We start from the raw sequence: 67,348 nt of genomic DNA, 5'->3' as shown, positions 1-67,348 counted from the left end.
ACCCCCCCCACCCCGAGGATGTTGATGGTGGGGGCTTCAGCAATGGTAATGCCATTGAATATCAAGGGAGGTGGTTAGACTCTTGTTTGTTGGAGATGGTTATTGCCTAGCATTTGTGTGGTGCAAATATTACTTATCATTTATCAGCCCAAGCCTGAATGTTGCCCAGGTCTTGCTGCACGTGGGCATGGATTGCTTCATTATCTGGGGAGTTGCAAATGGAACTGAACACTGTGCAATCATCAGCGAACATGCTGTTCTAGTCTGCTTGTGCACAAGTCCTTGGTATGAGGCATACGAAAACATGGGCCTTACGCTAAACATCCGTAAGACAAAGGTCCTCCACCAACCTAACCCCACCACTCAACACTGCCCCCCCGGTCATCAAAATCCATGGCTCGACCTTGGACAACATAGGCCATTTTCCATACCTCGGGAGCCTACTATCAGCAAGGGCAGACATCGATGCCGAGGTTCAACGGTCGCCTGAGGAAGAGAGTGTTTGAAGACCAGGACCTCAAATCTGGCATCAAGCTTATGGTCTGCAGGGTAGTAGTGATACCCGCCCTCCTATATGGCTCAGAGACAAAGACTATATAGAGCAGACACTTCAAAGCGCTGGAGAAGTACCACCAGCGCTACGTCCGCAAGATCCTGAAAATCCACTGGGAAGATAAACTCACCAACGTCAGTGTCTTCATCCAGGCCAACATCTCCAGCATCAAAGCATTGACCGCACTCGACTAGCTCCGTTGGGTGGGCCAGATTGTCTGCATGCCCAACACGAGACTCCCTAAACAAGTGCTCTACTCGGAACTTCTAAACGGCAAGTGAGCCCCAGGTGGGCAGAGGAAATGCTTCAAGGACACTTTCAAAGCCTCCTTGATAAAGTACAACATTCCCACTGGCACCTGGGAATCCCTGGCCCAAGACCGCCCTAAGTGGAGGAAGAGCATCTGGGAGGCGCTGAGCACCTCGAGTCTCGTCGCCGAGAGCATGCAGAAAACAAGCGCAGACTGCGGAAGGAGTGTGCGGCAAGCGAGACTCCCCACCCACCCTTTCCTTCAACCACTGTCTGCCCCACCTGTTACAGAAACTGTAATTCCTGCATTGGACTGAACAGCCACCTGAGAACTCACTTTTAGAGTGGAAGCAAGTCTTCCTCGATTTCGAGGGACTGCCTATGATGATATGATGATATGATGGTCCCATCTCGAATACTGTTACCAGTTTTGGTCCTATTACATAATGGGTGATATAGAGGCCCTGCAACAGTTTCAGAAGAGGGCCATTAGCTTGATAATTAACTTAAAAGCTGTTAGTTACTATGATAGGCCTAGAAAGTTGGAGATTTCACTTTAGAAAAGCATAATAGAGTTTGAGGAGATTTGATTGAAGTGTTTAAAATAATGAAAGGATTAGACTTGGTCCATAAGGGTAGGCTATTCATAGGAACACAGAAACTCAGTGCCTTGAGCCCTTGTTGCACCTTTCAATTATCTCATGGCTGATCTGTACTTCATAATTAATTACCCGCCTTTGATCCATATTCCTTGATACCCTTACTGAATAAAAATCTGTCAATCTCAGTCATGGAAATTTCAATTGAACCAGCAGCCGCAGCCTTTTGGGAGAGAGAGTCCTACAATTCCAATACACCTTGTAACATTTTACTTAATCCTCTGCTCATAGATGAACCGAGTTCAGAATGTAAGAGACCTGAACTGTGAATAACTGATTTGCTAATAAATGATTTTGGCATGATTTAGGACATATGAAATGCATGTATAGATAAGTCTAGAATAGTTCTATGGCATTATGAATACTTCTTTGTTGGGATCTCTTTAAAGATCCAGACCCAACACAAGAATACGTTGTCATCTGTAGCAAGCAATAATGCTATTGACAAGGGCCTGTGAATGAAAAGAGCTGAAGGCAATGTGAAGAGTCTAACAATGCTCATGAAACATGTGAAATCTTCACGTCTTCAACTCAGACTGAAAACAGATGCCCTTTTGTGAATATGACAGCTTTAAACCATCAATCAGTATAGTAATGCAGAGGGGCATATAACAAAACAGGGTCAGTGTGAATCATCTTTTCTGCTTGCATGTGTTGTACTCCAGGCAACCATCAGTATTTTCCATCCAGATTTTATTTAAACATAATCGTAAAGGATTACCAGAGCTGGAGATAAAATTTACTTATGTTGATAGGCCAGTCCGAACTGAGTGCAGGGAATGACTCCTGCGTTGGAACAGCTAGGCCTGAGATCAGACCCAAATTGGGTCTTGGGCCTCATTTTAATAAGATCGGAAAGCTGTAGACACCTACCGTACCTGCCCAGGCAGCTCACTGGCACAGCCAGGATGAATGTTGGGTTGCAGCAGGGTTAAATTTTACGCTTTTTCCAAATTGATTGGAGAATGTGTCCTTTTTAAAAGAATATGTAATCCTGTTCATTTGTTAACATTTGAATTTATTTTCTAATTTTACCTCATGCTTGAAAACTCTTTGGGTTTTGCTGTCAATTTGACTGAGTCTAAACTACAATGAAAGCAAGGCTTGTGAAATAGACCCCAGTGGGGACCCTAGAAGATGTGGAAGTCTAATTAGCGCAATAATAAAAGTCATTAGATCACAGTTGCACAATTCAATATAAAACATGTCGAGTGACTACAAAGCACTGAAATGTAGAAATGCATATAGGTGGTATTTGGTGCTGAGCTTGGGGAGGAATAGGTCACACTGTACTCAGATTTAACACTCCCCCAGATACTGTAGGAAATAGAGCTGTTATCAAATTGTAATTTTCTATATTGGAGACATTTCAAATGCCTGGTGAAATACAAAATGAAAACCTTCAAACAGGGAACCATTTCTGTGGTCTGATTGTACTCTCATTGAAGTGTACTTCTGAATCAAGATTAATGCTGCCAAGGTTGGTCCAAAGTAGTTTCAAATGCAGCAGTCCACACTTAGGAGAAAATACTAGAACAGGAAGCAATTAGAAATAAGAACAATTAACATCTCAGTGCTATGTCTGGTTCTTATTTGCGGTTATTAATGGTGAGACCTCTGCCTAATTTAACTTGTGGGATAGGGATGAAATGTTATTAGTGCATGATGGTTGAAAACCTGAATATAGTAATTTACATTGAATTTCTGTGAAAATTACCTCAGATAGATTTAAGAATAGATCAGATAGGTAATTGAAGGAAAGGGGATAAAGGGATATGGGAACAGGGCAAGCACATGACATTAGGAGGATTGTTCACATGGAGAATAAATGTGAATGGCCTGTTTCTGTGTTGTAATATTTAAGTAATTTTAGATTAAATTTCAATGTGCATGCTATACATTTTGATGATTTTATATTAAAAAAAATCAGATCACATTAACTGCTTCTAAAGAGGGCTCTCTAGGGGATTTTAGTTGGCAGTCCTTCTCCATTTATGGATAGCAGGGAAAGATGTGGAGGCACTTACAAACAGCAAGTCTTAGTTCACTCTGTGACTGGCTAACTTCGCTGTCAACCATAGAAACATTCTAGTAGTTGTCGGATAGGAGCTGTAGCTTATTGAGCCTGTTAGGAACATTGTAACAGGAGTATGCCATTCAGTCCCTCGAGCCTGTTCTGCCATTCATTTAGATCATGGCCGATCTATATCTTAACTCTATCTATCCACCTTGATTCCGTAACCCGTAATACCTTTTGACATGTAAGAAAAGAGTCAGACTGAACACAGTGAGCTAAAATAAAGTGTGACCATAGTCTTTTATTGCAGGTCTCCAGAGTGCCCCTCCAACCTGTGAGGCCTCCTTAAATACCTGTGGGATCCCTTGGGACTCCAGGGGATGAGCCCTCTGGTGGCTGTACAGAGTAAATACAAATTCACATATATAACAACGCTCCCCCACCCCCCCACCCACCAAAGTCAATAGTGTAACTATTTACAATGTGAGTTGATGTAGGGCCCTTCTTGCCCTGGTTGATTGTCTCAGTGTGAAAGCTGGAATTGTTGAATCATTTGTTGGGCTCTCGCTGGGCTGCTGTGCAGCTGGCCTTGCTGGGCTGCCTGGTGTGTTGGGTCCTGCTGGGCTGCTGTGCATGATGGGTTCTGCTTTGTAGTCAACCGTGGTGCCGGTTGCCACTGGTGTGTATGTTGGAGGATCAAAAAAGGTAGGGTCCAAGGTGGGTTGCTCAGGGTAGTCCGTGAATCTGAGTTTGATTTGGTCCAAGTATTTCCGGTGAATGAGTCGATTTGAAAGTTTGACCCAAAACATCCTGCTCCCCTCTTTGGCCACGACAGTGGCAGGAAGCCACTTGGGACCTTGTCCATAATTCAATACAAATATAGGATCATTGATTTCAATTTCGGATGACACATTTGCGCATCATGGTATGTACTTTGTTGAAGCTGTCTGCTCTCTACCTGTTCATGTAGATCAGGGTGAACTAACAAGAGCCTTGTCTTAAGTGCTCTTTTCATGAGCAGTTCAGCAGGTGGGATCCCAGTGAGTGATTGGGGTCTCGTGTGGTAGCTAAGCAGGACTCGGGATAGGTGAGTCTGCAGTGAGCCTTCAGTTACCCTCTTCAAACCTTGATTGATGGTTTGCACTGCTCTCTCTGCCTGACTATTGGACGCTGGTTTAAACGGGGCAGATGTGACATGTTTGATCCTGTTACGGGTCATGAATTCTTTGAACTCAGCATTGGTAAAACATGGCCCGTTGTCACTCACCAGGACATCGGGTAAGCCGTGTGTGGCAAACATGGCCCGCAGGCTTTCAGTAATGGCAGCGGACGTGCTAGCTGACATTATCTCACATTCAATCCACTTAGAATACGCGTCTACAACCACAAGGAACATTTTACCCAAGAACGGGGCTGCATAGTCGACGTGTACCCTAGACCACGGTTTGGAAGGCCAAGACCATAAACTTAGTGGCGCCTCCCTAGGTACATTGCTTAACTGAGAGCATGTATTACATCTGTGAACACAGGACTCTAAGTCCGCATCGATACCGGGCCACCACACGTGGGATCTGGCTATCGCTTTCATCATTACGATGCCTGGGTGGGTACTGTGGAGGTCATTGATGAAGGTGTCTCTGCCCTTCTTGGGGACCACTACTCAATTGCCCCACAGAAGGCAGTCTGCTTGTATAGACATTTCATCTTTGCGCTGCTGGAACGGCTTAATCTGTTCCTGCATTTCCACTGGGACACTGGACCAGCTCCCGTGAAGCACACAGCTTTTGACTAGAGATAATAAGGGGTCCAAGCTTGTCCAGGTTTTGATTTGCTGGGCAGTGACAGGTGATTGCTCACTCTCAAATGCTTCCATAACCATGGCTAGATCTGCAGGCTGCGCCATTTCCACCCCCGTGGTGGGCAATGGCAGCCTACTGAGAGCACCGGTGTAGTTTTCTGTGCCTGGCCTGCGGCAGATGGCGTAGTTGTATGTGGACACGTGAGCGCCCATCTCTGGATGCGGGCCGATGTGTTGATATTTATCCCTTTACTCTTGGAAAACAGGGATATGAGTGACTTATTGTCAGTTTCCAATTCGAATTTTAGCCCAAACAGGTATTGATGCATTTTCTTTACCCCATAGACACAAGCTAACGCTTCTTTTTCAATCATGCTGTAGGCTCTCTCAGCCTTAGACAGACTCCTGGATGCATAAGCAACCGGTTGCAGTTTCCCGAAATCATTAGCTTGTTGCAATACACACCCGACGCCATATGACGATGCATCACATGCCAGTACCAAACGCTTACATGGATTATACAACACAATCAATTTGTTTGAGCATAACAATTTTCTCGCTTTTACAAAGGCATTTTCTTGGCTTTTGCCCCAAACCTCCTTTTCATAGTAAAACATGCAGTGGTTCTAACAGTGTGCTGAGACCCAGTAAGAATTTACCAAAGTAGTTCAGGAGTCACAGAAATGACCGTAGCTCCGTCACATTCTATGGCCTCGGTTCGTTCTCGATTGCCTCCGTCTTCACGTTGGTGGACTTGACGCTGTCCGCCGCAATTCTCCTTCCCAAGAACTCCACTTCAGGCGCCAGGAAACTGCACTTTGAGCGTTTTAACCTGAGCCCTACACGATTGAGTCGACCAAGAACCTCCTCCAGGTGCTGCAGGTGATCGACTGTGTTCCAACCTGTGACCAAGATGTCGTCCTGGAAGACCACGGTGTGTGGGACCAACTTCAGTAAACTTTTCATGTTTCTCTGGAATATCGCTGCCACTGATCAGATTCCAAACGGGCATCTGTTATAAACAAAAAGACCTTTGTGCATGTTGATGCAGGTGAGGACCTTTGATGATTCCTCCAGTTCCTGCATCATGTAGGCTGAAGTCAGATCCAGCTTTGTGAACGTCTTTGCTCCCGCCAGCGTTGCAAAGAGGCCTTTGGTGGTGGGTATTGGTCCTGCAGGGAGAAACGATTGATAGTTACTTTGTAATCACCACAGATTCTGAAGATGCCATCTCCCTTGAGGACAGGGACGATCAGACTGGCCCATTCGTTGAACTCAATTGATGAAATGATGCCCTCTCTTTGCACCCGGTCTAGCTCGATCTCTACCCTTTCTCTCATCATGTACGGTACTGCTCTCGCCTTGTGATGGATCGGTCCCGCCCCCGGGATTAAGTGGATCTGCACTTTTGCTCCTTGGAATTTCCCGATGCCTGGTTCGAACAGCGAAGGAAATTTATTTAAGACCTGGGCACATGAAGTTTCGTCAGCGGGCGATAGCACTCGAACGTCGTCCCAGTTCCAGCGTATCTTTCCCAGCTAGCTCCTGCCGAGCAGCGTGGGACCATCACCCGGTACCACCCAGAGTGGTAGCTTGTATACTGCTCCATCGTAGGAAACCTTTACGGTAGCACTGCTGATTACAGGAATCAGTTCTTTTGTGTAAGTTTTTAGTCTCGTGCGAACTGGAATTAAGACTGGCTTTGAGGCCTTGTTGCACCACAATCTTTCAAAAGTCTTTTTGCCCATGATGGATGGGCTCGCGCCCGTGTCCAGCTCCATTGACACCGGGAGTCCATTTAGTTCAACATTCAGCATTATCGAGGGACAATTCGTGGTGAATGTGTGCACCCCATGTACCTCTGCCTCCTCGGTCTGAGGCTCTGGATGTCGTTATCCTCCGTGGATCTGTCCTCCTCTGCAACATGGTGGCTTGCAGGTTTAGCAGGATTTGCAGCTCACCTGCACAGTCGTTGGAGGTGTCCCATTGTTCCACAACCCTTGCAAACGTACCCTTTGAATCGGCATGAATGGAAACGATGATCACCCCCGCAGCGCCAACAAGTTGTTAATGGCCTTGCATTCATCACCCTTGATAGTGGACTCTGAGACATCTGCGGACGTACAGCTGCAGGTATGTGTCACCTGCCCTGTACGTTACGATTCGAAAACAACATTACTTTGTTCACAGGACTTGTAGCAGCATTTGTGTGCTGAGAGATTTGCTTCGTATTGTCACTGGTGGCAATGAATGCCCGGGCTTTTGCTATAACCGTACTCAAGGTTGGGGTCTCTACAGACAAAAGTTTGCAAAGTATGGTTTCATGGCCAATGCCAAGTACGAAAAAGTCTCTGAGCATGTGCTCCAAATGTCCTTCAAATTCACAATGTCCTGCAAGGCATCTTAACTTGTCGACGTAACTCGCCACTTCCTGGCCTTCAGACCTTTTGTAGGTGTAGAACCGGTACCTCACCATCAGAACACTTTCCTTTGGGTTCAAATGCTCTCGAGCCAGTGTGCAAAAATCGTCGTATGATTTCTCCATGGGTTTCGCTGGAGTGAGCAGATTCTTCATGAGGCCATACGTTGGTGCCCCACAGACAGTGAGGAGGATCGCCTTTCGTTTGGCAGCATTTTCTTCCCCATCTAGCTCATTGGCCACGAAGTATTGGTTGAGTCGCTCCACAAAAGTTTCCCAATCATCTCCCTCCGAGAATTTCTCCAGGATGCCCACTGTTCTCTGCATCTTTGGGTTTGCTATCTGTGTCTCGTCGCCAGTTGTTATGTATGGAGAAAGAGTCAGACTGAACACTGTGAACTCAAAGTAAAGTGTGACCTTAGTCTTTTATTGCAGGTCTCCAGAGTGCCTTTCCAGCCTGTGAGGCCTCCTTAAATATCTGTGCTCCCAAGGGATTATGGGATCCCTTGGGATTCCAGGGGATGATCCCACTGGTGGCTGTACAGAGTAAATACAAGTTTACATACATAATACCCTTGTCTAACAAAAATCTATCAATCTCAGTTTTTAAATTTTCAATTGACCTAGCCTCAACAGCTTTTGGGGGAAGCGTTCCAGACTTCCACTAATCTTTGTGTCAAGAAGTGCTTTTGAACATCACTGATGAATAATTTTAAGGTTATGGTCCCTTGTTCTGGACTCTACCACCAAAGGAAATTATTTCTCTCTATCAACCCTATCAACTCCTTTAATCATCTTAAACACCTCAATTAGATCACCCTTTACAATGTTACATATTATAGATTTCCAGTGCTACTGGAGAGGGGTGCACAATGCTGACATCCTGCGTTGCTAAAGGCTGCAGGGAGGGGATTTAAAATTTAAGCAGCAACTTTGCCTAAGCCAGTCAATCACAGAGCAACTGAATGCCTTAAACAAAATAGGAAATTATAAAACTTCAACGTTTTCCAAAAATGTTTTCATCTTCACCTTTTACCACAAGCCACGGATACGCGGAATCAAGATCCCACAGCAAATTCCCTCCATCGACCTGAGATGAGTACTTCAGCTGCACCATAAAATGGCCCAAAGCGTGCACATATAACTGACCCTGATTCTGGGATACGGCTGCAATCAGGGAGCACATGACTGGCAGCTGGATGTCCCGCCCTGCTGCACTTCTAACAGCAATGCAAGCCCACTGAAAAAAAATCAGGCACGTGTAGTTTAAATGCTGCAAAGGCTATTCAATACTCTGAGCCAAGGGCTAAAATGCTCACTTGACAGCTTGGAATTTAGGGCCAAAAAAATTAACATGCTTCTCATCAGCTCGTTAACAACAAACTCATTCCAGCCCTCAGTGTATAATCACAAAGCTAATGATTATCAATATACTTTTAATAATAGGCTTCCAGATATGACCATTATCCCAAATATTATAAATTGAAAAGAAATGCAGAATTTGTTTGAAAGGCTGAATTTATACAGCTTGTATTCGTTGTCTTATCGATCTCCAGTGCCACTGGAGAGGGACTCTTTGCTGACGACTGCACCCTTATGGTACACAAGGAGAGTGACCTACAATTCATACTCAGCAAATTTGCTGAGGCAACAGAATTGTTTGGCCTAACCATCAGCCTTAGTAAAACCGAGGTTCTCTATCAGCCTGCCCCTGGCAATACAGCACCTGCTCCCACAGTCTTCATCGGACAGCTTCAAGCACCATATCAAGTGATGGGTCCTTGGACAAGGAGATTGATGCAAGAATCTGTAAAGCCAGCCAGGCACTTGGTCGATTGCGCACTAAGGTGTTGAGTCATCACCACATCCGACTGTCAACTAAACTGTTGGTGTATAGAGCAGTCGTTCTCTCATCTCTCCTTTATGGATGTGAGACCTGGACACCCTACAGGCGTCACATCAAAAAGTTGGAAGCTTTCCATATGCGCAGTCTCAGATCTATACTCCACATACCTGGCAAGACCGGGTGTCAAACTTTGAGGTTCTGGAGAGAGCACAATCAATTAGCATCGAGGTGATGATCATGCGAGCCAAGTTCCGGTGGGCTGGACATGTCATCCGCATGGATGAGTCAAGGATCCCTTGTCAGCTTCTTCACGGCGAGCTCTGTGAAGGTCAAAGACACCAGGAGCGCCCCCGCAAGCGCTACAAAGATTGCATCAAGGCTAACCTCCAGTACTGTGGCATCCGACCAAAGGACCTCGAGAATACAGCAGCTAATAAAATCCAGTGGGGAACCCTCACGAGGACTGCCTGCCAGACCTTCGAAGAAAGCCGATGTCAACGCCTGCGGGACACTAGAGATAGACGACATCAGGTGGCAGTACTGTCAGCATCAGGAACATTGAACTTCCCTTGTCCGATGTGCAAGAGACCAAGTTCATCCAGAATTGGCCTATACAGCCACTTGAAGACATATGCCATTGATGATTAGCACATCAACGTCTTTGTTGGATATGACAGACTACCAAGATTCATTGTCAGTTGTCACCATGGTTCTATAACCCGTAATACCCTTGTCGAACAAAAATCTATCAATCTCTTTTCTATAAACTCCTCCTGCCCTGATTCGTTATATAAAAACATAGAAACATAGAAAATAGGTGCAGGAGCAGGCCACTCGGCCCTTCGAGCATGCACCGCCATTCAATATGATCATGGCTGATCATGCAACTTCAGTACCCCACTCCCGTCTTCTCTCCATACCCCCTGATCCCTTAGCTGTAAGGACTAGATCTAACTCCCTCTTGAATATATCCAACGAACTGGACTCAACAACTTTCTGTGGTAGAGAATTCCACAGGTTCACCACTCTCTGGGTGAAAAAGTTTCTCCTCACCTTGGTCCTATATGGCTTATCCATTATCCTGAGATTGTGACCCCTGGTTCTGGACTTCCCCAACATCGGGAACATTCTTCCTGCATCTAACCTGTCCAGTCCCGTCATAATTTTATATGTTTCTATGAGATCCCCTCTCATTCTTCTAGATTCCAGTGAGTATAAGCCTAGTCAATCCAGTGATTTCTTCATATGTCAGTCCTGCCATCTCGGGAATTAGTTTGGTGAACCTTTACTGCACTCCCTCAATAGCAAGCATGTCCTTCCTAAAAAATAGTATTAAAACACTCTATCTAAACGCATGCAGCATTCGAAATAAAGTAAATGAGTTGACGGCACAAATCATTACAAATGGGTATGATTTGGTGGCCATTACAGAAACGTGGTTGCAGGGGGGCCAAGACTGGGAATTAAACATACAGGGGTATCTGACAATTCGGAAAGATAGACAAGAAGGGAAAGGAGGTGGGGTAGCTCTGTTAATAAAGGATGATATCAGGGCAGTTGTGAGAGACGATATTGGCTCTAATGAATAAAATGTTGAATCATTGTGGGTGGAGATTAGAGATAGTAAGGGGAAAAAGTCACTGCTGGGCATAGTTTATAGGCCCCCAAATAATAACTTCATGGTGGGGTGGGCAATAATCAAGGGAATAATGGAGGCATGTGAAAAAGGAACAGCAAGGAACAGAAAAAGGATTAAAATGGGGGATTTTAACCGTCATATCGATTGGTCAAATCAAATCGCACAGGGTAGCCTGGAGGAGGAATTCATAGAATGCATACGGGATTGTTTCTTAGAACAGTATGTTACAGAACCTACAAGGGAGCAAGCTATCTTAGATCTAGTCCTGTGTAATGAGACAGGAATAATAAATGATCTAGTAAAAGATCCTCTTGGAATGAGTGATCACAGTATGGTTGAATTTGTAATACAGATTGAGGGTGAGGAAGTAATGTCTCAAATGAGCGTACTATGCTTAAACAAAGGGGACTACAATGGGATGAGGGCAGAGTTGGCTAAAGTAGACTGGAAACACAGACTAAACGGTGGCACAATTGAGGAACAGTGGAGGACTTTTAAGGAGCTCTTTCATCGTGCTCAACAAAAATATATTCCAGTGAAAAAGAAGGGTGGTAAGAGAAGGGATAACCAGCCGTAGCTAACCAAGGAAATAAGGGAGAGTATCAAATTAAAAACCAATGCGTATAAGGTGGCCAAGGTTAGTGGGAAACTAGAAGATTGGGAAAATTTTAAACGACAGCAAAGAATGACTAAGAAAGCAATAAAGAAAGGAAAGATAGATTACGAAAGTAAACTTGCGCAAAACATAAAAACAGATAGTAAAAGCTTTTACTGATATATAAAACGGAAAAGAGTGACTAAAGTAAATGTTGGTCCCTTAGAAGATGAGAAGGGGAATTTAATAATGTGAAATATGGAAATGGCTGAGACCTTAAACAATTATTTTGCTTCGGTCTTCACAGTGGAAGACACAAAAACCATGCCAAAAATTGCTGGTCACGGGAATGTGGGAAGGGAGGACCTTGAGATAATCACTCTCACTCCGGGGGTAGTGCTGGACAGGCTAATGGGATTCAAGGTACACAAGTCCCCTGGTCCGGATGAAATGCGTCCTAGGATATTAAAAGAGATGGCGGAAGTTATAGCAGATGCATTCGTTATAATCTACCAAAATTCTCTGGACTCTGGGGAAGTACCAGCGGATTGGAAAACAGCTAATGTAACGCCTCTGTTTAAAAAAGGGGGCAGACAAAAGGCAGGTAACTATAGGCCGGTTAGTTTAACATCTGTAGTGGGGAAAATGCTTGAAGCTATCATTTAGGAAGAAATAGCAGGACATCTAGATAGGAATAGTGCAATCAAGCAGACGCAGCATGGATTCATGAAAGGGAAATCATGTTTAACTAACTTACTGGAATTCTTTGAGGATATAACGAGCATGGTGGATAGAGGTGTACCGATGGATGTGGTGTATTTAGATTTCCAAAAGGCATTCGATAAGGTGCCACACAAAAGGTTACTGCAGAAGATAAAGGTACGCGGAGTCAGAGGAAATGTATTAGCATGGATCGAAAATTGGCTGGCTGACAGAAAGCAGAGAGTTGGGATAAATGGGTCCTTTTCGGGTTGGAAATCGGTGGTTAGTGGTGTGCCACAGGGATCGGTGCTGGGACCACAACTGTTTACAATATACATAGATGACCTGGAAGAGGGGACAGAGTGTAGTGTAACAAAATTTGCAGATGACACAAAGATTAGTGGGAAAGCGGGTTGTGTAGAGGACACAGAGAGGCTGAAAAGAGATTTAGATAGGTTAAGCGAATGGGCTAAGGTTTGGCAGATGGAATACAATGTCAGAAAATGTTAGGTCATCCACCTTGGAAAAAAAAACAGTAAAAGGGAATATTATTTGAATGGGGAGAAATTACAACATGCTGCAGTGCAGAGGGACCTGGGGGTCCTTGTGCATGAATCCCAAAAAGTTAGTTTGCAGGTGCAGCAGGTAATCAGGAAGGTGGATGGAATGTTGGCCTTCATTGCGAGAGGGATGGAGTACAAAAGCAGGGAGGTCCTGCTGAAACTGTGTAGGGTATTGGTGAGGCCGCACCTGGAGTACTGCATGCAGTTTTGGTCACCTTACTTAAGGAAGGATATACTAGCTTTGGAGGGGGTACAGAGACGATTCACTAGGCTGATTCCGGAGATGAGAGTGTAAGAGAAATTTGGCATTAGGGGTACCAGCGGGACAAGGGTTAAAGTGCTGGTTCCTGCATAAGGAGGTAAAGGCTTTTCTTCTCACGCCTTATATCTCTTCTCACGCCTTGTATCTCTTCTCACGCCTTGTACATTCCAGCTCCAAGGCTCCAGAAGGTACTGTTATGGGTTGGGATACCAGATAGTATTCCAACATGGAATGTCAATAGGAGAGAACCTAAACAGACCGCTGATAAGGTGGTGAGAAGGGACCAGAGAGACTTCATGGCACCAAAGGAAATGTATAACAAATCCCAACGTAATGATACCATTCTGGGAACGGTCTAAGATGGTCACGAGATCATGGCCTGTCAGTCAGAGCTCATGACCTGTCAATCCGGAGTAGTACTGATAAGGTAGTCCAATTAGGGAAGTAGCGCTGATAAGGTAGTCCAATTAGGGAAGTAACGCTGATAAGGTAGTCCAATTAGGGAAGTAACGCTGATAAGGTAGTCCAATTAGAGATCTAGGGAGGTCTTGTCCAGGAACAGAGGGGTTTTGGAAAGGTATAAAAGTTGTATGATTGTGCTGTTCGGGGAGCATCCCCACTCACAGGCGGCTGTGATGCGGGTTGTTTCCGGACATTCGTAATAAAGATCGTTATACTTTGCCATCCGTCTCTGTCTGCTAACTTCGAGAATTGCTACGTGGGCTGGGGCGAGCGTCGACCCTCTATATCAGTGGGCCCGCTCATGGGAAAAGAAGCCTTCCCTCTCTCCCCCAACAAGAGGGTTACCTTATGATGATAGATTGAGCAGACTTGGTCTTTACTCGTTGGAGTTCAGAAGGATGAGGGGTGATCTTATAGAAACATTTAAAATAATGAAAGGGATAGACAAGATAGAGGCAGAGAGGTTGTTTCCACTGGTCGGGGAGACTAGAATTAGGGGGCACAGCCTCAAAATACGGGGGAGCCAATTTAAAACCGAGTTGAGAAGGAATTTCTTCTCCCAGAGGGTTGTGAATCTGTGGACTCCTCTGCCCAAGGAAGCAGTTGAGGCTAGCTCATTGAATGTATTCAAATCACAGATAGATAGATTTTTAACCAATAAGGGAATTAAGGGTTACGGGGAGCAGGCGGGTAAGTGGAGCTGAGTCCACTGCCAGATCAGCCATGATCTTGTTGAATGGCGGAGCAGGCTCGAGGGGCTCGATGGCCTACTCCTGTTTCTCATTTTTATGTTCTTATGTTCCTCAGATTAGGAGACCAAAACTGCATACAATACTCAAGGTGTGGTCTCACCAAGGCACTGTACAACTGCAGTAAGACCTCCCTGCTCATATACTCAAATCCTCTCACTCTGAAGGCCAGCATGCCATTTGCTGTCTTTACTGCCTGACGTACCTGCCTGCTAACTTTCAATAACTGATGTACCATGACATCCAGGTCTCGTTGCACTTCCCCTTTTACTAATCTGTCACCATTCAGTTAATAGTCTGCCTTCCTGTTTTTGCCACCAAAGTGGATAACCTCACATTTATCCACATTATACTGTATCTGCCTTGCATTTGCCCACTCACCTAACCTATCCAAGTCACTCTGTAGCCTCATAGCATCCTCCTCACAGCTCACACTGCCACCCAGCTTAGTGTCATCTGCAAACTTGGAGATATTACCTTCAATTCCTTCGTCTAAATCATTAATGTGTATTGTAAATAACTGGTGTCCCAGCACTGAACCCTGCGCATTTGGAAAGCAGTGACAGGATCGGTCCAAGTCAACATGGATTTATGAAAGGGAAATCATGCTTGATAAATCATCGAGAGTTTTTTGAGGATGTAACTCGTAGAGTGGATAAGAGAGGACCAGTGGATGTGGTGTATTTGGAATTTCAAAAGGCTTTTGATAAGGTCCCACACAAGAGAATAGTGTGCAAAATGAAGGCTCATGGTATTGGGGGTAATGTATTGATGTGGATAGAGAATTGCCTGCGCACCCCATTAGTCCCTGCCTGCCATTCTGAAAAGGACCCATTTATAACCACTCTTTGCTTTCTGTCTGCCAACTAGTTCTCTATCCACATCAATACATTACCCCCAATACCATGAGCCTTCATTTTGCACACTATTCTCTTGTGTGGGACCTTATCAAAAGCCTTTTGAAATTCCAAATACACCACATCCACTGGTCCTCTCTTATCCACTCTACGAGTTACATCCTCAAAAAACTCTCGATGATTTATCAAGCATGATTTCCCTTTCATAAATCCATGTTGACTTGGACCGATCCTGTCACTGCTTTCCAAATGCGCTGCTTCACATCTTTAATAATTGATTCCAGCATTTTCCTCACCACCGATGTCAGGCTAACCGGTCTATAATTCCCTGTTTTTTCTCTCCCTCAATTTTTAAAAAGTGGGGTTACATTAGCTACCCTCCAATGCATAGGTACTGATCCAGAGTCCATGGAATTTTGGAAAATGATCACCAATGCATATACTAGAACCATTTCCTTAAGTGAAACCCGAGCTATTTACAATATAAATGAATGATTTAGATGAAGGAATTGAGTGTAATATCTCCAAGTTTGCAGATGACAGTAAATTGGGTGGCAGTGTGAGCTGTGAGGAGGATGCTAAGAGGCTGCAGGGTGACTTGGACAGGTTAGGTGAGTGGGCAAACACATGGCAGATGCAGTATAATGTGGATAAATGTGAGGTTGTCCACTTGGTGGCAAATACACGAAGGCAGAATATTATCTGAATGGTGGCAGATTAGGAAAAGGGGAGGTGCTACGAGACCTGGGTGTCATGGTACATCAGTCATTGAAAGTTGGCATGCAGGTACAGCAGGCGATGAAAAAGGCAAATGGTATGTTGGCCTTCATAATTAGGGGATTTGAGTATAGGAGCAGGGAGATCTTACTGCAGTTGTACAGGGCCTTAGTGAGGCCTCACCTGGAATATTGTGTTCAGTTTTGGTCTCCTAATCTGAGGAAGGACGTTCTTGCTATTGAGGGAGTACAGCGAAGGTTCACCAGACTGATTCCAGGGCTGGCAGGACTGACATATGAGGAGAGACTGGATCGACTGGGCCTGTATTCACTGGAGTTTAGAAGGATGTGAGGGGATCTCATAGAAACATATAAAACGGGACTGGACAGGTTAGATGTAGGAAGAATATTCCCGATGTTGGGGAAGTCCAGAACCAGGGGACATAGTCTAATGATAAGTGGTAAGCCATTTAGGACTGAGATGAGGAGAAACTCCTTCACTCAGAGAGTTGTTAACCTGTGGAATTCCCTGCCGCAGAGAGTTGTTGATGCCAGTTCATTGGATATATTCAAGAGGGAGTTAGATATGGCCCTTACAGCTAAAGGGATCAAGGGGTATAGAGAGAAAGCAGGAAAGAGTTACTGAGGTGAATGATCAGCCATGATCTTATTGTATGGTGGTGCAGGCTCGAAGGGCTGAATGGCCTACTCCTGCACCTATTTCCTATGTTTCTATATTTATTCTGGGTTACAGACTATCAGGCCCTGGGGATTTATCAGCCTTCAGTCCCATCAGTTTCCCTAACACCATTTCCTGACTAATAAGGATTTCCCTCAGTTCCTCCTTCTCGCTAGACCCTCGGTCCCCTAGTATTTTCAGGAGGTTATTCGTGCCTTCCTTAGAGAAGACAGAACCAAAGTATTTGTTCAATTGGTCTGCCATTTCCTTGTTCCCCATTATGAATTCATCAGATTCTGACTGCTAGGGACCTACATTATTCTTCACTAATCTTTTTCTCTTCACATATCTATCAAAGCTTTTGCCTTCAGTTTTTATGTTCCCTGCAGTCACTGCAAGCTTCCTCTCATACTCTATTTTCCCCCTCCTAATTAAACCCTTAGTCCTCCGCTGCTGAATTCTAAATTTCTTCCAGTCCTCAGGTTTGCTGCTTTTTCTGGCCAATTTATATGCCTCTTCCTTGGATTTAACACGTTCCCTAATTTCCCTTGTTCACCATGGTTGAGCCACCTTTCCTGTTTTATTTTGAATACTCTGGTCCTTGTACGCAGAATGTTAATGTACTTTTTGTCTCACCATTGGCAGCAGCTCCTGCAGCTTCCTGGATTCTGAGTAGTCCCTCTCTAAACCCCACCACCTCATCGCATCCTTCTCCTCCTTTAAATATCTTCTGAAAACCCATCGCTTCAGCCAAGCTATATGGCTATCTATGAAGCACTTGGGACATTCTTTAAGTTAAAAGCACTATATACATATAAGTTGTTTCTTGCTCCATATCAATCCCTATAAACACGATTCACTGTATCACCACGACATCCTCACATGTATGGCTTGATAGAGCCAAACACCTAGGAAAGGAAAATTGAAATATTGGTGAACTCAAATTGCTGTTGTTTTGTTGCTACTAGCATTGACAGAGATCTGTATCAACAGAACTGCATTCTCCTATTGGCACCAAGGAGTGAGATAAGTTGGAAGAAGACATTAAAAAAACACACAAAAATTATAAAATTTCTAATTTAAAAATTAATCTTGTCAAATGTACATGTTTGACATTGCTCCATATTGTTGGGAAATTCATGAGGTTGAAATATTTCTTATTTTGCCATGTCCTATATGAATCAAATCTAAAACCTTTCCCCATTACAACAGCGACTACACTTCACAAAGTACTAAATTGGCAGTAAAGCGCTTTGAGTCGTCTGGTCGTGAAAGGCGCTATATAAATGTAAGTCTTTCTTTCTATTTCATGCATATAATTTCTGTAAAAACACAGTTGCTGTTCTCAAATAGGAGAGAGAATGCAGTCAAATTATTTAACATGAAAATGAACGCACTAATCATTTGTTATGACAACTGCATGGAGATTAATCTGCTGAGGGGCTAGATGGCCTACTCCTGTTCCTAATTCTTATGTTCTTATGTTATGTACTCACCATGGTAAGGGTTACTCACTTGTTTATCAGGGTAAGGATCATGTACTTTAAATACAGGGATTGCTTTTGGGTTGCACTATAAAATTGCAATGTATTAAGGAGGGTAAATTTTATTCAGGAAGTTTCTGCCCTGTCCCCGCAGTCCGAATTTAAAAATTAGAACAGAAAGGAGTAGAAACCTGGTGGGACGAGATTTCACTCCAAATTCCTCACTGGCCATCCATACTACGCTCATTCCATATGGCTGTCGCTGGTAAGGCCAGCATTTATTACCCATCCTGAATTGCCCTTGAGAAGGTGGTGGTGAGCCGCTTTCTTGAACTGCTGCAGTCTTTGTGGTGAAGGTACACTGATTCTCCAAAATTTCAGGAATGGCCTTTCTCAGAGAATTTTCAAATGGACTTTCTTCATGAGATTTTCCAATTGATCCTCCATTCAGATACAGTTGCTTATTTTAGATCCTGGAAAAATGTTACTGAAACATCCTTGAATAACTTGTCAGTCACCTGAGGAATGAATGCACATACTGCACCCTGGCTGATATTGCAGGCCATGGCTGCCTGAAATGAGCCTGTGCCATAAAAATGTCAGTGCTGTTGTCACATTCATAGCCACAAAGAAAACGGATGACTAAGAGCCGCACGTTTTTATGTAGTAAGTGGCAGAGCTAATCTATTGCCTCTTTGGTGAAGCCATTCTTCTTATTCACATCTCCTCACTAAAGACTTCATATAACTATGTTGCCTATATATTCTATTGGGGCGGGGAAATATCTGGTGGGCTTCCTCTTCCTTAACAGCTGCCTCACTTTGCTCTATCCTTTGGTACTGCTCCTCCATATCTATGATGATGTTATACAAGGTGATGTTCATAAGGACTGCCATATCTGCTCCTGAGAAGCCCTCACTGTGGAGAGAGGGACTGAAAATCTTCTCGGAGTCTCATACTGTCAGAAGCAAGTCCAGATCTATGTTGGGAGAATGCCAAAAACACGCGGCAAAAAGTAATTTCCAGCTGCAGAGATCACTACTGAAATTGTCTACTATCTTAAGACTCAGAAACTTCTCAGTTTTGACTGTCTCAGCGTTAACATTTTGAGTCTAACTTACCCTGAGTACTTTGCGAGTGTACAACCTGGAAACTATTGCACTATTGGCCCTCAACAACAACAACTTGCATGGATATAGAACCTTTAACGTACTAAACCGTCCCAAGGTGCATCACAGGAGCGATTATCATCAAAATCTGGCACCCAGCCGGATAAGGGGATTCTGGAGCGAAGTAAATCTGGGATGTGGAAGAGGCCCTTATTAATATGTAATTAATCTCACTATGGACTCAGAGGGCAAATCACAGGAAGGTCCAAAAACTTCGAGAGAATTTGGGGGGACTGATTTTGGGATGAAAAAGCATCATACACGGCATTCACGCCATTTTACAAGCAAGCGCTCTACTTGGAACTTCTTCACGGCAAACAAGCCATAGGTGGGCAGAGGAAACGATACAAGGACACCCTTAAAGCCTCCCTGATAAAGTGCAACATCCCCACTGACACCTGGGAGTCCCTGGCCAAAGACCGCCCTAAGTGGAGGAAGTGCTCCAGGAGGGCGCTGATCACCTCGAGGCTCATCGCCGAGAGCATGCAGAAATCAAGCGCAGGCAGCGAAAGAGCATGCGGCAAACCAGTCCCACCCACCCTTTCCCACAATGACTATCTGTCCCACCTGTGACAGGGACTGTGGCTCTCGTATTGGACTGTTTAGCCACCTAAGGACTCATTTTTAGAGTGGAAGCAAATCTTCCTCGATTCCGAGAGACTGCCTATGATGATGACTGCCAAATATGATGTCATGGGCCCGGAATTTACGGTGGGCGATAACAGTGAATGAACAACGTTCGCTGTTATCTCATAGAGTGTCAAACTTTTAATAAAAATTACAATTTTGAGGAAAAATAATTTTTTTTTTACAAAGTTTGTTCATCTTTAATTCAGGTTTACCTGTCCCCCATGAGAAAGCCCCAATCTTTGTTTTTATATCTATAATATTTTTTTTAAGTTAGAATCAAAGGAGCTTTCTCACTTCCTGGTTCTTGGTCTGTGAGAATTCTGCACTGTGATTGGCTGCTTAGACAGATTGTTGATGTAAGGGATAAATTGTAAGAGTTGCAAATAGGTGGTCAGAATTACGCTGAAGGTAGTGAACTTATCAGTATTAGGAGGGTCTGTATAATTGCCTATGTATGCAATACTTTCTTATATAGGTATAGCACACTTATAACACATTAAACTGTATGGTTAACCTTAAACAACAAAGTCAGCAGTTGTTGATTAGAAGTCTCCAAGGAAGAGATAAGGAAGCCAGTACAGCCACCCTAGGCATCGGACAGACTGTGGCAAAATGCAAGTCATGGAACAATACAATGGGAGATGGACAATTGCATATACCACTCAGAGTCAGTCTGATAAGAGTCGCCAAATCAATGTAACTTCGCTGATAGAATTAGACCTATCGATGATTTTGTAGGAGGATGCTCCTCTCCAAAACCTGTATAAGTTCTACTTGAAAACTCATGTATTTCGGAGATTCCACGACTGAACCTTCCCGTGCATTGCTCGTAATAAAACCGGTAAACCTGAGGTTTCGTTTGCTTACTTCCGTGGTTGTTATACAGTGGGAAGCTGGGCGAGGTGTTGATTAACTATATCAGTTAGTCCACCTTGAAGGAGAGAAGCATCCTTTTTACCCCTACATTTGGCGTCACAAATAGGATGCAGATCCGCTGACCTGGATGATGTGACAACTGAATGGCAGTGAGTATGTTTTGTACCACCTGCAGCTGTAGCATTGACTGGGAAGGAGGTAATCTGTATAAAGAATTAGAAGGGGTAATCTGTAGAACAAGTTTTAGCAAACCACAGAAGGACGAAAACCAAGGGTGGGATAGGTGTATTGCCTGAAAAAGGAGGAATACAACCTAAGGGGGAGAGGACCCCAATGATCGCTAGAGGAAAAATAAGATGTATGTCCCGAAGCATGACACGGTAATAACATGGAGAAGCCGGTATTGATAGTGTGCAGGGCAAACAAGAAGGAATACAACCTAAAAAGTGGGGTGGGACCCCAGGATCCTAGGAAAACTGGCCAATGGGATAAAATGCTCGCTGAGAAAAATGGAAAATTAATAAAAGAAAAGGAAAATGCTGGAAAAACACGTTGAATTTACCAAGGACAGCGTGTTTTTATCAAAAGATAAAAATGCGACCTTGAAAGCTGCAGCTGCTAGAAAAAGAAACAAACATATTTAGCAAAATGGACTGGAGGAAGATCATCAAAATACAAAACCTAATTTGAAGAAAGGAGATTTAAATTGGTTGTGAGAAAGATATTGGTTTAAATATAAAAATTTACGAGTTAAACCCGACACAGAAGTTTTGTGCCGAGAAAGAGAAACAAAGATGTTTAACTATGGAATAGAGGAAGGTCATCAAAAAAAAATGATTAAATTCGGATTCAAAAGGGGAAAAAAAAACGAAGTTATGCGAACTCAGCAACGGAACAAAAAAACTGGGAATTAGAGAATTCTTAAAAAGGATAGAACTGGCACGGAAGTTTAGATTTTGTGCAGAGAGAAATAAAACACAAGATTTGTTCAGTGAACGGGAACGTAAAAACGAAATGCTGGAATGTATATAGCTTGTGGGAAAATTGGATTTCAGTAAATAAAATAGCTATTAAAAAATGTGTGGTATCGTTTTAAATCAATGAAAAAAACTTTGGCAACAATTTCAATTGGAAGTTTAGAGAAATTGGAGTTTAATCTAAAATGCTGTCTTTCCCGATGAGAAGGTTTTATTATGACAACTTTACTCATGATTTCTGCTGTTTTAATGGATTCCTAATTTCTAAGCAAGTTTTGAAAGCACTTCAAATTTTCGGATGATTATGCAAAGTTATATAATGACGTTAGGCCTTCTTACAAACCTGTAAAGGAGTTAACCCTTTCCATTGACAGCTGGTTTATACTGGACATTATTAATTTGGATTTCTTAATAAAAGAAAGAAGACTCACCTGACAAACAGAGGAAATGGGATAGTCAGAATAAAAATAAAATGAAGAAAGCCTAAGTAATAATACTCGCCTGCTACAGAGGACAGATAGATACTCAAACAAAACAAATTCAAGAGTTAGAAACCAAGATAAATAAGCTGGAAGAGATAAAGACAGGACCAGATGGATAGTGCAGTGCACAGCCATAGCACCATCATCTACGACAATAGAGCCAATGTATCTCACGGTGGGTAAGTGTAGTCCACAAACCCAACCTAACAGTAAACCAGACTGGGATAACGAGTGCGGAGTAGAGTGGCCCCGGGCACATGATAATGGCTACTTATCAGCGGCACTGATACGCACTACCACCATTCCCTCCAACGGACGTAGAGCAGCCCACATTACCATACAGGAGGTACCCCTCAGCCCACAGGAGAGACAAATTCTATTGAATAAATTACCAACCCCTAAACCAAAATAGTAGAAATACAGAATTCTGAAAAAAGATTGGATTAGAATACTGTGACTCAAAAGGCAGGCGAAAGGGGAGGGGAGTACGGGGAATGAAAGTGGATTGAATACAAAGACCACTCTGGGGTGGATAACCCCGACAAAAATGATGCAGCATTCTTGAAAATGTTTAAAGACAGACTAGGAGAGGCACATCAAAAGATAATTAGGTTAGGATTTAAGATAGGAGATGATGACGATGAAATCTTGGAATGGGCAGAACATGTAGAGGAGTTAAGGTTAGAACAAAGGGAGAAAATAGCAAAAATAGCAGCAACAGCGGTAGCAGCAGAGACAAAGATGGTGGAGACACACTCCTGCACAGCTCCCCTGATATGTTTTAACTGCAATCCGGAAGGCCACTTCAGTAGGGATTGTCCGCAGAAAAGGAAAGGTTACGGAAATTCTAAAGGGAGATGTCGAAATTGTGGTAACCTTGGACATTTGGCCAAAGATTGCTGGTGTAAGGGAGGAAACGCAGGAAAGCGAGGCCCACAACAGGCAAAGAAGGGAGCACCCTTTTGCAATATGTGGATGATATCCTTATTGCCTCCAGCACAGGACAACAACACGTACAATGCTAGGAGCTATAGAGAATGAGAATGTGGGATTAAAAATAAATCCTAGCAAGGTGCAGGTGGGAAGGAGCAAAGTAACATCTAGGATACATGACAGATGCCTAAGGACAGAGAGGAAGCAATTCGATCAATGCCCAGGCCAGGAACCGTGAAAGGGGTCAGGCAGGTACTAGGGCTATTCAACTACTGCAGAAATACCGAGATCAGGAAATTGTGGTTGTAAGGTTAAAACAAGCTCTCACAAGTGCTCCAGCCCTGGGATTATCCAACCAGAATAGGCTTTTCCACATCTATATCCACCACAGTAAAGATCATTACATGGGGACAGGCATAGGCCAGTGGCATAGTAATGTCGGGACACATACCCAGCATACCTTAGTAGAATTGCTTAACACAGGAAGGCTAAAAACGGTATCTGACACGCGAAGGGCTAGGTGGGGAGCATGCTCTTAGCCCCACCAACGGGACAGTAACAATAAAAGACAACTATAACAACCCTGCAGGATGGATCATTATGCAGGGAAAGGAGCATCAGTGTAGCCCGACAGGAGAAGACGAGGGAAGAGGTCAGGCTTGAGGAGGCAGATGTGGATCTATATGTTGATGGGTCTCGGCACTATATCAATGGGACACCACGGACGGGATGGGCCGTGGTAGATAGCAGCGGACAGGTCAAAAGGGAAGGACAGTTTGAAGGGGGTCAATCAGCTCAAGTGGCTTAGTTAGTGGCTCTCACTGAAGCTCTGAGGCTGGCTAGGGGAAACAGAGTAAACATCTAAACAGACGGTTGATATGCTTTTGGAGTAGTACATAATTATATGATAGCCTGGAGCAGACGGGGATTCATGACCTCAGGAGGAGGACCGATTAAACATGAGGAGATTGTAAAACACCTAGTGGAAGCCTCCCTCCTACCCCAGGAGTGTGCGACAATAAAGGTCAAAGCACACGTAAAAATTAATGATCAGTATCAACAGGGGAATGCATGGGCAAATGAAGCAGCCAAGCGAGTGGCAGAGACACGTACACTGGCCAGGGAAACCCAAGTCGGAGTATGTACAATTGGGACTGAGGAAGTAAATATGCTTAAGGTATAGGGAGAAGCCACTCCACAGGAAAAGAAGGGGTGGAAGCAGAGAGGGGCCCAACAAGGGACCGACGGGATAGGGAATAAATAATGGGAATGTGGTGGCCCCGGAATGCATCCAGGGGAGCCTATTAAATTTATACCATGCGTATGTCCATACAGGTAGAACTGACATGATAAGCTCGATGTCCAGATGCTGGTGGTGGAAGGGAATGGGTAGAGAAATAGAGAACTACTGTAGGAGGTGCGTGACATGCACGGAAGCCAAATGTAGGGCAAAAAGGAGACTTCTCTCCTTCAAGGTGGACTAACTGATAGAGTTAATCGACACCTGCCCGTCTATTGGGGTAAAACAGGGCTTCCCTCCCTCAAGGTGGACTAACTGATATAGTTAATCGACACCTCGCCCAGCTTCCCACTGTATAATAACCACGGAAGTAAACAAACGAAACCTCAGGTTTACCGGTTTTATTACGAGCAATGCTCATAAGGTTCAGTCGTGGAACCTCCGAAATACATGAGTTTTCAAGTAGAACTTATACAGGTTTTGGAGAGGAGCACCCTCCTACAAAATCATTGATAGGTCTAATTCTATCAGCGAAGTTACATTGATTTTGTTGACTCTTATCAGACTGACTCTGAGTGGTATCTGCAATTGTCCATCTCCCATTGTGTTGTTCCATGACTTGCATTTTGCCACAATCTGTCCGACGCCTAGGGTGACTGTACTAGCTTCCTTATCTCTTCCTCAGAGACTTCCAATCAACAACTGCTGATTATGCTGTTTAAGTGTTAATAAAGTTAACCATACAGTTTGATACGTTATAAGTGTGCTATAACTATATAAGAAAGTGCTACATACATAGGCAATTATACAGACCCTCCTAATACTGATAAGTTCACTACCTTCAGTATAATTCTGACCACCTATTTGCAACTCTTACAATTTATCCCTTACAGTTGACATCACAGCAGTTTGTGTTTGTGATACCCCACTAACTTGCGCGCTGATTTCAACTTAAACTTAAAGTTAAAGGTTGCTTGCTGTGTAACTATTTGGAATGCCTGTTTTGAATATTAATTCAACAGGGTAATCAATAATGCATCAGTCACTATGCTTGTATGATGCATCCGAACAGAGTGCATACTTATCTGCTGGGAACCCTCCTTCGAGCAGGTGCTGTCAGACACTGTGGAGTAGAGGGCAACATAGTGGCCCACGGATCCCAGGGTTGCACTATGTGCGTAAGTGTACCTGGGATCACGTGGGTCGGTGCTCCAATCAGCAAACAGAAGCTCTCTCGTTAATCGTTAGTGCTTGTACTTCAATACTTTGAAAATAACTTAAATTTGTGGTTTCTGGGTCTGGGTGTATGCAGAATACATTTTGTAAGTCATCTACATTTTCATTTATTTTCCTGTCCATTTACAAAATGTTTTCATCCAAAACATTTAAAAAACTTGAGAATAATGCTTTCTTCAAAAATCTATTGGAAAATTGCTCTTTACTTTTCATGGACAAAAAATACTTTTCCTGTGGGACATATGTAATTCCATTTCCGGCCTCATATAGCTTTTAAAATTAAAAATTTACTTGACTTTGTCAGGAGGTGTCCCCTTATGCTTACACCAGCTGTAAAATTTTCAGACCTAATTGCTGGGCAGTTGGTGAGCAATGAACCAATTCTGCACCGGCAGTTAGGATTTCAGTGTTGGTGTGGATCATCTGTCAAACTGAATCTTGACAGATCGCAAGTTTGGGATTTAGTGCAAACGTATGTGGAAATCTCGAACTTGCAATCAATTTCAAAGGCGGTATGACAGCATACTCTGAGAGTACACAGTCATATCGACAAAAAATTCTGGCCCATTAATTCAACTAGGACTGGAGTTAATGTCTGCCTGAAAGATAAAATTATTTTTCTGTTATCATTTTGATGCAGTGCAGAAAACCTCCAGCAATCCTCAATGACTTCATGTTATCATGTTCATTTCCCATGCCAGCTCATAATTTCAGCATTCTGTCATTTCCCTGCCTCCTAGTTTAATCACAACTGTCTGTAGCAATCAGAAAGCACAATGAAACTCAGAGTCACCTATCCCACCTCCAGTAGCGTTGACATTTTACAACACATGATAATTACATTTTCATTTTAAGCTTTTGTTTTTCTAATGCCATTCAGCATCTGTTGATTAAATTGAAATATTTGGCAACAGCCCATGTTACTAAGGAAACTGTCCTGGAGTTTGTTGTATTATGCTCTGTTGTTGTAATATTGTGGCATGAAACAATAATGAACAAGTGGACTTATGGGCAGAGTGTCTAAAATTGAGGAATAATGGAAAGAAAGACTTGCATTTATATAGAAACATAGAAGAGAAACATAGAAAATAGGTGCAGGAGTAGGCCATTCGGCCCTTCTAGCCTGCACCGCCATTCAATGAGTTCATGGCTGAACATGCAATTTCAGTACCCCATTCCTGCTTTCTCACCATACCCCTTGATTCCCCTAGTAGTAAGGACTTCATCTAACTCCTTTTTGAATATATTTAGTGAATTGGCCTCAACAACTTTCTGTGGTAGAGAATTCCACAGGTTCACCACTCTCTGGGTGAAGAAATTCCTCCTCATCTCAGTCCTAAATGGCTTCCCCCTTATCCTTAGACTGTGTCCCCTGGTTCTGGACTTCCCCAACATTGGGAACATTCTTCCTGCATCTAACCTGTCTAACCCCGTCAGAATTTTAAACGTTTCTATGAGGTCCCCTCTCATTCTTCTGAACTCCAGTGAATACAAGCCCAGTTGATCCAGTCTTTCTTGATAGGTCAGTCCCGCCATCCCGGGAATCAGTCTGGTGAACCTTCGCTGCACTCCCTCAATAGCAAGAATGTCCTTCCTCAGGTTAGGAGACCAAAACTGTACACAATACTCCAGGTGTGGCCTCACCAAGGCCCTGTACAACTGTAGCAACACCTCCCTGCCCTTGTACTCAAATCCCCTCGCTATGAAGGCCAACATGCCATTTGCTTTCTTAACCGCCTGCTGTACCTGCATGCCAACCTTCAATGACTGATGTACCATGACACCCAGGTCTCGTTGCACCTCTCCTTTTCCTAATCTGTCACCATTCAGATAATAGTCTGTCTCTCTGTTTTTACCACCAAAGTGGATAACCTCACATTTATCCACATTATACTTCATCTGCCATGCATTTGCCCACTCACCTAACCTATCCAAGTCGCTCTGCAGCCTCATAGAATCCTCCTTGCAGCTCACACTGCCACCCAACTTAGTGTCATCCGCAAATTTGGAGATACTACATTTAATCCCCTCATCTAAATCATTAATGTACAGTGTAAACAGCTGGGGCCCCAGCACAGAACCTTGCGGTACCCCACTAGTCACTGCCTGCCATTCTGAAAAGTACCCATTTACTCCTACTCTTTGCTTCCTGTCTGACAACCAGTTCTCAATCCATGTCAGCACACTACCCCCAATCCCATGTGCTTTAACTTTGCACATTAATCTCTTGTGTGGGACCTTGTCGAAAGCCTTCTGAAAGTCCAAATATACCACATCGACTGGTTCTCCCTTGTCCACTCTACTGGAAACATCCTCAAAAAATTCCAGAAGATTTGTCAAGCATGATTTCCCTTTCACAAATCCATGCTGACTTGGACCTATCATATTACCTCTTTCCAAATGCACTGCGATGACATCCTTAATAATTGATTCCATCATTTTACCCACTACCGATGTCAGGCTGACCGGTCTGTAATTCCCTGTTTTCTCTCTCCCTCCTTTTTTAAAAAGTGGGGTTACATTGGCTACCCTCCACTCCATAGGAACTGATCCAGAGTCAATGGAATGTTGGAAAATGACTGTCAATGCATCCACTATTTCCAAGGCCACCTCCTTAAGTACTCTGGGATGCAGTCCATCAGGCCCTGGGGATTTATCGGCCTTCAATCCCATCAATTTCCCCAACACAATTTCCCGACTAATAAGGATTTCCCTCAGTTCCTCCTCCTTACTAGACCCTCCGACCCCTTTTATATCCGGAAGGTTGTTTGTGTCCTCCTCAGTGAATACCGAACCAAAGTACTTGTTCAATTGGTCCGCCATTTCTTTGTTCCCCGTTATGACTTCCCCTGATTCTGACTGCAGGGGACCTACGTTTGTCTTTACTAACCTTTTTCTCTTTACATATCTATAGAAACTTTTGCAATCCGTCTTAATGTTCCCTGCAAGCTTCTTCTCGTACACCATTTTCCCTGCCCTAATCAAACCCTTTGTCCTCCTCTGCTGAGTTCTAAATTTCTCCCAGTCCCCGGGTTCTCTGCTATTTCTGGCCAATTTGTATGCCACTTCCTTGGCTTTAATGCTATCCCTGATTTCCCTTGATAGCCACGGTTGAGCCACCTTCCCTTTTTTATTTTTACGACAGACAGGAATGTACAATTGTTGTAGTTCATCCATGCGGTCTCTAAATGTCTGCCATTGCCCATCCACAGTCAACCCCTTAAGTATCATTCGCCAATCTATCCTAGCCAATTCACGCCTCATACCTTCAAAGTTACCCTTCTTTAAGTTCTGGACCATGGTCTCTGAATTAACTGTTTCATTCTCCATCCTAATGCAGAATTCCACCATATTATGGTCACTCTTCCCCAAGGGGCCTCGCACAACGAGATTGCTAATTAATCCTCTCTCATTACACAACACCCAGTCTAAGATGGCCTCCCCCCTAGTTGGTTCCTCGACATATTGGTCTAAAAAACCATCCCTTATGCACTCCAGGAAATCCTCCTCTACCGTATTGCTTCCAGTTTGGTTAACCCAATCTATGTGCATATTAAAGTCACCCATTATAACTGCTGCACCTTTATTGCACGCACCCCTAATTTCATGTTTGATGCCCTCCCCAACATCACTACTACTGTTTGGAGGTCTGTACACAACTCCCACTAACGTTTTTTGTCCTTTGGTATTCTGCAGCTCTACCCATATAGATTCCACATCATCCAAGTGCCTTTCACAACCTCCGGACATCTCAAAGTGCTTTACAGCCAATTAAGTACCTTTGAAGTGTAGTCACTGTTGTAATGTGGGAAAATGTATGTGTGGACCATCCTGCTAATCTGAGGCTAGAACGAATAAATGAAGGACACACTGAAGCTTGAGTTTGTCAGATGTCCAGTCAGCCTCTGAAAGTTAAACACACAGCCTACAAAACCTAATTCTGACATTCACTCAGTAACTTTGGCAGCAGTTTTTAGCTTATTGGTTAAACACTGTGCTTGAAACCAATATGAATACCGAGGTATTGAAGGAAGTGTTACAGAATATATGAACTTCTCCCTAAAAGGATCAGCCTTTCAGGTGCAAACATTGACAGGATTCTTCTCTTCAGGGTGGACTTCCAGATGCCCCATTAAATCCATCAAAACTCTGACTCTTTTCCCTGGGTCAGAGTTCATCCCATATGGACAGTGGACACCTGGCAGGTTTCTCTTCATCAGGAGGAAGCCCACCAGTATCAGGGCACAAAATCCCGGTGGTGCTGAGGCTGGGGCAGAATCATGGCAAAGATGGCAAAAATTGGGCCCGTCATCTGGTAAGTTCTGAGCCTGAAATGGAAGGTAAGGAACACAAGCACATAAGAACTTAAGAACATAAGAAATAGGAGCAAGAGTAGATCATTTGGCCCCTCGAGCCTGCTCCACCATTCAATAAGGTCATCACTAAGCTCCCTTCTGCCATTCACGGAACTTGGGGCTTTTACTGTTGTTTCTCTAAGCCCACCATTAGTTTCCACATGGTGGCCCCATGAAGAGACAGGAGGGAAATCTTCTAGGGACTTGGGGCAGGAGAGGGAAATTCCAGTCAGGGTGGGGGGAGCCGTGTTCAGCCTCACTACCTGAATTTTCCCTCATTCTCTCCCATGAACTCACCCAGAGTTACAAAGGAGAAACCCAACCATTATCTGGCAGAACATTTCAAAGGCTGGAGATGTCTTTTGATGTGTGTCGCTTTGTTTCTCGTATTCTGTGTGGACTTTTTGCATTGATACAAAATATTGAAGTATAGATGCAGCCTCATCAAACCTTACACATCCCTTCTGCAAGTGGATGTTCCAATGTTATACTAGACTAAATTTACACTGTAATATTAGCAAATGCGTAATATGTCTGCATGGCATTCCATTGTCCACTATTTGAACAAAGGTACTAGTGTATTTAATTTAAATGGGTTGAGGCCTCCAGTATATAATCAAAGAAATATCATACATATGTATTAAACGCTAATCTGTTACTACCAAGAACATTAATTCCCAGCCTCCTAATCCTTAAAGGAACTTCTTGAATTAAAGTTGCTGCTAAGTGCGATGGGTGATGGGCAATCTGCGGCTTGGATCTTAGTGCATGCTTTCTGCATCCTAGCAGACTGTGAAAATTATGTCAAGCTACAATCTCTCATTATGCTCCTTGTTATATACAAGAAAGCAGGTTTTATGCTCCTAGCATGAACCTTACTTCAGAAAAGTATGGTTTGGATAGAGTCCATCCTAGAGCAGATTGTAAATGGTCTGTGAAAGAACAGATGAGCCAAATGGCTTTGGTCATTTCTCATTCCATGCTTTTATTAAAAAATTCTTCACTGTAAGTGATTTATATTAGATTTGGTCTGTGATATTCAGAGACCAGAAGGAGCATTGTTCCAAAGCATATATGTTTATTACAGTTACAAAAGAAGCTACAATACAAGAAGCCAAGATGTTAAAATACAAAGATTATATTTATAGCATAGTCAGTTACAGACAGAAACAACCTATGAACATCTACAAGGGTTTGAGGTGATCGATCGCAAATGGCCTTGCTACGCTCTGTCCAGTTACGCTCTGAGAATATTCTAACATCTATGCTCCAAGTCCAGGCTTATATACATTAAAACACACCCTATTCTAACTATCCTTTTTCCCCAGGAGACCTCCCATCAATAATGTTCTTTGTCTCACTAGCCACCCCTCACACTCACCATCATCCTTGTCCAATCATACCAACTAACAACACACAAGGATAGGTACTTAGGTCCTTTCGCCAATGCTGAAGTAAAGTCTCTGCTAATGTGTTGTCAAACATTGCAATCTTTATTTTCAACACTTTGCCTTCTTGGACTGATCTTTGTGCACTTTGGAAGTGGCTTAGTGAGTTGCAGTGAATGGTGAGACATAACGGTCCCCCCGCCCCCCGCCGCCCCCCTCCCCCTGCTCCCCCCGCTAATGGTAATGAGTGTGAAAGGAATGGCTTGGGCATTGTAGGGATGCTTTCTGGTCTTGTTGTGGGGTGGTGCCAATCTGTCACATCATGTGGCAGCCAGGGTGTACAGTATCAAGCGAAGTAAATCTGGTCAAGGTGAGGCCTTCCCTGGTGTCTCGGGCAGCAATGTGGTCGGGTGCTGATGCCCTGTGTCCTGTGCAGCATCAGGTGATTGCAGAGAAGATTGGTGTTGCTGTTGGTGCTGCTGGTGTGCCTGGTGCTGCTGGTGTGCCTGGTGATATTGGTCTTGGGGCTGATTGTGGTGGGATTCTGAGGACAAAGGTAAGATTTTTTCAAGGGCACTGATGCTGATGGAATAAACGGCGCTGAAGTTGAGATGACAGAAGCGATCTGTCAATGGCGAGAGAGGTTGCTCCAAGGAGGGGACACTGGATAGAAAGTTCACTGCAAACACTTCAAACCTCCATAAAGCTGAAAAGTGTATCCAAATCCTGAAGGCTCCAGCTTTTAAGATTGGAAATTGAACAGCTGTTAAATGGTAGCTTTTATACCACTTCTGCAGCTAGTGAAACCAATTCAAAGTTGTTGAGAACCCAACACACTTACCTGACGTGATCCCTGAGAGAGGGAACCTCATAAAAAACTTGGTAAAATGGTTAGGACCTGGTAAAATGCTGCATAAATAGCTTTAAGCAGCTTCTTAACTATCTCAATTGCCTGACACGCCGCTCAATGTCGGGTCTGCAAACCACATGCACAGCCGGCACTTTGAAAATTGACAAGGAGGCAGGTTCAGAGTGGACTTCGGCCTGGTTTTAATCACAGCCATTTTGACGGGAGCCCACCTCCAAACCTGCACTCACAGGGCTGGTAAGATTCCGGCCAAAGTCTGCATCTACCATCCCTTAATTTTTTAAAAATTCAAAATTGTGTGTCTGTGCAAGGATACCTGTTACCACATTAAACAATCTATCCCTCCACAAACTCGTGATCCGTGCGAGTACCTCTTGCCACGTTAGCCAATCTACCCCTTAACAAACTATTTTAAATCAGGTGTTGGCATGTTTAATTGAAATGGGTTGAGGCCTCCACTATATAACCAAAGAAATATCATACATATGTATTACACACTAATCTGTTACTATTAACAACCCTAATTCCCAGCCTCCTAACTTCTTGAATTAAAGTTGTTGCAAAGTACGATGGGTAATGGGCATTCTGTGATTTGGATCTCTGTACAAGCCTTTCGGCATCCCAGCAGACTGTTGCCAAGTTATGTCTAACTGCAATCTTTCATTATGCTACTTGATTTATACAAGGACACAGGTTTTATGCTCCTGGCATGAACCTCACTTTAGAAAATTAACTAGGTTGGATAGCGTTCACATTAGAGCAGATTGTAAATGGTCTGTGAAAGAACAGGACTGATGAGCCAAATAGCTTTGGTCATTTCTCATTCCATACTTTAAAAAAAAATTCTCCACTGTAAGTGATTTATATTAGATTTGGTCTATGCTACTCAGAGACCAGAGGGAGCCTTATTCCAAAGCATGGAATTTTCCCCTAAAACAATGGGTGGGTTTGGTGTGTGGAGGTAGCTAAAGTGCTAAAAATGGGATTCCTGTTTCCATCTCCAACTGGTTTTAAAGGGACAGGGTCAGATGAAATGTATCCCAGGCTGTTAAGAGAAGCAAAGGAGGAACTAGCAGAGGCTCTGACCATCATTTTCCAGTCCTCTCTGGCTACAGGTGTGGTGAAAGAGCACTGGAGGACTGCAAACGTTGTACCTTTGTTTAAAAAGGGAGAAAAGGATAGACAGAGTAATTACAGGTCAGTCAGCTAACCTCAGTGGTGAGAAAATTATTGAAAGAAATCCTGAGGGATAGGATAAATCTTCATTTGGAAAGACATGGATTAATCAAGGACAGTCAGCATGGATTTGTTAAGGGAAGTTCATGTCTGACTAACTTGATTGAATTATTCGAGGAGGTAACCAGGAGGGTCGATGAGGGTAGTGCGTATGATGTCGTGTATATGGATTTTAGCAAAGCTTTTGATAAGGTCCCACATGGCAGACTGGTCATGAAAGTAAAAGCCCATGGGATCCTCGGCAAAGTGGCAAGTTGGATCCAAAATTGGCTAAGAGGCAGGAAGCAAAGAGTAATGGTTGATGGATGTTTTTGTGACTGGAAAACTATCCAGTGGTGTTCCGCAGGGCTCAGTGCTGGGTCCCCTGCTTCTTGTGGTATATATCAGTGATTGGACTTGAATGTTGGGGGTATGATTGAGAAGTTTGCAGATGACACTAAAATAAGCTGCGTGGCTGATAATGAAGAAGAAAGCTGCAGATTGCAGGAAGATATCAATGTACTGGTCAGGTGGGCAGAACAGTGGCAAATGGAATTCAATCCGGAGAAGTGTGAGCTAATGCATTTGGGGAGGGCTAACAAGGCAAGAGAATACATTAAATGGTATGACACTGAAAAGTGTAGAGGAGCAAAGGTGCAGATCCACAGATCTCTGAAGGGAGCAGGCCAGGTAGATAAGGTGGTTAAGAAGGCATACGGAATATTTACTTTTATTTGCCGAGGCATGGAATACAAGAGCAAGGACGTTTTGCTTGAACTGTATAAAACACTAATTAGGCTGCAGCTGGAGTACTGTGTGTAGTTCTGGTCACCACATTACAGGAAAGATGAGATTGCACTGGAAATGGTGCAGAGGAGATTTACAAGAATGTTACCTGGACTGGAGAATTTTGGCTATGAGGAAAGATTGGAGATGCTGGGTCTGTTTTCTTTGGAACAGAGGAGGCTGAGGGGAGACCTGATTGAGGTGTAAAAAATTATGAGGGGCCACGATAGAGTGGATAGGAAGGACCTGTTTCCCTTGGCGGATAGGTCAACAACCAGGGGGCATAGATTTAAAGTAAAGATAGGGAGGTTTAGAGGAGCTATGAGCTCATCAATCTGCTATAACGTACTGTTGTGTAGCTTTATCTAAGCCGCTTTCTTAAGTTTTCCTACTTCTGCATCATTCTCAGCTCTTGCAGGTACAGGTTGAGTGTCCGAAATCTGGAGTTTCGAAATTTGGAATGTTCTGGAATCCAGACACCGAGTCGATCCGTGGCGGGGTCGTCTGGAATTCGGAAAATGTTCTGGAATCTGGACATTTTTTTAAACCGATTACTGCTGCGAGTTGGGCCTAGGGAGAGGGAAAACACCAAATAAAAATTGCAAAAACAAAAATTCACAAAACCTTTACCTACTAAATCGCTGAAAAATAATTTAAAAATAAAAAATGTTACTTACTTTTTTGCAGGTCTTCAACGCAGGTTTTTCCCGGCTGCCAACTCTTGACCCGGAACTGCCGACACACCCCAGCTCTGCCACCAACACCACCCAGCCCCACCAACACCCCTCCCAGCTCCGCTGCCAACACCACCCCCACTCCGCGGCAAACACCCCCCCCCCACTCCGCCACCAACAACCGCCCCACTCTGCCGCCGACACCCCCCTCACTCTGCCACAAACACCCCGCCACTCCGCCACCGACACCACCCAGCCCCACCCCCACACCACCACTGACACCCCCTCCCAGCTCCGCTGCCAACACCACCCCCACTCCGCGGCAAACACCCCCCCCCCCACTCCGCCACCAACACGCCCCCCCACACTGCCACCGACACCCCCCACTCCGCCACAAACACCCCCTCCACTCCGCCACAAACACCCCCCCCACACCGCCACCGACACCCCCCACTCCGCCGCCGACACCCCCTCCACTTCGCCACAAACACCCCCCCCCACTCCGCCACAAACACGCCCCCCCACACCGCCACCGACACCCCCCACTCCGCCACAAACACCCCCTCCACTTCGCCACAAACACCCCCCCCCACTCCGCCACAAACACGCTCCCCCGCACCGCCACCCCCCACTCCGCTGCCGACACCCCTTCCCAGCTCCGCCGACGGCACCCTCCCTGCTCCGTCGCCGACACCCCCCCCCCACTCCTCCGCCAGCACCTCCCCCACTCTGCTACCAACACCCCCTCACATCGCCGTCGCCGACCCTATCCGCTTCGTTGCCACACCGAGCCCCAAATGTTCTGCCGCCAACACTGATTTCCCCACGCCGCTCCACCCCCCACCCGGAAATATCTGAAATCCGAAACAGTCTCGGTTCCGAAGTTTCTGGATTTCGGACGCTCTATCTGTACTGCACACAGTATTGACACTCGCCTGCACCTTCTAACAGGTAAGCTGTGCTGCTGTCTCTGGGGAAGTGCCCTCGAGTCCAAATAAGCCAAACCACTTTATGCAGTAGCGTCTCCACTTCACCATCAATCAAACAGGCAATTTGCGTACTGAGCTGCTCCATCATTTGTCCACAGACACCATTTCCTGACTTATTACTTGTTTTTCCACCTATTAGTATTGCAGATAAAATAGATAAGATAGATTATGGCAGATAAAAATTATTGAGCTCACACAGCCAAAAAGTATTGAGCCCAGAAAGCCTTTGGCAAAGCAGCCAAAATGTTTAGTCCCACTTACTATTCAGTGCCACTTATTATTCAGTCCCACTTACTATTCAGAAAGCTGGTGGTGTTAAGGCCATTTTTCCCTGATTAGCGCCGCAATGTTTGCGGCACCCGTTGAATCCAAATTCAGCTTTTTGATCACAAAAAATGTTCCGGTCTTATTAGTCCTTCAAACCTGAAAGTTTGCAGTTTTAATTAGGGCGTTATTCCCATGGGAATTTCACCCTTAGGTTGATGTGGCAGCTGCCATTGCAGCACAGGCGCGAGGGAACGAACGTATCGGTGCTGCTTTGGAGAGGAAGGCCATGCCTCTGCAAGAGTTGATGGAGTGTCTAAGTGCTGTCATATCTGGTGGCTTTCAGACTTGGCTGCTCGCATGCAGTCTCAGCTGGATGCCGCCCGAGACCTCAGTGTTGCTTTCCCGGCTGGGTCCACCACGGACGAAGGGAGTCCTTCCGGTGTGGCACCATAGCACCGACCTGAGCTCCCTCAGATTGGTGGTGGTGGATTGTGCTGGCCCTGGTGAGTTATTCAGGCTCCTCAGGCCAGGATATGGATGATGCGCTCCCTCCGGCTCGCAGCACTCCTGGCCCCAGACCTATCACTCTGCCAGTACTTCCGCACATGGCTTCGCCCGAGCCAAGTCAGACTGATTGACCAGTCTCCAGTCGGCCCTTCCAGGCCCAAAGCTGCTCGAGGACGTTCAGGTGATTGAACAGTCCAATGCGGAACCTACAGTCTCTGTCACAAGTGGGTCAGACAGTGGTTGAAGGAAAGGGTGGGTGGGGAGCCTGGTTTGCTGCACACTCCTTCCGCTGTCTGCACTTGGTTTCTGCATGCTCTCGGCGATGAGACTCGAGGTGCTCAGGGCCTTCCCGGATGCTGTTCCGAGGCTGGGGCTTGCTTGCCGTGTCGAGGCTCCGAGAAGAGCGCTTGCTTTGGGAGTCTCGTGTCAGACATGCGGATGATGTGGCCCACCCAACGGAGCTGATAGAGCGTGGTCAGTGCTTCGATGCTGGGGATGTTGGCCTGAGCGAGAACACTGACATTGGTGCGTCTATCCTGCTAATGGATTTGCAGGATCTTGTGGAGGCAGCGTTGGTGGTACTTCTCCAGTGCTTTGAGCTGTCTGATGGAAATAGTCCATATCTCTGAGCCATATAGGGGGGCGGGCATCACTACTGCCCTGTAGACCATAAACTTGGTGCCAGATTTGAGGTCCTGGTCTTCAAAAACTCTCTTCCTTAGGCGACTGAAGGCTGCACTGACACACTGAAGGCGGTGTTGGACATCATCATCGATGTCTGCCCTTGCTGACAGTAGGCTAATGAGGTATGGAAAGTGGTCCACATTGTCCAAGGCCTCACAGTGGATTTTGCTAATCGAGGAGCAGTGCTATGTGGCGGGGTCAGGATGGTAGAGGACCTTTGTCTTACAGATGTTTAGTGTAAGGCCCATACTTTCGTATGCCTCGGTGAAGGTGTTGACGATGACTTGGAGTTTGGCCTCCAAGTGTGCGCAGACGCAAGCGTCGTCTGCGTACTGTAGTTTGATGACAGGGGACGGAACGATCTTGGATCTAGCCTGGAGGCAGCGGAGGTTGAACAGGTTCTTGTTTGTTACTGCTCGGAATGCTGAGCTGGGGCAACGTTTCCAGTCTGAGCCCCTGGATTGAGATTTCAGTTTTCTCTCCGTGAATCTCAGGATCTCTATTTTTTTCTCTTTCTAGTTTTTTCCCCCCACTTTTTTCCTTCTCTATTCCTGTTTCTCTCTCTCCCAATCAAATTTTCTCATTCGGGTTCTCATTCCCTTTCCTCACTTCTATCTCTTTCTCTTTTGCTCCCTTCCCTCTCTCTCCTGCCCTCTCTCTCTCACCCTCTCTCTTTCTCTTTTCCTCTCTCCCTCCTTCTCCCCCTCTCTTCCTCTTCCTCTCACTCCAGAACCAGGGCTCACAGTCTAAGGATAAGGGGTAAGCCATTTAGGACCGAGATGAGGAGAAACTTCTTCACCCAGAGAGTGCTGAACCTGTGGAATTCTCTACCACAGAAAGTTGTTGAGGCCAATTCACTAAATATATTCAAAAGGGAGTTAGATGTAGTCCTTACTACTAGGGGGATCAAGGGGTATGGCGAGAAAACAGGAATGGGGTACTGAAGTTGCATGTTCAGCCATGAACTTATTGAATGGTGTTGCAGGCTCGGAGGGCCGAATGGCCTACTCCTGCACCTATTTTCTATGTTTCTATGTTTCTTTGTTTCCCGCCTTCTCTCACACTCTCTCCTTCCCTCTCTCACCCTCTCTCTTTCTCTTTCCCTCTCTCCCTCCCTCTCTTCCTCTCTCCCCCTCTTTCTCCCTCCCTCCCTCCCTCTCTCACCCTCTCTCTCTCACCCTTCTCTGTCACGCTGTCTCTTTCCCTCTCCCACTCTCCCTCTCACTCTTTTCCTCCCTCTCTCTCCCTCTCTCTCTCTCGCCTTGAGTGCGGATTCTGTGCTGAACTCCTCCAGTCCATTGAAGAGGCTCCTGGACTTGTTCTTGAGCAATACGGACCTCGTTCCAGGATCTTGCCCCGTCCGGAGCTCGCTGATCTCCCCCAGATGATCTCTTACCGGACTTCTCTGTGAGACTGACACAGCTGCTATTACTTCGAGGACTCTGGGGAGCTTCCGACCCATCCTCAGGTCTGGATCTTACCTTCTTGTCTCTCTACGCTCCCACGGCTCCGAGATCTTTGCCACTCTGCACTGACCCTAAAAGCTGGCGGGGGCACCGTCAGCTGAAGGGCCGACTTGTTCACACTGAAAATGGGTCCGGGGGCGGAGAGGCAGCGGTGTGCACTTTTACTGCGGCAAGCCCCACACCGCCCGAGAGTCGGTGGTGGCCCACACCGTTGCAAGACCTCCCGGGCCAAAAACGACATCGTAGCGGCCAGTTGAGCCCAGAGCGGTGGCCATTCGATTTTGATGAATGGCCGCTGCAAACGGGCAGTAACGGGTCTCTGTGAGACTCTGAATTTCGGCCCCCATTTCTTTCCAAGAGTTACTAGCATGCCAGGTATTTTGCCCCTTTGGCGAGTTGCTTTCCTAGTAAGTGCCGTCCCTGGAATATCCAGTCATGTCAGCCCTTCCTAGTTGAGGTGAATGCATAGCTTGCAGTGCCCCGGATCCACAGCCTATATGCCAGGACAGGAACATCTACTCCACTTTTACATGTACTGCAATACAATAAGGGAAATTAAAATTTCCCTCTGTGTGCCATCCAATCCACTTATGCAAAGTGACATTTTATAACTGATGTAAAAAATTATAACAGACTTGATGCAGTTGATGTGAAATACAAAAGAATACTTGGCTCCTCACATATCCATGCAATAAAGCAAAACTTTCTTTTAACCAAATAATTCTAGTGTATCTGGGAGAAACCTTTTTAACAGACATCTGTACATACAAGTCCCAGGGCTGGCTTTCTTCCCTTGATTTCTTGTTCTTCGGAACACATCAACTATTAATGTCTTATGGAGCAAAAACTATGCTTGGTTTGTTAGAAGCTTTCAGCTAGTCAGCTGTGAGTAAATTTAGCTAATTAAAGATTTAAGAAATGTGGCGTGCAAAGATTTCAGAAACGTCTTGGCCTATTTGGAGTAGTTTAACATTTTGTGGAAAAGGTTGTCTGAATTCTGTTATTTATTTGAACTAAAGAAATAAATAATACCGCAGGTGAGATGGATTCTGCTAGCTTTACTCTTGTCTTTGGACACAAGAAATATTGATTTAAGCTCCACAGTGGACATAAGGTGATATCTAATACTGGACTGCATCTAAAATGCTTTGATAGAATGTTTTAGTGTGGAGGTACAGGTGTAGCATCCAAAATCCGGAGTTTCGGAATCCGGAGCATTCTGGAATCTGGATTCTGGACAGATTGGTGGCAGGGTCGTCTGGAATCCGTATAATGTTCCGGAATCCGGACCCACCGACCCTGCTGAGCTCGAGGCCACACTGCTGCCTGACCTCGGGCCTCGCCTCACCGCCTCTCGCCTCGCCGCTGCTGCCCTTACCTTGGGGCCTCCTCGTTGGCCTGCCTGAACACCTCCTCCGCGACGGGGCCCACCGGAACAGCTCCTCTTTGGCGGGGCCTGCCCAACGACCTCATTGACAGGGCCGGTGGCCCAAACAGCTCCTCGGTGAGCAGCCCCCCCCCCACTCTTTCTGATGTTCCAAAATCTGGAAATACCCAAAACTAGGCTCAGGTGTTTCTGGATTCGTCATGTCGGAAAGATGTTCCAAAGTCCAGAATAACACGGAATCCGGAACGGCCTCGGTCCCGAGGGTTCCAGATTCTGGACGCTGCACCTGTACTTCATATTTAAATATTCTTCCAATCGGAAGGCTGGCATTAAATTACACACACATATATACAGATACATATACGTACATATATGTATGTACATATAGAAACATATATATGCATACATATATATACATACATATATATAAATCTTAAAACAAAGCTAGAACCCAGGGAAAATATCCAGACCCTGGAGAGATTTTGCAATTGCTCCAATGCCAAAGTTGTTGGCGGCTATAGTCTTTTTGGAAAGTAAACTTGGAGCAGTTCTAGCTACATGCCAACACTTGTGATAGATAAGCACAAGGAAAATACTGCCAACAGTGGAAATCTGAAACAAAAACAGAAAATGCAGGAAATACTCAGCAGGTCAGGCAGCATCTCTGGTGAGAGAAACAGAGTTAATGTCTCAGGTCAATGACCTGTCATCAGAACTTGTGAAAGATGACTGATTTGTATTTCTCATGTACAAAGCTTGACAATACAGCCATTTTGGAAGTCTTGGTAATCCAAGATGACATGAACAACTTTACTTAAGCCTATGGTAGCTAATCTGCTATTTTGCAGCATAGATGAAAACACTTTTTAAACCTTAATTACATTTTTGGCTATGTAAGGTGAAATGACAGTGACTGCTTATGGTCCTTAATAAAAGTTCAATTGCTCAAACAGCTGTATAGAATGGTTTCACGAGGCCAATGAGCAAGTATTGACACCACAATGGGTATAGTTTTTACCTTCATTTCCTAAAAGCGCTAACACATATTTGAGGTACAATCCCCCAGGTGCCAGCAGCCCTTTGGTATCACAAATAAATAGCCATTCTTTCTGTGTCACAAGTCACACTCTCGCACTTTCCAATAAACATCACTACAACAACAATTTATATTTATATAGTGCCTTTATAGTAGCAAAACATCCCATGGTCACTTCACAAAAGAGTTATCAATAGAAATTTGACACTGAGCCACGGAAGGAAATATCAGGCCAAATGACCAAAAAATTTGTCAATGAAGTAGGTTTTAAGCAGCATCTTAAAGGAGGAGAGAGAGGTAGAGGTTTATGGAGAGAATTCCACAGCTTAGGGCCAAGGCAGCTGAAAGCATGGCCAACAATGGTGGAGTGATTAAGGTCGGTGATGCGCAAATTGCCAGAATTGGAGAAGCGCTAGAATATTGCCAGGGATCGTTGGCAACAATGTAAATGGCACCCTGGCTGAATACTCTTGCCTAAATCGAGGCATTGGCCCCAATATTTATGGGGAGACAGGGAGGGTGTGGAAGGAGGCTATCCATTAGGGCTGGGGGAATGGTGAGGAGGCTGGCAATCGGGGCTTGGGGAGGCCAAAGGCATCCTTGATGGGCCTGGGGGGTGCACTCCTGCTCCTCCTGGCCAACAAGGAGTGCTGAAAGAGGCACTTACCTTGGGGAGTTAGCAGCTCCCACCTTGGTTTCACTGCCGAGTTTCCCAATCCCTGGGAAACCCGTACAACTGCAGTATGTTGAGCTCCCAGTTGAGGAAAGCTCAAGTTAAGTATGTTACTTAAGCGTCCCGCCTCCCCACGATGGGACATTCGGATACCCCGATATTCACCGCTGTAAAAATGGTGGCGGGCACATGTGCGGTGGGTTAGGGTCGCGTTCCACGCGTTTCACTTTATAACCCAGTCCCCTGACTCTCTGTCACCAACCCTGGGGGAGGGTTAATGTCAAGACCATTGAGTCTAGTGAGTATTCCTACTGTTGCCTTTGCTGAGATCAGTTAACGCCCCAGTACGGAAGAAGTGCCATGTCACAAGGTTATCTCCAATTACATGCGCTTTTATTTTTGCTAATACCCTCTTGTGTGGAACATTATCAAATGTCTTCTGGAAATCCATAAAGACAACATCCATAAATATTCTCTTATACACCACGAGGTAACCGTCGTTAAAAATGCAACTAGATTAGTTAGACATGACCCACCCTTCACAACTTCATGCTGACTCTGAAATCACCCCATAATCTTTTTGATTCTATTGGAAACAGCCTCAATTTTTCAAGCCTTTCTTCATATTTGTATTTCCTCATAGCAGGCAGTGTCCGAGTGAATCTGCACAATGGCCTTTCTATTGTCTCATCATCGTTTTTATAGTGTTGAGCCCAAAACTGCAAACACCATTCCAAATGAAGTTTTACTAAAGTTTTATATAGATTCACCGTTAAATTTCTTATATTCTGTGGGACCGAAACGTGGTGGAAGCTAAGTTCCACCACCTGACGGTACTTTGGGCGGGAGTTTCGTAAAAAAGTCCTTGAAAGACCGTCCGCCGTGAATCTGGGCGGCAGCAGGCGGGAGCTCCCAATTTCGACAGCAAATGCAATCCTCGCCAAAGTGCCGCTGAGGATTGAGTTGGACCCAGGGAGGGAAGAGACATAAAAGTAAAAATTTACACAAAAAAATACACTGGAAGACCATCAGAGGACCCCATCCACATAAACTGTTGAAAAATAAAAGACACTTACGAACCTTTTCTTGCAGGTCTTCATACTTACCGTTGGGGTTAGACCTGCCGCCATGCAGCAGTCCTTCCCACTGCTGCCGCCGACTCCCGCCCGGAAGAATCTGTCTGCTCGGCGGGCGGAAGGTCACTTACATGCGCTAGCGGCCGTCAGCGGGCGATTCCCAGCGGTCCTCCCCTCCCGCTGGTGGGAGGCCAAGTGGAAACTGGCACTAAGGGGGAGACCACCCAAAAAAAGTTGGCGGCAGCAGGCAACAGCTGGCGGCAGCGGGCGGTAAAGCCAATAAATTCGGGCCCTAAGTTTCCTTAGATACAGGGGTAGTGCATGAGGACTGGAGGATTGCAAATGTTACAACTATTTTTGTTGTAAACATTAATCAAGTGCCCCCTGATTAAAGGGGGTGTCACACTCCAAAAACTTTTCAAGTGTCCCCTTGTTTTTTTTTTGAGGGCACCAAAAACACAAATTATACAAGTGACCCCTGGCTAAAAGCTGGGGTGGGGGTGGGGGGGAGGTGGCATTAAAACCGACAAACTTAGACAAATTAAACTTTAGACATTAAGGATCAAATTAAAATTTGGTTGCCGGGGGTGATGATGCACTCCAGTCTCTCCGGCGCCCACCTCTCGCAGAAGGCCGCGAGCATACCGGTGGACACCGCGTGCTCCATCTCGAGGGACACCCTGGCTCGGATGTAACCACGGAAGAGAGGCAGGCAGTCGTGTTGAACGACCCCCTCGACTGCCCAATGTCTGGACTGGATGATGGCACCCTTGGCCATGCGCAGGAGCAGTTCTATGAGGAGGCCTTCTGACCTGCCCGCTCCCCTCTGCACAGGGTGCCCAAAGATCAGGAGTGTGGGACTGAAGTGCAACCAGAATTTGAGGAGCAGCCTTTTCAGATATTGGGGCTGCAACATCGCGCACTCAACATACACGTGGAACACGGATTCCTCTAGACCACAGAAATTACAGGCGGCCTGGGAGTCCGTGAATCGACTTTAAAACTTATTGCACGGGACTGCTCCATGCAACAGCCTCCAGGCCAAGTCACCAATAAATAGAGGGAGGACTCCCGCATAGAGAGCACTCCATTGGGGACCCCCGTCTCCTCCGGACGGCAAGTGGTGCATCATGGCGTGTCGACGATGGCAATGTGGAGAGCGTGTAAGAGCATTGCAAATGTTACAACCTTGTTCAAAAAGGGGAGAAGGATAAGCCTGTCCATTACAGTTTAACATCAGTGGTTGGGAAGCTTTTAGAAACAATAATCCGCGAAAAAACAAAGTTGGCTTAGTGATAGAAAACAAATCGTTGTGGTGAATGGTTTTTTGTTGAACTGGATCGGGCCGCTATCCTGCAGCCCAGCACTCTGTTTTGGACTCAGCGCCGCTCTATCGCCTCAGGAGAGTCCCCTCTACGGACATGGAGTGCCTCCGATAGCATTCCATTGAGGAGCTGAAGGGCCAAATTCCGTGCCGGGGCCGGAACTTCCGGGTCGGGCGATAAATGTCCTGACCCCAGAAGGTTATCGCCTCCAAACGGGGCATGGGGCAATTTCGACCCCTTGGACTTGTGGGTGTAGGGCACAATTTCAAAATTTGCAAATGACACAAAACTTGTAAGCGCAATAAACAGTGAGGAAGATAGTAATAGACTTCAAGTCATCCTCAACATCGAGGGACTGCTTAAGAGAATAGACTTCAAGAGCACACAGACGGCTAGTGGAATGGGCGGACACGTGGCAGATAAAATTCAACACAGAATTGTGTGAGGGTATACATTTTGGTAAGAAGAATGAGGAGAGACAATACAAGCTAAAAGATACAATTTAAAGCGGGTGCAAGAACAGAGAGACTTGGGGGTGCTTGTGCACAAATCTTTGAAGGTGACAGGACAGGTTAACAAAGCAGTTAATAAAGCATATGAGATCCTGGGCTTTATAAATAGAGGCAGAGAGTACAAAAGCCAGGAGGTTATACTAAACCTATATAAAACATTAGTTCAGTCCCAGCTGTGTCCAATTCTGGGCATATTTTAGGAAGCACGTGAAGGCTTTGTAAAGGGTACAGAAGATATTTACTAGAATGGTTCCAGGGATGTGGGATTACAGTTATGTGAATAGTCTGGAGAAACTGGGGTTGTTCTCCTGAGAGCAGAGAAGGCTGAGAAGATTTGATAGAGGTGTTTAAAATCATGAAGGGTGTAGATAGAGTAAATAAATAAAAATTGTTTTTAATGGCTGGAGTCGATTACCAGAGGGCACAGATTTAAGGTGAATGGCAAAAGAACCAGAGGCGATATGAGGAAATACTTTTGAGTGGTTAGGATTTGGAATGCACTGCCTGATAGAGTGGTGGAAACATTCAATAGCAGCCTGCAAAAGGGAATTGGATGAATACTTGAAGGATTATATGGGGAAAAAGCATGGGGAATGGGATTAACTGGATTGCTGTTCAAAAGAGCCGGCACAGTCTCGATGGCTGTACTATTTTATGATTCACCTCTGCCATAAAACCCAATATTCTATTAGCTTGTTTTGTGACCTTATCCACTTGAGATGCTGCTTTTAAGGTTTTGTGAACTTGATTTTCCACATCACCCAGCTTTCATTTATTCAAAGTATAACCTTACTTTGCTCCACCTGACACACATTTAAAGAACAATTTTCTTCTTACTATTATATTTGTCGAATACAAATAGTTTTTGAAATGATCTCCTCATACTCCCTCGTTGCATTCCTTATCCCTCTCAACCTCCTCTCTTGTTTCCCCGCATTCTCTCCTATAATTTCATATTTATAGTTCTGTAATGCCCGCTTCTTCAATTTTTATTGGTTTCTAACCTCTATTTATCCACAGCATTCTCCAACTTGAAGTAGTCTCCCTTTTTAATAATATATATTTTTAGTCTGCATCTTTGCAATTTCCTTAAAAATTATCTCATTGTTGTCTCCGGGTCCTGTGTGCCAATTTATTTATCCAGCTCATCTCATCTTTCTAAAATCTGTCCTATTCTAACCGATGTTTTACTATTTGGGCCTTAAACCTTATCGTATCGCGGTGACTGCTTTGAGATGCTCGCCCATATTTACCTCTTCTACCTGATTACTTATATCTAGCATAGCAATGCTTCTCCCCCTGTAGCATACAAGTCTACTGCTTATGGAAGGAATACTGTACACCTTTTAAGAATTCCATTATCTTTTTACCATTTCCTCCCTCCTTGCCTCAATCAATAAGTTGGTAATTAAAACATCTTACAATAACATTTGTGTTATTCCTATTCATCTCCCTGATCTAATGACAGATTTCCTCTTTTTTTCTATTGCATAATTAGGAGGTTTGCAATACAAGCCCACTAATGTAGTCAAAAAGCAAAATACTGCAAATGCTGGAAATCTGAAACACAAACCTGAAAGGCGGGCAATACACTGCAGGTCAGACAGCATCTGTGGAGAAACTGAAGTCAGTTAATGTTTCAGGTCTAAAGACCCTTCCTCAGACTGTCCCTTGATTTTTTTTCTGTTGGGGAGGATATTTAATGGTCAGTTTGAAATGGAATAGACAGTTCCTTCTGTGCTTTCTTAATGAACTGTTGACTCCTTAAGTAGATTGCTTTTAATACATGTTCAAGGGAGCGGCATGGCTTGCAAAGCCTGGAACGGTACTCACTAGTTGATCTTCTTCTCCATTTGTGCAATATTATTTTGTATGTCTCTCTTATTTCCGCTTCCTCCTTCTCCTGTATAGGAATAGCCCAGGTGAACACCATGATAAATGCTCCAGGACAGAAAGTTGGAATGCAAAAGAATACCCGGCCTGAATTTTTGAAGGACAGTTTGCAGAATAATTTCTTAGCAACACAACTAAGAAAATATGTTTCTAATCGCTCTAGTCAATGCTGAAGCTTCGAATATATTCTAGCCCTTACTATACTGCTGTTACCCTCCCCCTATTTGTTTTTACATTGTGGACCCACATTCATTCATTTACCAACTAAAGACTCGTGAAGGATTTTTCCCTTTGATAATATTAAACTGCACCTGAATCATAATAATTGTTTGCAAGTAAGATTGTATGAATGCAAAAATATACTGATTGCACAGAAGGACAACAATACAACCTCAAAATCTAGGTTAATGAATTTGAGGAGGCTAATTTTTAATGATTAACCACATGAAAATAAATTCTAGCAATAGTAATGCTGTAAAACTGATTCATGTTTTTTTTGCTTTGATGATATTATTTTTATGATCACATGGAGAAGTGCATGTAAATGGAACATTTTCTCCTAGGGTAGAAACTGAACAAAGATTCCAAATAGTCTTTGTAAATTGTGTTCAATCAAAAAAAATCCATTAATAGACAGGATACTTCCTTGACAAGTGAATGCTTACACATGTGAGCCTCAGGCTTAATCAGTGCCTATCTGCTGCATGAGGTGCAGACACAAGAGGAGAGCCAAGCCTTTTATAGAATCATAGAAATTTACAGCACGGAAGGTGGCCATTTCGGCCCAGCGTGTCCGCGCCAGCCAATAAAGAACTCTCCAGCCTAATTCCACTCTCCAGCTCTTAGTCCGTAGCCCTGTAGGTTACGGCACTTCAAGTGCACATCCAAGTACTTTTTAAATGTGGTGAGGGTTTCTGCCTCTACCACCCTGTCAGGCAGTGAGTTCAGGACCTTCAACACCCTCTGGATGAAGAAATTTCCTCTCAAATCCCCTCTAAACCTCCATGGTTCTGCTGAGGGAAGTAAGTTCATCCTATCCACTCTATCTAGGTCCCTCATAATTTTATACACCTCAATAAGATCTTTCCTCAGCCTCCTCTGTTCCAATCCAATCCTATCCAATCATTACTCATAGCTAAAATTCTCCAGTCCAGGCAACATCCTCGTAAATCTCCTCTGTACCCTCTCTAGTACAATCACATCTTTCCTGTAATGTGGTGACCAGAACTGCATGCAGCACGCTACCTCGGGCCAAACTAATGTATTATGCAGTTAAAGCATAACCTCCCTGCTCTTATATTCTATGCCTCGGCTAATAAAAGCAAGTATTCCGCATGCCTTCTTAACCAGCTTATCTACCTGGCCTGCTACCTTCAGGGATCTGTGGACATGAACTCCAAGGTCCCTTTGTTCCTCGACACTTCTCAGTGTCCTACCATTTAATGTGTATTCCCTTGCCTCGTTAGCCCTCCTCAAATGCAATAGGTCACACATTTCCGGTTAGAATTCCATTTGCCACTGTTCTGCCCACCTGACTTGTTCATTGACATCTTCCTGCAGTCTACAGCTTTCTTCTTCATTATTAACCACACAGCTGATTTTAGTATCATCTGCAAACTTCTTAATCCCCTACAGTCATGTCTAAATCATTGATATATACCACAAAAAGCAAGGGGCCTAGTACTGAACCCTGAAGAACCCAACTGGATTAAGCCTTCCAGTCACCAAAACACCCATCAACCACTACCCTTTGCTTCCTGCCTCTGAGCCAATTTTGGATCCAACTTGCCACTTTGCCTGGATCCCATGGGCTTTAACTTTCGTGACCAGTCAGCCATGTGGGACCTTATCAAAAGCCTTGCTAAAATCCATATACACTACATCAAACGCACTACCCTTATCGACCCTCCTTGTTACCTCCTCAAAAAATTCAATCAATTTAGTCAGACACGACCTTCCCTGAACAAATCCGTGCTGACTGTCCTTGATTAATCCATGTCTTTCCAAATGAAGATTTATCCCGTCCCTCAGAATTTTTTCCAATAATTTTACCCCCACCGAGGTTAGGCTGACAGGCCTGTAATTACTCGGTCTATCATAAGAATATAAGAACATAAGAAATATATGCAGGAGTAGGCCATACGGCCCCTCGAGCCTGCTCTTCCATTTAATACGATCATGGCTGATCCGATCATGGACTCAGGTCCACTTCCCTGCCTGCTTCCCATAACCCTTTATTTCCTTCTCGGTTAAGAAACTGCCTATGTCTGTCTTAAATTTATTAAATGTCCTAGCTTCCACAGCTCTCTGAGGCAGCGAATTCCACAAATTTACAACCCTCTGAGAGAAGAAATTTCTCCTCATCTGAGTTTTAAATGGGCAGCCCCTTATTCTAAGATTATGCCCCCTAGTTCTAGTCCCCCCTATCAGTGGAAACATCCTCTCTACATCCACCTTGTCAAACCCCCTCATAATCTTATACCTTTCGATAAGATCAACTCTCATTCTTCTGAACTCCAATGTGTATAGGCCCAACCTACTCAACCTTTTCTCATAAGTCAACCCCCTCATCTCCGGAATCAACCGAGTGAACCTTCTCTGAACTGTCTCCAAAGCAAGTATATCCTTTCGTAAATAACGAAACCAAAACTGCATGCAGTATTCCAGGTGTGGTCTCACCAATACCCTGTATAACTGTAGCAAGACTTCCCTGTTTTTATATTCCATCCCCTTTGTAATAAAGGTCAAGATTCCATTGGCCTTCCTGATCACTTGCTGTACCTGCATATAACCTTTTGTGTTTCATGCACAAGTACCCCCAGGTCCCGCTGTACTGCAGCACTTTGCAATTTTTTTCCACTTAAATAATAACTCGCTCTTTGATTTTTTTCTGCCAAAGTGCATAACTTTCCAACATTTGCCAAATTTCTGCCCACTCACTTAGCCTGTCTATGTCCTTTTGCAGATTTTGTGTGTCTTCCTCACACATTACTTTTCCTCCCATCTTTGTATAGTCAGCAAGCTTGCTATGCAACACTCAGTCCTTTCTTCCAAGTCGTTAATATAGATTGTAACTAGTTGGGGTCCCAGCACTGATCCCTGTGCCACCAACGAATTACTGATTGTCAACCAGAGAATGAAGCATTTATCCCGATTCTCTGTTTTCTGTTAGTTAGCCAATCCTCTATCCATGCTAATATATTACCCCCAGCCCCGTGAACATTTATCTTGTGCAATAACCTTTTATGTTGCACCTTGTCAAATGCCTTTGTAGAAGTAAAAGCAGGACAAGTGTGTAACAATCTACTAACCTAGATGAAACAGAGGGACATTGATGAGACTAGTAAATTAAAGAATGAAGTCAAGATAATATACAAGAGTTCAATTTGTTTAAATGGATAAGCAGGTAAGATTAAGTCAATACCCATACTCTGCTTTAACAACAACTTGCATTTACGTAGCTTCTTTAATGTAGTAAAACATCCCAAGGCGCATCTCAGGATCATTGTCAAATAGGCCAATTCAATTTCTTAGTTGAGATTTTGGCCAATGAACAGGAAGCCAAAAACATAAAAGTCAAAACCTTCCACAGGAGCAGTTTGTGGGAATGTCCTCCACTGGCAGCAGACAAATTGCAGAAAAAATTCAAGTCATGGTAATATTCAGAATAGATGCAAGTGTATTTACTCCTGTTTTTCTCCTCTTAGCCTAACCTTTTAGATTGGGTTCACCTGATATATTAGAATAAATTAGGAAAAGTTGATCGGAAAGTGGAACAAAAAATCCTAATGTTAGATTTCTGCCGATTCAGCATATCACTCGCATTTCCAATTTGGACTTGTATGGGGCACAGGAACCTCATCGCTGAAATAGGCAGTTTAATTTTAATATATAGCTCCCATTATATCATTTGGATAGGAAAGCAATTTCTTAGCATTCCCTCTGATTCATGCTTCAGCCAATTGAATGCGGGCATCCAGAGTTAATAGGTACAGCTTTGTGCCTTTTAATCAGGCTAATTCTCATGCTCAGCACAAAAGACAACTCCCGTAAGCTTAATGGTTATATCACAAGCCACCTACTGATCAACTGGACTTCAGAAAGTAGTAGCATAAACATCCCAATAAACTACACAACTGATTTATTCACAACAGATAAGCAGTAGCAAAGGTCATACAGCAGATTCCAGTGTTTTACAGAACATATCTGTGCCACCTGAAATACAATAAATAATAGGGTCATGATAAAACTCAGATTCTGGAGTTGATGTAGACATGCTTAATAACTTTATGTGGCATTCTTTGCCTAAACTCTAAAGAGTTTAGGCAATCAACATTAATGATCTAGATTTGAATATAGTGGGTATGATCAAGACGTTTGCAAATGATACTAAAATCGGTTGTGTGGTTGATAATGAAGAAGAAAGCTGTAGACTGCAGGAAGATATCAATCAATTGGTCAGGTGGACAGAACAGTGGCAAATGGAATTTAATCCAGAGAAGTGTGAGGTAATGCATTTGGGGAGGGCTAGCAAGGAAAGGGAATACACATTAAATGGTAGGACACTGAGAAGTGTCGAGGAACAAAGGGACCTTGGAGTGCATGTGCACCCACCCCTTTAATGGCGGCCACGCCACCATTTTACACACCGTGCACCGACAGAAAAAGTTGTCGGGGACACCGGCCAACAGATGGAAGACTTTTGCAGCTGAATTTTGCTTCTTGGGTGGGTCCTTGGCGGTGCGCACTCTGATGATGCACTTAGGAGGCTTCGGCAGCAGCGGGGTGGAAGTCGGGGGAGCAGGGTGGATATGCTCACCACCGGAAAAATGTTTGAGGGCAATTGTGCGAACAACAGCCATTCCACTAAAGATCGGCGGCCAGAGGCCTTAACGAAAGGGGCAATTTCGGGCCCAAGCTATCAGGTGATATCAATCCCAATTACATTGCAATTAACTATTATTATTACCAGAGGAACAGGACTAGGCCATTCAGCCTCTCCAGCCCGTTTCTCTATTCTATTAAAGCATGACTGGTCTGTACCTCAACCCCATTAAACCAGCTTTTTTCCATATCCCTTGACACCCTTACCTAGAAAAACTATCGATCTCCATCTTGAACATCGCAATTGACTCAGCATTTACAGCTTTTTGGGGAGTGAGTTTCAGATTAAAAAACAACTGTTCCCATCCCAGTTGTTTGCTTCTGTTGGTGGATATACTGGCTTAATGACATCATTTCTTTCAGAGAAGCTGGTTTTAACAAAAAAGGTGCCGTAAAAAAAGACACAGTAGTACATTTTGTCACAATGGATTTTAACAGCTCTGTTCGAAGATTCCTTGCATCGTCTTCAGGCTCTCAATTTTTTTTTTCTTTTTCTTTTTTGCTGTTCTCACTTAGGTGGTCAAAATTCATTGGCAATTGCTGGGGACAGCTATTTTTTGTCAACAACAATCGTGGAACAATGAGATCCCCATGGGAATCCCCTTACACTTGTACTTTTAGTAACAATAACAGAAGAATGAACAAAGGGTTGTCAGACAGATCAGGCTGCAACAAAAGGCACTCTGTGCCCATTGGATGATTCTCTCGCACCCGCATCGACAGACAAATGTGCATATATGTTGTTTTGTCATATAATTAGTGCATGTGGAGGCTGCAATTCCCAAAGGAGGCTGATGACAGAAACGTGATACGTGAAGGCTAGATTAAACTTAATGCTGGATGGTTCTTCAGAAACACTGGATGAACGCAGACTTGTCGAGGTGATCAATAGCTAGCAGAGCCTAATTAACTGCGCTGTCACAGTAATTCCATCTGTATCTGCAGACTCTGGCACCCCTACCCGGTAATGATCATAAGTAATTGGATTCACAGGCCCCAATCAGTAGTTCTGGTGGTGACACAGTGAAATATCCTACCGTGTGACAGTTCCACTCCATAAAATTCTGGGAAAGACGGCAGGTACAGTGCTCAGGTAAATCAGCACTGGTCAGTACAGAAGGGAATTGGATAAATACTTGAAGGAGATACCTTTTCAGGGCTGTGGGGAAAGGACAAGGGAATGGGACTAACTGAATAACTATTTCAAAGATCTGGCAGAGGCACAATGGATCGAATGGCCACCTTCTGTGCTGTATCATTCTATGATTTTATGATAAAGGGGAGTAGGGATTATTTGTTTTAAAAGAAAAGTGCACCACAGGCAACAATTAATATTAATAAGCAGCAGCTAATAAATAAGTTGTTATTAGGGAATCAGTGCTAAGCTCTAAGAGAACTTATAAAACTATTATAGGATCGACTGAGACAAGCTCGATGGAGGCAAAAATCAGAACCAGTACTGTAAGCAGTAAAATCAGCAAGGGAAGACCAAAGATAATTAAGTTTACATAAAGAGGGCAAACAGGAGAAGCAAGACTGAAGGGAGACTATTTGATAAAAGCAAAATTTAAAAAGAGGCTATGAGGTGTCTTTGCTATGGAATGTTCACAAACGAGAAAGCCACATACATTAAAAGGGCAATGAGATGTGACAATGGCCTATTGATCAGTAACTGTAAAGAAACTTAGAGAGACAGGTATAGGAATTTACAAGGGCACGTGGTGGTGAAGGCATTTTGAGGATGAGTGGATAGTTTTAGACTTGATAAATTATCATTCACAGGTCAATGAGAAAATTTAGTCATTTGATATAAATGAGATGGAAGTCCTAGACAAACTAAAAGAGCTTAAAACAAATAATTCTCCAGGATTAGATGATTTTTATCGCTGGGTGTTGCTAGATACCAACCAGGACACTGATGAGGCACTGAAAATCATTATGAGGGAGCAAATGGACATTGGAGCGGTGCCAATAGATGAAAAACAGATTAATCTAGTACCCATATTCAAAAGTGGTAACAATACAGACACAAACAATTACAGACTCATTAGTCTTACTTTAATATTCACTTTGATTTGAGACAGACTGAGCATCTATATGCAAGATTAAGCCACACCAAGCCATACATGAATGGGTCCAAATAAGATGTTACAGTTATGGGATGTGTATTTCTGATAACATAAGCAAGGATTTAGCAGATGGCAATATCTTAAACCACAGTTGCCAAAGTGGAAGTTAAGATTGATGTGAAAGGGTGTATTCTTTTTTTCTCCCAACAATTTTCTCTGCTAAACTTCTCCTTCTCTTCCTTTCCCAAAATCATTGATAAATAGTTCCAAAAGCATGGTGTGCCTTCTGGGTATCTCACCGGAGTGGCCAATAGTGAATGGCAACAGACTGTCGATGGCCGGGGCCAAGCCCAATCTTGTCCTCACTCGATATGTACACAATGACATTGTCAGCAGGCAATGCAGGATGGAAATCAGGAGTGAGAACACTAGCCAATTTCCCCCTCCCTGATCAAGGCCAATTATAGCGTCCCTACTGCTGCCCCTTTCTTATCTGTATGGCTCACCTATTCATTGGACAATTTTGCTGAGCCATTAGGGGAGCCCATCAAATGAGCAATATGAAGACTATGTACAGCATAGTGTAACTGTAAATGGTTGACAGCACAGCATCTGGCCTAATTAATTATGTAATTAATTGGCTGTTGGTGTTGATAATACTTCTCTCTAATCTCTGGCTTTGTGCCATATGACAGGCTCCTTCAGATTGCACACCCTTGTGCTCACAACCTCCACTTGTCTTGCAGTGCAATGGCTGAATTGTTATGTCTTTATCAACTGTACTCCTGAATCAGTGAAAGTTTTTTTCCATTTGACACAGGAAATGAAAGTGGTAAAATTCAACTTCAGCAGAGACACAAAATGGACGGCAGCAGATCAGGTGCCCATTCTACACCCACTCGATTTTCCTTTCCCTTTGATTTGTGAATAACTCGCAGCCAAACCACTACTGCCCGTTTTGTGCCTCTGCTGAAGTTGAATTTTACCTCCTAAGCCGTTGCAACCAGCGTACAAACACTTAATGCATGTCTGAAACTTCTCTCTGTTATTTTAGCAAAGACTTTAACTATTCAAAATAATTGGATAATGCCTCTGCAAAAATAACAGAAAAAGCAATTTCAGACGAATGCATTAAGCATTTATACGTTAGTAATGCACAGTGGCATTTTAGTGTCATAGTTTCTCATTTGTGTTGTAAGTTTAACAGTTACCATCCCTCACCTTGGTGCTCAACATTAACGCTTCTTCATTTTTGACCTCGCCAACTCCTCAAACCTCAACATCTCCTCCATTGCTAAAGCTGATTCCAAGGAATGGTTTCTTCTTTTACACCAAACACTTCCTTTTCCTTCAATGGTGGTAAAATTCAACTTGAGCTGCCTCCAGGAAATTTCCCACCATGCCTTTCTGTTCTGCACGGAGGGGATTCCTGTATGGGCTGCTCTTGCTCACGCTTCATTTTGCCATCCTCATCTGCTGTCCGGACACACCAAGGTGCACCATCTTGCCATCCGGAGGAGGCAGGGGACCCAATGCAGGGCTCTCTATGCGGGAGTCCTCCCCTTATCTATTGGGGACTTGGCCTAGAGGTCTCGTGCAATAAGTTTTTAAGTCGCTTCATGGACTCCCAGGCCGCCTGCATTTTCTGCAGTCTGGAGGAGTCCGTGTTCCATGTTTATGTGAAATATGTGAGGTTGCAGCCTCTCTTCCATTATTTGAGGGGCTGCTCCTTGATTTCTGGCTGCACGTCAGGCCCACACACCTGATCTTTGGATATCCAGTGCGGAGGGGAGCAGGCAAGTCGGAAGACAGCTTTTGGGTCTGGCCAAGGTGGCCACTAATAGGTCCCGGCAGCAGGCGGTCAAGGGGGTCGTTCAGCCCGACTGCTTGCCTCTCTTCACTGGTTACATTCACAACAGGTTGTCCTTGGAGATACAGCAAGCGGTCTTCTACAAGAGGTGGGCACCCGAGGGACTGGAGTGCATCATCACCCCCAGGAACAGAATGTTAATTTAATTTGGCGAAGTTCCCAGTTCATTTGTTAATTTGTAGGTTCTAGTGTTCCTTTAATAAGACACTCGGCTTTATTGTTTTAATTAAAAATAGTTGTAGAGCTGTTTCATTGTGAGTGGCTTAGCCAGTCACATGATATTCACAAGACTCAATAAAACCCCAGTCAGTTGGGTTTCGGTCATCCACGATGAGGTATGCAATTGTGAGCCTAGTGGATGAACTGGTAATGTGTAGTATGATTGTTAAACCTTAGTTGATAAACCAACTAGTTCTTAATAGCAATGTGTTGCTTTGAGTTCTTATGCAAAGAACCCATGAAGCAAATACATTACAGTAACTATTAATGCTCTCTAAAAAAACAAGTTCAACTTGAATTGAATACTACTCCCATTTCAGCTTAGGTTCTTCTGGCAACTCTCACAGTCCAGGACAAAATATAAAAAAATACATTTTCTCTTATTTCCAGCCTCCAAATTCTTTCTCTCTGTTACACCCTATCTAGTCTTTCTCTGTTTCACCAATAGTACTCATGATAAGAGTTACTCTGAACTTTCCCTTTTGGTTTCTAACTATGAGGATATGAGGACCAACATGATTTTTGTCATGCCCGGATTCCCATTATGTTGCGATCAAAACTCAATGCAGTCTACTACACTCATTCTTTCCCAGGACCTCAAAGCCCCTCATTCTTTCCTCCCCCCTACAATCACTAATCTTTAAAAATCCAGTCTTGTTGTCACCAAATGGCTCTTCCTGATTTAGCCTGCCTTCATTTGTGCCTTTTTATACTTGGTAGTGATCATCACTTAGGACCCGACCTTTCACCTTGGTTTGTCAATTAGAAAAGGTGTTCCTTGTGCTGTCATAAAATGATCCGTCCTTTGCATCAACAATTACTTCTGATTGTTCCTCCACACTTGTAATTCTATTTTAAATTTTTTCAAACTTATTAATGTTGAGTATATGCTGTTTACTGTGTGTACTTTGCATAATTGTTGCAAAAAGACTAATTAGGGCTAGACTTTCGCCTCCATTTTTGGCGGTTTTCTCGGCGGTCCAGCTGTTTTTTGATGAAAAACCGCCCGGCGAAAGTTTCCTCTTTATTTTTTAAAGAGTTACGCTCACATTTTGAAAAGATCGCCGGGAGCAATCCGCCCATGAGCATCTGCATGCACCGCCGAGAAAACCGCCAGGATCTAAGTTTTTCCTCAATGGGGTCCCATACACACCGTCGAGGAAACCGCCCATGAAAAGCTGCCGAAAACAGGGTGGTAGGTGAGTACCCATGAGAACATAAGAACATAAGAACATAGGAAGGTAAGTTAAGTTAAAGGTTTTTAAAAATTATTTTTAAAATTATAAAATGGCGATTACTTAAAAAAGTGTCTTGAGAATGTTTTATAACTTTTTATTTTTTGTTTAAGTGAAAAAATATTTTTTGGAGTTTTCCCCCCTTCCTAGGCCCAACCGCAGCCTCGGACTAAATTTTAAGTACTTATCGTCCATTCCGGTAAGAACCGCCCATTTCACCTAGTTTCACCTAGTTTCGCCTTTAACTGCCAAGAAACCACAAGAATATTGGTGCAAGATCCATTTTCTCGCTGGGCGATATATTTTACCTCAATTATGGAAATTTTTGCCAGCGTTAGTTGCAGAACGTTAGCGGTGTTTCTGGGCGGCACTCAGGCAGAGAGGGGCTTTAGGAAAAGTCTAGCCCCAACTTTGTAAATTTATATTTCAAAAATAAAGAAATATTTGTCAAAAAGCAACTGGTGTTGTAAGAAATATGTTACAGATGTGCCTAAGCAAGGACTTTGCAGATCAGTTTTATTTTTCCACACTGATAGATGCACATTGTTCTCCTATTACTCCAAACATCTACGCACCATGAATCTTTGCGTACAATGCACTTTTCACACCAAAAATATTCCAAAACTGTTTGTGGGGTGGGAGGGAGTAGACACCAACTCAAAGAGTGATGGTATAACTTGCAATAATGGCACATCAGTGCATTTGTATAGATCTTTCATTCCTCGATAGAGCTATTGTTGGAGACAGTTTATTATCAGGCTTATAAACAGCAAAAACACTGCACTATCTACAGTGTTGGAATAATGCAATTTCATTTTACAGACTTGTCTGATAACTACAATTTGGGATAATTTCCTGCATGTAATATGGATACCATCAATTTATTGATTCATTTATCTGCATCTACCTCATACTCCATTTTTCAACATGTGGCCATTTAACCAATAATGGTCTGTCACTACCTAGGGTAAATTAATTTAGTGGGAAGGGAGTGTGGGCAGGAGCACTGCCATCCAACCCTCAGTTACTAAAAAAATGTTGCAATGACCAATAAACTATTTTAATGAAAAAATGCCCCTTCATTTCCTCTTACATGACTAGAGCTAAGTACTAGACAAGAACAGAATCTGGCTGTGTGTTTTGAATTCATTAAATGATATGGCCCGAACTTTACTCTAAAATGGAAGTCTCTTATTCCTAAATTCATCAATGTCTTGTGCATGACTAGGATTTCAATAGACTATATATCTTCTTACAATTTAGACTGCAGTTTGGAAACTTTAAAATGCAGTAAATTAGCTGTGGTACAGAGAGCAAGTAATAGAAACAGCTGGTGATATATTCAAAGAATAGCCTGTTGCCTATTAAATTAAACGCCGTTGGGTAACATTGCAGCTTTATGAGTGAAGAAATTAGGAGAACGGTTTATACCCAGGTAAACGCAGGCATGGTGATTTAACCTGCAAATTAGTTCAATCTAACTTTACAGATATAGGCCCCAAGTTTCCACATGATTTGCTCCTGATTTTTAGGAGCAACTGGTGGAGAACGGAGTATCTTAGAAATCGGAATTCTCCACATTTAAGTTTTCTGCAGTTCTAGTCAGGTAGAACAGTTTCACTTTTGAACAGAATTTTTTTTTCAAAAGGGGGCGTGTCTGGCCACTGACGCCTGATTTGAAAGTTTCCACAGTGAAAACGTACTCCAAACTAACTTAGAATGGAGCAAGTGAAGATTTTTGTAGGCTTGAAAAAACCTTGTCTACACATTAAAAAATCAGGCGCAGGTTACAAATTAGGCGTCCGGAACGAGGTGGGGGGGGGGAGAAGGGAAGTCATTACATTCCACAATAAATCCTTAGTTATACTTATACAAATATTATACAAATAAATCCAACCTGAATAAAAATTTATAAGCAAAGAAAAGATTAAATAAACCATGTTCCTACCTGTGTGAAAGTCTTCAGGCAGGCCTTTCAGACAGCGGTTTGCCGTCGGGACCGACCGACGGCAGGGGGAGAAAGCTGCAAGAAGCCTCAGTGCTGATCATGGAAGGGCAATGTGGTTTTATTAAAAAATGTTAAACATTGAACAGCTACAAAGAATTTGAATAGTCTCAAACAAGTGCATGTGTCCCATTTATCACAGTCTATCTTTAATTACAGAATGCACTCCCTCACCTCACACACAGAAATATCAAGAAAATTAAAATACAAGCCTTTGCAAGGGTTCAATAAATAAATTTTCACTTTTTCTGCTGCACTTTTTAAAATGGCCGAGTGCCAATGTTTCCTTCACACTGCCCGTGCGCGAACGCTCCAACGCACACGCGCATTGTTGCCGGCACGAAAAAACTCATTTAAATTGTACCCGCCCCCTCCTACTTATAAAATCGGCGCGAGTGGTAGGCTCCGCCCCCTGGGCGCCGCGCCAAGCAGACATCGAGCTGCAAAGCGCTCGAGAATAGCGCGTTTTTTTTCAGGCGGCGTTTTCGGTGCGAAAAACGGGCGCCCAGCTCGGAGGGGCGCCTGTTTTGCCGCGTGTGGAAACTTGGGGCCATAGTCTGGATTTTCATGGTGTCATGTCAAGTTGCTTGAGAATACATTCCCCCTTCATCCAGCCCCTGGTCTCCTGGGCAACAATATGGTTGGGTGCTGATGCCCTATGTCCTGTGCTACATCAGTTGATTGTAGAAGGTTGGTGTTGTTAGTGCTGCTGGTATGCCTAGTGATGCTGGTGTTGGGGCTGATCATGGTGGGATTCTGAGGACCAAGGTGAGAGAGTTTCAAAGGCACCTGTAATATATATAGTTCCACCCAATGGACTACTATGGTAATGCAGCCATTGCTGCTTGCAAAAATAAAGAGGAACAGGTCACCTGACAGGTTACTGAAGTCATTAGCCATCTTAGAGCCTGTGTGTTTATGAGATTGTACACAAGATATCATATTGGCGACGAAGGATGGAATTTCTGTATAACCTAGCTGAAATTTTTGTTGGTAGATGATTCAGCTAACTGACAGAAAGACTTTGAGGGCTTCTTTGTTTTGATTAACAGTCCAGATATCCATGCCTATGGGAATAATAGGGGCGCTTGGGTGAGTTTTAATGTGACCATGAGACTTTTGGAGTGTATGTGGAGCGGCTAGAAATGTTTTTCACAGAGAATAGTATAATTGAAGTCCCCGATGATGAACACCGTGGTGTTGGAAAGAAAACGGGCTATTTTCTTAACTGAAGCAGGGCCCAAGATGTATGAAACCCTGAAAAATATGCTTGTGCCTGTCAAGCCAAAGGACACATCACTTAAGCAGAATCTAACTAAGTTAGAACAGCACTAAAGTCCTGAGCCCCTGGAAATTGCTGAAAGTTATAGTTTCAGAATACGAGATCAATTTATTGACGAAAGTATCAGTGAGTACATTGTAGCATTAAAGAAGCTAATTAAGTCAGCATGGAATGCCTGGCCATAGTCCCTTTGTTCCCAACAATGGAAACTTTAACTCATGTTAGAGGTGTGGGGGAAAACACTCAGCTAGATCTTGCAGATTTCAACAGTTTGTCTGCAGGAACTGCAATCCCAGTGGCCATTTAGCTCGAATATGCAGGAAGCCTGCAACCAGACTAATATACGAGGCGGATGGACCAGAAGAGGGTTCTTTGAGGCAGGATGACATTTGGGACAAATCGATGGACGCCGAGGTTCAGCGGGTCCATGTGGCGAATATTAACAGTTCATACACCAGAATGCCGCCAATGATGATGAGTGTTTTATTAAACAGCATCCCTGTATGCATGGAGCTGGACACTAGGGCCAGCCAGTCACTCATGGGAGTTCAGCAATTTGAGAAGCTATGGCCATTTAAAGCCAGTAGACCCAAATTAGCAAGTATCGAGACACAATTATGGACTTACACCAAAGAAATCATTCCGGTGCTAGGCAACAATGGGATAGTGAATCGGCTGCCGCTCTGGATTGTCCCAGGCAATGGTCCCGCACTGTTTGGGAGGAGCTGGTTAGCCGAGATGAACTGGAAATGGGGGGATGTTCACGCAATGTCATCTGTGGAGCGATGTTCGTGTTCACAAGTCCTACAACAATTCGATTCACTATTCCAACCAGGCGACGGGACTTTCAAAGGCACTAAGGTAGTGATACACATCACCCCGGACGCCAGGCCAGTGCATCACAAAGCCAGAGCGGTTCTGTATGTGATGCGGGAAAAGATCGAGAGCGAATTGGACTGGCTGTTGAGAGAGGGCATCATCTCGCCTGTTGAATTCAGCGACTGGGCGAGCCCCATCATTCCTGTCCTAAAAGAGGATGGCTCTGTCATGATCTGTGGTGACTACAAGGCCACCATCAATCGGGTGTCCCTACAAGATCAATACCCGTTCCCGAGAGTGGAGGACCTCTTCGCCACGCTGGCAGGTGGCAAGCTGTTCGTCAAGTTGGACCTCACTTCAGCCTATATGACCCAGGAACTGGCCGACGAATCTAAACTACTGACCACCATCACCACGCACAAGGGACTGTTTGTTTATAACAGGTGCCCGTTTGGCATTCGATCAGTGGCCGCAATTTTTCAACGAAACATGGAAAGCCTGCTTAAATCCATTCCTGGAATGATCGTATTCCAGGACGACATCCTCATCATGAATCGAAACACCGAGGAACACCTCCACAACCTGGAGGAGGTGCTACACCGACTGGACCGGGTAGGCCTGCGACTCAAGAAGTCTAAATGTGTGTTCTTAGCTCATGAGGTTGAGTTTCTGGGCAGGAGGGTTGCTGCAGATGGGATTCGGCCCACCGCATCCAAAACAGAGGCGATTCGACGAGCACCCAGGCCCTGCAACACATCGAAGTTGCGTTCATTCCTGGGACTGTTGACCTATTTTGGGAACTTTCTGCCGAACTTGAGCACGTTGTTGGAGCCGCTACACGTGCTCCTGCGTAAGGGTTGCGATTGGTTTTGGGGGGACTGTCAGGAACGGGCTTTTGATCAGGCGCGAAACATCCTTTGTTCAAACAAGTTGTTGACCCTGCATGACCCCTGTAAAAAAATTGGTTCTGACATGTGATGCATCATCCTATGGGGTTGGGTGCGTGTTGCAGCAGGGCAATGCTGAGGGTCAACTACAACCTGTGGCTTATGCCTCCAGGTCGCTCTCTCAAGCAGAACGGGGATATGGGATGGTTGAAAAAGAAGCGCTTGCATGTGTCTATGGTGTAAAAAAAAATGCATCAGTACCTCTTTGGTAGGAAGTTTGAATTAGAGATGGACCACAAGCCATTAACATCCCTGTTGTCAGACAGCAAGGCCATCAATGCCAACGCATCAGCTCTCAAACTGGACGGTCTGCACCTGGGCAGGATTGGAACCAATGTCCTCGGGGGAGTGTTTGTTAGTGCTGTTGCGGAGGAGTTAAACTAATATGGCAGGGGGATGGGAACCTAGGCAGGGAGACAGAGGGAAATAGAAGAGGGGCAGAAGCAAAAGATAGAAAGGAGAATAGTAAAAGTGGACAGCAGAGAAGCCCAAGGCAAAAAGCAAAAAGGGCCACATTACAGCAAGATTCAAAAGGGGCAAAGTGTGTTAAAAAGACAAGCCTGAAGGCTCTGTGCCTCAACGCGAGGAGTATTCGGGATAAGGTGGATGAATTAACTGCGCAGATAGCAGTTAACGGATATGATGTGATTGGCACCACGGAGACATGGCTCCAGGGTGACCAAGGCTGGGAACTCAACATCCAACGGTATTCAGCATTTAGGAAGGCTAGACAGAAAGGAAAAGGCTTTGGGGTGGCATTGCTGGTTAAAGAGGAAATCAATGCAATTGTAAGGAAGGACATTAGCCTGGATGATGTGGAATTGGTATAGGTGGAGCTGCAGAATTTCAAAGGGCAGAAAACGCTAGTGGGAGTTGTGTATAGACCACCAAATAGTAGTAGTGAGGTTGGGGACAACATCAAACAAGAAATAAGGGATGTGTGCAATAAAGGTACAGCAGTAATCATGGGTGACTTTAATCTACATATAGATTGGGCTAACCTAACTGGTAGCAATGTGGTGGAGGAGGATTTCCTGGAGTGTTTCAGGGATAGTTTTCTAGACCAATATGTCGAGGAACCAACCAGGGAGCTGGCCATCCTAGACTGGGTGATGTGTAATGAGAAGGGACTAATTAGAAATCTTGTTGTGCGAGGCCCTTTGGGGAAAAGTGACCATAATATGGTAGAATTCCTTATTAAGGTGGAGAGTGACAAAGTTAATTCGGAAACTAGGGTCCTGAACTTAAGGAAAGGTAACTTCGACGGTATGAAGTGTGAATTGGCTAGAATAGACTGGCAGAGGATACTTAAAGTGTTGACGGTGGATAAGCAATGTCAAATATTTAAAGATCACATGGATGAACTTCAGCAATTGTACATCCCTGTCTGGAGTAAAAATAAAACTGGGAAGGTGGCTCAACCATGGCTAACAAGGGAAATTAAGGATCGTGTTAAAACCAAGGAAGAGGCATATAAATCGGCTAGAAAAAGCAACAAACCTGAGGACTGGAAGAAATTTAGAATTCAACAGAGGAGAACTAAGAGTTTAATTAAGAAGGGGAAAATAGAGTACGAGAGGAAGCTTGCAGGGAACATAAAAACTGACTGCAAAAGCTTCTATAAATAGGTGAAGAGAAAAACAGAGAAACAGAGAAACATAGAAAATAGGTGCAGGAGTAGGCCATTCGGCCCTTCGAGCCTGCACCACCATTCAATGAGTTCATGGCTGAACATGCAACTTCAGTACCCATTCCTGCTTTCTCGCCATACCCCTTGATCCCCCTAGTAGTAAGGACTACATCTAACTCCTTTTTGAATATATTTAGTGAATTGGCTTCAACAACTTTCTGTGGTCGAGAATTCCACAGGTTCACCACACTCTGAGTGAAGAAGTTTCTCCTCATCTTGGTCAAAATGGCTTACCCCTTATCTTTCGACTGTGACCCCTGGTTCTGGACTTCCCCAACATTGGGAACATTCTTCCTGCATCTAACCTGTCTAAACCCGTCAGAATTTTAAATGTTTCTATGAGATCCCCTCTCATTCTTCTGAACTCCAGTGAATACAAGCCCAGTTGATCCAGTCTTTCTTGATATGTCAGTCCCGCCATCCCGGGAATCAGTCTGGTGAACCTTCGCTGCACTCCCTCAATAGCAAGAATGTCCTTCCTCAAGTTAGGAGACCAAAACTGTACACAATACTCCAGGTGTAGCCTCACCAAGGCCCTGTACAACTGTAGTAACACCTCCATGCCCCTGTACTCAAATCCCCTCGCTATGAAGGCCAACATGCCATTTGCTTTCTGAATCGCCTGTTGTACCTGTATGCCAACCTTCAATGACTGATGTACCATGACACCCAGGTCTCTTTGCACCTCCCCTTTTCCTAATCTGTCACCATTCAGATAATAGTCTGTCTCTCTGTTTTTACCACCAAAGTGGATAACCTCACATTTATCCGCATTATACTTCATCTGCCATGCATTTGCCCACTCACCTAACCTATCCAAGTCACTCTGCAGCCTCACAACATCCTCCTCGCAGCTCAAACTGCCACCCATCTTAGTGTCATCCGCAAATTTGGAGATACTACATTTAATCCCCTCGTCTAAATCATTAATGTACAATGTAAGCAGCTGGGACCCCAGCACAGAACCTTGAGGTACCCCACTAGTCACTGCCTGCCATTCGGAAAAATACCCATTTATTCCTACTCTTTGCTTCCTGTCTGCCAACCAGTTCTAAATCCATGTCAGCACACTACCCCCAATCCAATGTGCTTTAACTTTGCACATTAATCTCTTGTGTGGGACCTTGTCGAAAGCCTTCTGAAAGTCCAAATACACCACATCAACTGGTTCTCCCTTGTTCACTCTACTGGAAACATCCTCAAAAAAGATTAGTAAAGACAAACTTAGGTCCTTTGCAGTCGGATTCCAGTGAATTTATAATGGGGAACAAAGAAATGGCAGACCAATTGAAACAATACTTTGGTTCTGTCTTCACAAAGGAAGATACAAATAACCTTCTGAATGTACGAGGGCAGTGGCTCTAGTGAGAATGAGAACTGAAAGATATCCTCATTAGGCGGGAAATTGTGTTTGGGAAATTGATGGGATTAAAGGCCGATAAATCCCCGGGTCCTGATAGCCTGTATTCCAGAGTACTTAAGGAAGTGGCCCTAGAAATAGTGGATGCATTGGTGATCATTTTCCAACAATCTATCGACTCTGGATCAGTTCCTATGGACTGGAGGGCAGCTAATGTAACGCCACTTTTTTAAAAAGGAGGGAGAGATAAAGCGGGTAATTATAGACCGGTTAACCTGACATCAGTAGTGGGGAAAAAGTTGGAATCAATCATTAAGGATGAAATAGCAGCCCATTTGGAAAGCAATGACGGGATCGGACCGAGTCAGCATGGATGTATGAAAGGGAAATCATGCTTAACGAATCTTCCGAAATTTTTTGAGGATGTTACTAGTAGAGCGGACAAGGGAGAACCAGTGGATGTGGTGTATTTGACTTTCAAAAGGCTTTTGACAAGGTCCCGCACAAGAGATTGGTGTACAAAATCAAAGCGCATGGTATTGGAGGTAATGTACTGATGTGGAAAGAGAACTGGTTGGCAGACAGGAAGCAGAGAGTTGGGATAAACGGGTCCTTTTCAGAATGGCAGGCAGTGACTAGTGGAGTGCCGCAAGGCTCAGTGCTGGGACCCCAGCTCTTTACAATATACATTAACGATTTGGATGAAGGACTAGAGTATAATATCTCCAAGTTTGCGGATGACACTAAACTGGGTGGCGGTGTGAGCTGTGAGGAGGATGCTAAGAGGCTGCAGGGTTACTTGGACAGATTAGGTAAGTGGGCAAATGCATGGCCATGCAGTATGATGTGGATAAATGTGAGGTTATCCATTTTGGGGGCAAAAGCACGAAGGCAGAATATTATCTGAATGGCGGCAGACTAGAAAAAGGGGAGGTGCAACAAGACCTGGGTGTCGTGGTTCATCAGTCACTGAAAGTGGGCATGCAGGTACAGTAGGCGATAAAGAAGGCAAATGGTATGTTGGCCTTCATAGCGAGGGGATTTGAATATAGGAGCAGGGAGGTCTTACAGCAGTTGTACAGGGCCTTAGTGAGGCCTCACCTGGAATATTGTGTTCAGTTTTGGTCTCCTAGTCTGAGGAAGGACGTTCTTGCTATTGAGGGAGTGCAGCGAAGGTTCACCAGACTGATTCCAGGGATAGCTGGGCTGTCGTATGAGGAGAGACTGGATGAACTGGGCCTTTATTCACTGGCATTTAGAAGGATGAGAGGGGTTCTCATAGAAACATATAAGATTCTGACATGACTGGACAGGTTAGATGCGGGAAGAATGTTCTCGATGTTGGGGAAGTCCAGAACCAGGGGACATAGTCTTAGGATAAGGTGTAGGCCATTTAGGACTGAGATGAGGATAAACTTCTTCACTCAGAGAGTTGTTGACCTGTGGAATTCCCTACCGCAGAGAGTTGTTGATGCCAGTTCATTGGATATATTCAAGAGGGAGTTAGATATGGCCCTTACGGTTAAGGGGATCAAGGGGTATGGAGAGAAAGCAGGAAAGGCGACTGAAGGAATGATCAGCCATGATCTTATTGAATGGTGGTGCAGGCTCGAAAGGCCGAATGGCCTCCTCCTGCACCTATTTTCCATGTTTCCATCTATTCACTGTCATTTCAGAAACTTTCAGGAACGAGTATTGCGTAACCGCTTTGTTTTTGGGATGAAAAATGATGCAATCCGAAGAAAGTTATTGACAACTCCTAACTTGACATTTGATTTGGCTTGTCAGACAGCTATGTTAATGGACATGGCCGCCCAATATTACCAAGAATTTCGCACCATTTCCAGTTGTCAGACAACTGAGGTGAATTGCCTGCATGTTAAAAGTAAAAGACAGTTGGGCCCCAAGGTCTCAGCAACTGGCAATGGTAAACGAGCATTGAAGTCACGCTATCGGTGCCTTGGACAACACATAGCTCAAAGTAGTCCATATTTGAAGGCATAGTGTTTCTTCTGCAGGAAAACTGGGCATCTTGCGAAGGAATGCCGACTGACGAGCAAACCAACTTTCAAGGC

The 67,348-nt window shown here is 44.2% G+C and overlaps 1 long non-coding RNA gene across 2 annotated transcripts; it reads left to right on the top strand.

The window, feature by feature from the left end:
* Window positions 1-20,869: 20,869 nt before the first annotated feature.
* Window positions 20,870-47,373, top strand: LOC139262067 (uncharacterized). Of its 2 annotated transcripts, none has more exons than XR_011592878.1 (3): window positions 20,870-21,073; window positions 29,904-30,107; window positions 46,912-47,373. It is a non-coding gene; the product is annotated as an uncharacterized lncRNA (long non-coding RNA). The 2 variants fall into 2 exon arrangements; XR_011592879.1 differs by lacking the exon at window positions 46,912-47,373 and adding an exon at window positions 35,092-35,375.
* Window positions 47,374-67,348: the final 19,975 nt, after the last annotated feature.

This window comes from Pristiophorus japonicus, chromosome 4 (assembly GCF_044704955.1).
Source record: "Pristiophorus japonicus isolate sPriJap1 chromosome 4, sPriJap1.hap1, whole genome shotgun sequence".
Taxonomy (NCBI): domain Eukaryota; kingdom Metazoa; phylum Chordata; class Chondrichthyes; family Pristiophoridae; genus Pristiophorus; species Pristiophorus japonicus.
This window is presented reverse-complemented; position numbering and strand designations above follow the sequence as displayed.